At 40.7% G+C, this 61,088-nt stretch overlaps 1 protein-coding gene across 1 annotated transcript; it reads left to right on the top strand.

Annotated features, from left to right (window-relative positions):
* Positions 1-16,432: 16,432 nt before the first annotated feature.
* On the top strand, positions 16,433-54,616 carry FHIP1A (FHF complex subunit HOOK interacting protein 1A). The gene is made up of 11 exons (XM_086464432.1): positions 16,433-16,534; positions 17,932-18,558; positions 23,389-23,547; positions 25,762-25,848; positions 39,061-39,228; positions 42,888-42,967; positions 44,425-44,612; positions 45,116-46,156; positions 49,722-49,900; positions 50,181-50,319; positions 54,366-54,616. The coding sequence occupies exons 1-11, from the start codon at positions 16,433-16,435 to the stop codon at positions 54,614-54,616; spliced, it is 3,021 nt and encodes a 1,006-aa protein (XP_086320558.1).
* The last annotated feature ends 6,472 nt before the right edge of the window (positions 54,617-61,088 follow it).

The following is a 61,088-nucleotide window of genomic DNA, read 5'->3' as shown; positions in this document are numbered from 1 at the left end:
GCTGATGTTTCAGAAAATGCCGTTAGTTAGAGGAGACTTAACTGAAAAGTTAAAGCACTAAAACAGAATTAGTTCTGATTTAGCCCAAATCAGGACAGGCGGACTTGAAGATAAAACAGGGTACAGAGATGGAAATGTATGTGGTGACAGTAGAAATACTGTAAGTTTTGTTTCAGCAGAGGGATAAATCACAGAATCATTAGGTTGGACTAGACCTCTAGGATCATCAAGTCCAACCATTGACCTAAGACCACCATGCGCACTAAATTATGTCTACAAATTGGTAAATGATGTGATAGTTGTTGATGCACTAAAGTACTTTCTTAACTGGTATATCAGAACAAAAATTTGATTTGACATATGCTTTCTAATTCTCATAGCCTATTTCCCCTTTTAATTGGGAGGTTGGGGAAAAAAATAATTTGTGATTCAGTGTCAGGAACTGTGTCCTCAGGAGTAAAGTTGGAGGCGTTACTTCCAAACGTCTTGTGGTTACAGCTGACATTGAAGGTCTGTGCATATAGACAGACCTTCTCATGGCTCTTCAAACTGTTCCTGCCTTCAGCTCATGCTTCTCCTTTGGAGCTTTGCAACGGCTGGTGTGTCATATGTGACTTTGCATAAGGCTCAGTTTGCAATTTTGAATAGCGCATCTATTGCAAATGTTCAAGGAGATCGTAAAGGTGAACTGAAAAATATGGCATGAGGGGAAATGGGAGAGGAGAAGTATGGATTGCAGTCATGGGAGATAAGAGTACACCCCAACTACTTAAAAAAAAACCAAACCAAAAAAAAGGATTGGTGTACTGTAGCTTCTGTAGCTCTGACAACCTCAGACAGAAGGACAGTAGTAGAGGTGGGAAGCGGCAAGGTTCCCAAAGACATACGCAGACACTCCTTGCTTTTGGAGGTGTGCAGGCAGGAATAAGAACAACCTGTTGATGGGTGGAACCTGTGCTTTCCCACGCCTGTAAAAGTCTCCTTAGGTGTTACGAAATTAGATGGGAGAGGTTGTGGTTTGACTTTCGGTTATGTCTACCAAGAAGCATTCCTGCTAGGGCTGACATCCAGCTGTCTTCTTTACTAAGCTTTCAGTATTGATCATTCGAAGTGTTAAAAAATTTAAATAGTGATGAAAATTTGTTTTTATTAGCTTCTGATATTTACCCCAACTTTTAGTAGATACTGTTCTCAGGCAACATTTGTGAGGTTCCATATTTTTCAGAGCACTCCTTTTATAAGATGTATAGTTTTAATTTGCAATTTGGAAAGGGCTATTATTTATCTTCTTTTAGCCTCCAAGGTGTGAAAGTTGCTAGTTTATCTTCATTCCTTCCTGGACTAGAAAGACAGCTGTATTTCTCTTTATGTTTTCTGAAAGGTTCAAAGGCAAGACTGAAAAAAATTATACAGAGTTGTTATGAAAATGTCAGATTACCTGGATTTTTTTTTTTTTTTAAATCGTTCTCTTGATTATTTAGCAGTTTCTTATTTTTTTGCATGCTGGCAACATGTCTGAGACACGTGTTGTATAGATTGGATAAGTCTCTTTTCTGCCAGTGCATTCATATGTGTTATTATCCAGGCAAAGGTAGTCACAAGAATGGAAGATGCTGTAATGTCATTCAGTTTCCAGTTGCAGAAGACTAGATGGTGTAAGTGTAACATATTTTCGTAGTAAAGTAGACTATGAAGATGACGAATTTCTGCTTTGCATAATGGACAACTTAACACTGTTTACATGATGTATAATTTTATTAGGAAAGCTGGAGAAGCTTAGAGGAAAAAACATCTACCACCTGTATAAAATGCAATGAAACTAAATAGAAATGGAAATATAAATAACGTGGATTTTTATTTGATTTGGTTTTTTACGCACTAAACATCATGAAAATGCCAACAATCCACTTTAGATTTTGCTGTTTACTACCATATGTATTAAAAGCAAAAAATTCTACGTATGTATAGAAAGCCATAATCTGTCAAAGTCCACACAACTTGCAAATCTGTACTAATATTTTTAAATAAGGGTGTCACTGCAGGAGGCGATGCTAGTTTTTCATGGATCTGTGCTCACAGATGGGGGAAGTGTTATTTTATTGAGGTTCTTGACTTTGCAATAGGAATTAATATAAAATGAATCTTCAACTTCTGCTTGTCTGTTCTGAGTCAGAATAGAAAGGGAGAGGGAGAGCAGCGTTTCTGTGCAGTTTCCTATGAGACCAAATACTTGGGTTTTCGTGCATTATGGGAATGGGGAAGTGGAGGGATGGGATAGGATTTTGTAAGGAGTGCTTGTTTTGCTTTTTTATTTTTCCTTCTTTCTCATCCTTGTTCTTCAGTGAACAGTGTGCTGTAGGGATTTGTGGGTCTCATCTTGAACAGTAATGTTTATTCAGTGGTTTTCTCCAGATGTGACAATTGATAGTCATAAAAAGGAAATGAAAAAGGATTTTGCGAGCACTTTTTTCTTTGCCAAACCTGGAACATAATTTAGGACAAAGGGAATTCACTAGCTTCTGGACCTTTCTCCAAGCTAAATTGCAAACGTCTGATGCAAACGATGTTGGTTCATGCAGTGTTCTGTTCTTTTTGTTCTTCTTTTTATTCTCCAAAAGAAGGAAGAAAACAGGAGCACAAAAGTACATGTACATTCAAAAGTTTCAATCCACAAATACAACATTTTTTCACAATCCCCTACCTAATGTCAGGTGATACATAGTACATAGGGTGAGATATGAAAATGACCTCTCAGGTTTTAGCGGCTCATTAAGTTTACTAGGTTTGAGGAGTAATTTGTGATAGGTTTCTGCCATCCTACAGGGCAACAAAAGAGTTGTGCTAAAGCTGTGTAATGATACACTTTTGCTTATTCCCTTTGTTCATTAGTTCATCATGTCACCAACAGGCTATCACCTCAGAGCATAGGAAATTATGTTGACTTGGTGGATAAGTATCTTGGGTGGTAATTCTCTTTAAAATGAGTAGTTTCAGTTAACTGTATATGGAAAGATAAATGAGAGATTCAAATCATCTAGTCAATTATTATAGTCCCTGTATTATAATGAACATATTGAGAAGTGTGAGAGGGTTTTATTGTGTGATAGATAGCTACCTAAATTTAGATACAGTTATAAAACCATTTTTTTTCCAGGAAAAAAATAACTTTGTATTGTGAATGAAGCCCTGGGAGGAGAAATAAATATGCTTATAGAGTAAGTATTATGTTAAGAACTACGCAATATCCATTCTATTCCTAACAGTTTTGATTTTATGGCACATTCTGTCCTTTTCTGGAGATTTTAATTTGAAAAAGACAGCTAAAGATAAGTAACATGTGCATGTGGACAAGAGAGAGGAATTCCATCTGCAAAGTGGAAGTTCTTTTCTCAGTGAAAACTTGGTGACAATCCTCTGGGGAAGCTTGCTGGTTTGTTTGTTGGTTTATTGATCAAGTAATCAGGATAATGTTAATGGTGTTTTACTGCTCGTTCTTGTGCTTGAGCTACATTTAGAACCTGCAGAATCATCTGAGAGTTTGGAAATGAAAAAAAAAAAAGTTTATGGCTTCTTTATAATGAAATGTGGAATGTTTAGAATATATGTGTATTTGCATTTTACTGTGGATTACTGCTGAAAGCATACATGTCTTCTTTAATGTCACTTTGTAGACGTGAGAACATTATTCTTGGACTTCTTATGCTTATTATAACGAGCAGTTTGACATGTTATACAAATGACTTGAAAAAATGTCTTACAAATTATTGCTGTAGCCATAAAATATATAGCTTGATCTTGTTTTCTGTAATCTACATATGATAATTACAGGGATACTGATAACTTTTTCCTACACCATCTTTCTCTCAGGAAGGTAGTATTTCCTATTCTGTATGGTAGTGTTCTGAAAATAGTTTTAAATCTTCAGAGTATAAAGTCTTCTACTGCTTAACTGGTCTCATTCATCTTCCTGTCAGGAAGGTTTTCTAGAGAGGCAACTTAATAATTTCCTATAAATTTATTTTATACTTTTAGCTATAGATACTGTTTTACTTTTCTCAAAAAAAAAAACAAAACCCAAACCAAAAAACCTTTAAAAAAGAAAAGAAATTCAATTCACTTCAGCCTCACAACTTCAAGAAGCATGTAGTTTTCCCAAATTATGAGCGTATTGGCGACAAGTTTGTATGTTGCACAGATGTCAGAATTATCTTGGAAAGCAAAGTCGATGTTGCAGATTGCATGGACCTTTTCGATTTCTTTCTTCTGCTGGCATAACCAGAACAAAAAGTGGGTTATGTTAAATGTCTGCTTTGTGATGTGTTGCTCCCTCCCTCTCCCAGATAGTGGTGAATTTTGAAATAAACCCCGTCTCAGCAGAGATGGGGATGTTGGCAACAACTACTTTTTCCCAATAATTCACTTCAATTATGACAAAAAAAAACCTTACTGGTGTAGACATAGCAGCTGATCATAGAATCATAGAATGGTTTGGGTGGAAGGGACCTTAAAGACCATCTAGTTCCAACCCTCTGCCGTAGGCAGGGACACCTTCCACTAGACCAGGTTACTCAAAGCTCCATCCAACCTAGTTGTGAACACTGCCAGGGAGGAGGCAGCCACAGCTTCTCTGGGCAACCTGTGCCAGTGTCTCACCACCCTCACAGTAAAGAATTTCTTCCTAAATATCTAATCTAAATCTATCTTCTGTCAGTTTGAAACTGTTACCTCTCATCCTATCAGTGAACTTCCTAATCAAAGAGTCCCTCCCTGTCTTTGCTGTAGTCCCCCTTTAGGTACTGGAAGGCCTCTAGAAGGTCTTCCCGGAGCATTCTGTTCTCCAGGCTGAACAACCTCAACTGTTTCAACCTGTCCTCACAGGGGAGGTGCTCCAGCCCCCTGATCGTCTTTGTGGCCCTCCTCTGGACCTGCTCAAGCAGATCCATGTCTTTCTTGTGCTGGGAGCCACAGATCTGGACACAGCACTGCAGGTGAGGTGTCACCAGAGCAGAGTAGAGAGGCAGAATCACCTCTCTTGATCTGCTGGCCGCACTTCTTTTGATACAGCCCAGGAGACTTTCTGGGCTGTGAACGCACGTTCCTGGCTCATACTCAGTTTTTCATTTACCAGCAACCCCAGGTCCTTCTCGGCAGGGCTGGTCTCGATCTACTCATCGCCCAGCCTGTATCTGTGCTTGGGGTTGCCCTGACCCGTGTACAGGACCTTGCACTTGACCTTGTTGAACTTCATGAGGTTCACACAGGCCCACCTCTCCAGCCTGTCAAGGTCCCTCTGGATGGCCTCCCTTCCCTCCAGCATGTCAGCTGCACCACACAGCTTGGTGTTGTTGGCAAACTTGCTGAGGGTGCACTCAATCCCACTGTCCATGTCGCTGACAAAGATGTTAAACAGCACCAGTCCCGGTACTGACCCCTGAGGAACGCCACTTGTCACTGGTCTCCACTAGGACATCGAGCTGTTGACTGTGACCCTTTGAGTGCGACCATCCAGCCAATTCTTTAACCACTAAGTGCTCCATCCATCAAATCCGTGTTTCTCCAGTTTAAAGGCAAGGATGTTGTGTGGGACAGTGTCAAAGGCTTTGCAGAAGTCCAGATAGATGATGTCAGTTACTTTTCCCTTATCCACCAGCACCGTAACCCCATCATAGGCAGCAACCGAATTTGTCAGGCACAGTTTGCCCTTAGTGAAACCATGTTGGCTGTCACCTTATTTTCCATGTGCCCTAGCATAGTTTCCAGGAGGACCCTCTCCATGACCTTGCCAGGCACAGAAGTGAGAATGACTGGCCTGTAGTTTCCCAGGTCTTCCTTTTTTCCCTTTTTAAATATCGGGGTTATGTTTCCCCTTTTCCAGTCAGCGGGAGATTCACCCGACTGCCACAGCTTCTCAAATATGATGGATAGTGGCTTAACCACTTCATCCGCCAGTTCCATCAGGACCCGTGGATCATCTCATCAGGTCCCATGGACTTGTGCCCCTTCAGGTTCCTTAGATGGTCTCGAACGTGATCGTCTTCTACAGTGGGTGGTTCTTCATTCTCCCAGTCCCTGCCTTTGCCTTCCGTGATTTGGGTGGTGTGGCTGGAGCACTTGCCAGTGAAGACTGAGGCAAAAAAAAATCTGGTATCTGCAATTTGCCTATAAATCAAGGAATGGAAGGTAGCTTTCATTCAGTGACGTGTCCTATGCTCTTTGGGGTTTTTCCTTTTTCTCTTTGAGACCTGGTATGAAACCATATTCACAGTACAAAGTTTTAAACTGAGTTTTGTTTTGCTTGTAAGGCCTGTCTCACACAGTGTAACACTGAATGACTTTGTCGTGACTCAGGCGTTTTAATGACTTGGTTTTCTATGGAAACATGCTTTTCTTGGGTTAGCAATTTTGGTGGTGATTTGGAAATGAACCAGCAGAGCTAAAGCCTTTGAATTGATTTCAGTTGGAAGACATCTGCTTTCTTCAGTATATAGGTAGAAATGAACTTTTCTGAGCTGCTCTTTTTAATTATTTTTTTTCCAGTTTTGCTTAAGGTTTTAATAGCCCTTTTGCAGGAAGTTGACTGCTAGTAGCAGAGAAGATGCCTCAGTCATGCTGTGCCTGATTGCTACTAAGAATAGAGAGATATGTATCTTGTTTTTTAAGAACCCTAACTGCTATTTTATTCTTAAGCTTTTAACCAACACTATCTGTGTTTTGAACCACTAATTGTTACTGAATTATTGCCTTTCTGTAGTAGGCCAAATACGGGGAGATCAAATACCACACAGAAACATGTTTATTATATTCCTTATCTCTCTCTAAAAGGAGCAAGTCATATCACCAGAATTGCAACCTTATTTTTTCCCTGGCTTTTCTCCTCCGTAGCTTCAGATTTATGACCTAGGGATATGAACGTGTACTTCATTCCTCATGGGACTTACTCCTGCAAGAGTAACTTCAGTGATTGTATGCTCTTGAGTTCGAATGAAATTGCCTACGTGCAAATGTATGTGGTAGACAAACATACCCTGTGGTGTATCAGGCAAATGGAACCCTCCTTGAGGAGGTCAAGGTCTCTGTCAAGTATTCTGTTTTGTGTAATTACTGTGTTCTTGAGCAATCACTGCAATTTCTCTAGCTTTACTAATATGCCTTTTGATGAACTGTCTTTGCTGATTAGCTCTGTATCTTCCCACACGCACCGTGTATAACTTTAGCCTAACCCATCAATGCATTTTGGACCATACTACGTAACTGGTCTCTTTGTTCTTTCATTTTGGCTGGCCCATGCAGCAGAAGTATCTGAAGGCTTGGGATTTGGCTTGGCCTGTGTCCCTGTGCATAGGCTGACAGTGTGAGTTGATCCCGTTGCTTGCCCTTGAAGAGTGCCCGTTGATGCCGTAGCAGTGCTGCTGAGCCGGGGCTGTCAGGTGGGCCTCTTGGCTGTTACTGTTGCTGTACTTGCTGTGGGGGCATTGCCCATTCAGGTGTCTGGAGAACCATGTATTTCTTTAATGCCGTAACCTGGATCCCCTAACGTATAGTGCCATAGGATTACACAGATCACATGAAGAGGTTAGTGGTACTCCAATTAGTTGTCTGAGCTAATGTCGATCTGCAATAAACATGTGAGTAGCATAGCTCCCCAGAGGTTTGAGAACAGATGAATTGTGTTTTTTAACTGCAGCAGGCTGACTGTAGATGGGACAGTAAGATTTTTGTCTCATTATAAAACATGCTGTGTGTAGTTTCTCTCATGAGATAGATCTTGTTAGGCAGTCTCTGTGGGGACAAGTCACAAGACGTTCTTACTTTAATGTTAGCAGGTTGGATTAAATTGTGCTTGATGAGAACAGATTGATACTTTGATTAACTACATCGCTTTACAATTTGTGGTGATTGGTTCTCTTTGAGGCTTTTAAACAGATAGCTTTATCGGTGTAAAATATACCTTCTCTCACCCACACACAGAAGGCGTAGTGTCTTTGCAAATACTGGGTAGGAAAGGTAGGTTGAGGAAAGCTGACAAAGTGAAATATTTGCTTGGGTAGGCAAAGGACAGGGCAATTGGTGGACTGCGGCATTGAAACATGAAAGAACAAATAGGGGAGGGTAATTGTTCATGTGGTTTAAACTGTTCCTCTAGTAATCTGCTGCAGCTTTCTTGCTAGTTGACCTTCAGAAGGTGAGTTGTACTTGACGAAAAAGAGGATCCTCTGATGCAGTGGCTTTTAACCGCTGACATTTTCTCAGTAGCCTGCCACAGACCTACTGCTTTCCAGTAAGCGAGCTGTAATCCTTCTGCATTCTGATGGTGAATGTACACGATCATTAAGGGTGGGGATGTGACTGTGCTTCATAAGTTTTGTTACAAAAGCAAAGCCTACCACAAGCGGGATGAATCCTTCCCTTTGAAAGCATTGATGCCTTCCTTTGAAACACTCTTGTTAATAAAATTTAAACCCTCTCCCTGATCATAGTCCCTAAAGAAAAGCTCACAAATTTATGCAGAAGGCTTTCTTTTCAGTCAAAAATAAACAAACCCTGAACAAGGTCCCTTTTAAGCTGGAACTAAGTCGAGGCATGCTAAAATTTGCCACTCCTTTTTCTCCTACCCTCCCTCATCCACTCATCGGAGACTGCAGAGACGTGATTGCATAGCTATGCGTAAGACCATATAATTTCCCTCTGCTGTTTTGAAGTTGTCTAATTTCAAGCCCCTTTATGCTACACTGATCCATGAAAATTTTTTGATATATGCTGTTTCTTTCACTGCCATTGAGGCTTCCATCTCTCCGTTGGCTCTTGTGTACCTGGACTGACAGGGTGCAAAGCTTTGGCTGGCAGAACAAAAGCATCCAGATCTGGTAGCAGATGTACACTCGTGTTTAAGAACTGTTGGAGAACACAGCAGTGTAGTGTTTCAACAGAAGACAGCCCTGATAATTGAATTGCAGAACCTTGCAGCATATTTTGGATCTACCTTACTGTATTAGGCAGTGTATCTTTTGTCTGTGTGTTGTGCATTGCCTGGGAAGCCCCAATCCTGCAAACTTCTGTGCTACTTTTTTTAATTAAAAAGTGGAACTTCTGAAAAGAGACATTCCAGTGGGAGCAGACTTCACAAGAGATTCTCTTCTAGGCTGTTCTTTCAGTGTACTTCACAGTAAAATAAGTACTTCTGTTGATCAGGGAGTTCAGCCCTGTCATCAGCTGTGTAATAAGGGTTGATGATTTACAGACTTCTGAAGGAAAACTGAAAGCAGATATCCTCCATGAGTCCAATGACTGGGTCTCAATCTCATCATTAGTCTAAAGCTACCCTGTGTCGTTGTGGACTGCTGCTTTTCTTAAACTGGAAATAGGCTGAGTTGTGCTAAAGTTTTCTGCTGTCTTCCTCCCATCCTCTTCACTTACCAGAGACTGCACAGACACTGTTACAGACCTATCTATGTGACTGTATAACTCTCTCTGCTGCTGCTTAGGGAGAGGCAGGTGCTTATTAGTATGTTTGTATAGGCAACATTTGACCAGATTTGCAGGAAAAAAACCCCAACCAACTAGCCAAGCCCACATTGAAAGGTATTTAATATGAAACCAACAAAGTGTTTGTAGGTGCAAATTAGTTGCCTAATTTCAAAAGCTGTTGTCCAGTTAGGCTGAGAATATAGGAAGATCTTAGGGGAGATCGTGACTTGTCTCTTTGAATCTCAGTTCCTCAAGTGTGTGATGTGCACGCTGGTGCTTCTTGTTCCATGTGGGGATTGCTAAACCCTTGATGGTGAGGGCAGGTACTCGCTGTAGGAGAGGAGGAATTAGAGACAAAAGTATTGTCAGCATAGGAAATTGAAATAGCTCTAGAAGCCGTATGTAAGTGGACTGGGCCTTGTAATAGGGTTAAACAACTGATAAAGATACGGTTGAATAGTGGCAAGATTTACATGCTAAGAAGGTTCTGTTACTGTGTGGCAGGGTCAAAGTACTAAACTGAACAGTAGTTTCTGGAGTAGAATTTTGGATGGACTGCAGGAGAGATGTATTTGCATTTGTCAGGACTATCAAATGATGGAGTAATACCTTGATCAGGATTTAGCAGAGAGGAAAGGCTAAATTATTATAACATTTTGACCATGAAATAAATGATTACTTTTGTTCTTAGTGGCCCCCAAGTTCACTTCTACAACCCTTCCTTCATGAATTGGTGTTTTATAAATTAATTTATTTTCTCACCTTTGGACTCAGTATGGTCAGGTTATTTGTCCTGTTTGATTTAAGTTAGTTTTATTTCACGGGGAATAATAATGTGATGTTGCAGTTACTGTGACACATTTGGTCTTGCAAAATAATCAAGAAAACCTACTAATCTAGTAACAAAATCTGCTTACGACAAATTCTACTACTGCTATAACTAGAGCATGCTAACTTTAGACTGATATGTATCTTAAAAGATAGTATCTCTTCCAATTCAATTACTTTCCTTTTTTAAATAGGTATGCTGTTTTTAGGATCTGCTCTGTGACCACTTAAGTTGTCAAAAGCTTTGTATGCTGTTTGAAACACTACCACAGAGTTTGAAGTCTTTGAAGCCTACGCAATCTATTAGTGTTTTGTATTACTAAGGAAATCCCAGCATCCCAAGATGTTTTCCAACCTGCTTCCTTGAGGGAATTTATTTGATCTTAGAAATATTATTGCACGTTGCGGTCTGCTTGTTGCTGCCTTGTAACTTTTAAATTAGAGATGATTAAAAAGCCATAGTATTGGCTGCTGTGAGGATAGTACCTGTGTTCTCTCACTACTCAGATTTCTGATCCAGCAGTTGGGCTAGACACCAGTGAACTTAGCCCTTCTCAACTTAGTGTTTGCTACAGGCAAGTTGTTTTCAGCTAATAATTTAAATTTGGTATTTTTTTTCTTCATTTGATGTTTTGTACAGTCTGTTTATGATGACTTCCTGCAGTAGGAGTGAACATTCAGAATGAACTGTTACACTGAATTTTACTGAGATGTTATTTTTTTGTCACCAAGGGATGAATGATCTTTTTCGTGATTCTTTCTTATTAAAGATGTAAGTGGCTTTAATCTTGTGATTGTATGTCTGTGCAGTATGCTGTCAGGTGCAGGTTTTAGTCAGAGTACATAAATGCTGGAGATTAATTTGTTATTTTCCACTTTGTCAATCACATACTCCCAAAGATCTTTACCAAGCAATGGGGCAGTGTTTGTGCCTGTAATAACAAATACAGTAAATGGACCAGGCAGGATGTATGCAACATGAGCTCAAGGGAACCTTCCTAAAAGTCTTCTGTCATTGGTAGCATAGAGTTAGCAACTCTGAAAACCCTTGCTGTTCTGATGCAGTGTCATCTAACTCTGAAAAAGATCCAATTTGAGTCAAAATGCTGGCAGTTGTTAATGACCTGTGTATCTGAGAACTCCCAGTGTTGTAATTTGAGTGCGCCCAAAATAGGACTTGGAAATAGCAAGAAGCTCTTAAATATCTTGGATAAATAGGACCTTAGGGGACTTTATGCAGGAGATGAGGGGACACATGCTTGTCTTGAAGTCTTCTTTCACAGGGACTCTATCTATTCTTTATATATGGTGTCTAGACATGTGTACGAAAATATGTCCATATTACAAGTGCGGACCATAGCAGTCGCCTACTTAGGCAGTAAGCTGTTTTCAGAGGCAGGACTTGAGTGTTTGGTAGCATAGTGGTGGTTATAAATTCTTACACAAATGCCAATAACTAAGTAGCAGTTTTGTGGAAAGAGAGCTTTACCACTGGACGTGTAAGCATAACAGTGGCTCCGTCACTGGATCTCTTGGCGTCTTGTTGTACTTTGAATGTGTGATAAGAGATGCATCATTTCTGTTCACTTTAGGTCTTCTCATAGCATGTCTTATGAGGAGCTCCTGAGGGAACTGGGATTGTTTAGCCTAGTGAAGAGTCTAAGAGGAGACCTTATTGCTTTCTACAACTGTCTAAAAGGAAGATGTAATGAGGCCAATGTTGGGCTCTTCTCCCCAGTAGCTAGTGACAGGACAAGAGGTAATGGCCTCAAGCTACACCAGGGGAGACTTGGCTATTAGGAAGAAGTTCTTTACTGAAAGAGTGGTTAGGCATTGGAACAGGATGCTCAGGGAAGTGATGGAGCCACCATACCTGGAGGTGTCCAAAATACGTATAGATGTGGTGCTTAGGGACATGATTTAGTGGTGGGCTTGGTAGTGTTAGGATAATGGTTGGACCTGATGATCTTAAAGGTCTTTCCCAACCAAAATGATTCTATGATTCTCTGAAGTTTGTGGAGTAGAGTCTGAGACTGGGATAGGAAAGATACATGAGGAAAAAAGAAAATTGTGAAGGCTAGGGAGGACAGCGAATTAGAACAGATCAGAGGGGAAGAGAGGGTAATGGGTTAAATAGTTTTGGATTGCCTGTGTGTGGTACATCCTAGAGCTCTGCATGCATCTCAAAAGTCTTACATCACTGATCTTTGATTTTTATCAGCATTCTTGAGGAAGGCTGTAATCTCTTTTACTGTTGTTTACTAGCTTAAAATAGTGGAGGCTGATCTGAAGTTTTCAGTTCTACTCTTGGTATCATACTGCTGTACTGCTGACAGAATTTGTCATGTGATACTTAGATGTGTAATACCAGTTTCTTTTATTTAAATTCTTAAATAACATGCAAAGTCTACATAGAAACAACCTTTAAGTTGGAAAGTCAAGCAACTCATAAATTCCAGAATTGAGCTTGCCTCTGCTTTGTTAATTAAGTTCTCTTGCTGCACCTTATGATACCATCTTTAATTACCCGATCACATTAGTTTTTCCAAAGCTGCTTGCTTCATGCACAGGACAGATCTGCTCAAAGGGTGAATCAGGCCTGTGCAGTGAAGGACACTTTTGCCTGGAGGAGTCTGCTGAACTTTTACAGAAATGGGAGGATTTCTGTTTGAAGGAGGGGGCTGACAAAGAGGAAACTGGGAGGAAGTGGACAGGCGATCTGAAGAATAGGTCAATTAAATATTCTCTCGGATAATTAGGTAAGGTATTAAGCAAACCACTTAGAGCAGGCTTTTTCTAAATCGTCTATAAGCATGCGTCTTGTTTTCCGAGTGGTTTTTAGTAGAAATGTTAGGCGCACAGAGCTGTAAGCAAAAGTCACCAGAAGCTGTGCATTGAACATATAGTGGTACTTACTTAAGTCAGTAACGATAAAAACCCAAGATCCTAGGCCTCTGAAATTGGGATTTCAAATCCACTTGCTGCTTTGATTATTTTTTATCTTAAATTATTTTTTCTAATTTTTTTTTCCTGTGCAGGAACATCAGTAATGTCAAAATAGTACTATTTATTTTTACAGGACTGTTTAAGAAGTAGCAGTATACTGGTAAGTGCCTTCAAGTAAATGAGCATATGAGAGAGAGGCAGGTGAGAAGTGTGAGTGGAGAGACAAGGAGTAGAGAGACTTTGACGATATAAGGTATTACTTCTGTTCCCAGTGTTGCCTGGCTCTCATGAGCTAGTTCTTACTGGTTTCGTAGAATCATAGAATGCATTGGGCTGGAAGGGACCCCCAAAGGTCATCAAGTCCAACCCCCTTGCAGTGAGCAGGGCCATATTTAGCTAGATCAGGTTGCCCAGAGCCCCATCAAGCCTGATCTTGAATGTCTCCAGTGATGGGGCCTCCACCACCTCTCTGAGCAAACTGTTCCAGTGCTTTACCACCCTTATGGTAAAGAACTTCTTCCTAATATCCAATCTAAATCTACCCGTTTCTAGTTTAAAACCATTGCCCCTTGTCCTAGCACTACATGCCCTTGTAAACAGTCTCCTGTAGGCTCCCCTCAGGTACTGGAAGGCCTCTATAAGGTCTCACTGGAGCCTTCTCCAGACTGAAAAACCCCAACTCTTCAGCCTGTCTTCATAGGGGAGGTGCTCCAGCCCCCTGATCATCTTTGTGGCCCTCCTCTGGACCTGCTGCAACAGGTCCATGTCCTTCTTGTATTGAGGGCTCCAGAGCTGAACACAGCACTCCAGGTGGGGTCTCACCAGAGCAGGGGAGGAGAATCACCTCTCTTGATCTGCTGGCCACACTTCTCTTGATACAGCCCAGGATGCGATTTGCCCTCTGGGCTGCAAGCACGCATTGCTGGCTCATATCCAGCTTTTCATCTACCAGTACCCCCAAGTCCTTCTCGGCAGGGCTGCTCTCTATCACATCATCCCCCAGCTTGAATTGATTGTGAGAATTATCCCGGCCCAAGTGCAGGACCTTGCACTTGGCCTTGTTGAACCGCATGAGATTCACATGGGCCCACCTCTCCAGCTTGTCCAGGTCCTTTTGGATGGCATCCCATCCCTCAGGCGTGTTGACTGCACCACTCAGCTTGGTGTCACCTGCAATCTTGCTGAGGGTGCACTCGATCCCTCTGTCTGTATCATTGATGAAGATATTAAACAGCACTTGTTTTGCACAGTGCTCTCCAGCGCATCTGGTTCTGGGTGGTTTATTATCTGGAGAGTAGTTTGTATGGAGCGCCAGCTTCGTTCTGGAGGTAGTGTTACCCAAACAGGTAAAGCAGCAATTTTGCCTGGCTTCTCCACACATGGAATGCTTTATCTGCAAAAAGGATGAACTAGATTCTATTAATTGTATTGCATGAGAGTGTTGAGAAAATGTATAGGAAATGCATCTTATGTGCTGTAAGAAACAAGGGTTAGGGTGGAGGAGGTAGACTGATCATGCAGTTGAATCTTGTTGAATCTTGAACATGTGAATATGCATATATAGATACAGGGGAATGCATAACTATCTTTTGCTTTTTGCTTGCCTCAGAAATCTTAAGGTTGTAGCCTGTGTATTTTTGGACATTTTAAAAATGGCAAAAGTTGCTGCTACTTTTGAGACAGGCTGTATGTTTCCGTGTGCTAACAGTTTCAAGAATATAAGCAGAGCACACATGCAGGGAGCAGAGATGTGCACTGTAGAGAAAAGATTTTATCTTTTAAGATATGTGCAGAGAAATACCTATTATACTGGCAAAAAATTGCTATATTGGCTTTAGCAACTTACAATACAAAAATATCCAGTGAATGTCCAGGAGCCCTGGGGTCCTAATGAAGACTGGAGAAAAGGAGAGCACTTCAAAATGCAGTCCTTAATGAAAATAAAAATCTGTTATGATTTACAGGAGTTTTAGGAACTTGTCATGTATTTACTGTCATCCTAAACCCTTTGTACGGTGTTGTGGAGGTTTGGTTTGGGTGGGGTTTTTTTGGTGGTGGGTTTTGGGTTTGTTTTTTTTGTCTTTTGGGGGGTGGGGTGTTTTTTTGTGGTGCTTTGGTTGGTTGGTTGGTTTGGTTTTTTTTCTATGGCCCAAAACTGGATTAAATAAAAAGCCTAGTTGGTCTGCAAAAAGGAGAATAAAAATGTAAAGCTTATGGAGGGGAGAGAAAAAAAAAAGGGGGGGGGAGGAGGACTGTGTGACTTAGATATTGGTGCTTGAGGGAATAATGTGTTCTTTTAAGCCTCTCAAATATCTGGAAGATATCTGTCTGTTTCGTTTTAACTTTCCCCTGCAGGTGTGCAACTACTTTGATACTCAGACATCTAGGATATTAAATAGTGGATGAAAAGAATGTTTCAATGTTTGGTCTTATAGTCCTTTAATATGTCATCTCAATTTATTTGGCTTTGGATACATGAATGTTTTATCTTTTATGTTGTTTGGTTTTGGTTATTTTGGTACTGACATAGGTGCATCCTTCTACTTGCATATGGAGTTCTACAGATCTTTTCAACTGTTTATGGTATGCCTTCTGACAGAAAATCCTAGGTATTTGTAATTATATCTATTCATGGTAATATTGTTTTTAAAAATAGAGAAATTACATGTACTTTTTAACTTGTGTAGTCTATACAATATTAGTTACTCAACAACTCTGAAGAGAGGCATGGTCAGATGGCAAAAATGTCGCAATGAAAAACTAAAAATGTAGTGACATATGCATAAAATGTTTACTGCATGACCTTCTGTTATGCTTATTTATTTCAGTAGCACCTTAATTCAGTCACTGATCTCAAAAGTTTGACCATTGGAGACTATTATCATTAGGAAAAGTTTGAGAAGATGGTGCCATATAACATGCTTTTGAAAATTGTGTCCTCAAACTGAATTAAAAGAAAAAAGGTTTCAGTGTTCTCTTTAAATATGTTATTTTTTGTTATACACTGTAATTTGATGTGCATAGGTATATGTGTGGTTTGGTTTTGTTTTGTTTTTTAAACAGATTTCTGTGGATACCAAAGCTCAAAACACAGTGTCATCATCATCATGATGCTTGAACATCTGTAACTAACTACAGGATTTTAAAAGAAATCCAGCATGGCCTAGTTGACTTGACCTTTGGAAAATTTATAATGTCCTCTGGAACCAGTATCAGCAAAAATCGGCAGGCTCCGAGCCTGCAGGGTGTTGACCCAGAAACATGCATGATAGTATTTAGAACACACTGGGCTCAGGTAATTGTAATTAGTTTTATTGATTTGAAGTAGGCTGCATTAATAGGAATTTGCTTCATTCTTTCTTTAGGGCTAATCCTGAATTGCTCAGGACCAAATGTCTTTTATTCAGAATGAGGTAGATGACACTGAAACATTTCGAATACAGAAAGGTAATTGACCTTTCACGGTATGGTTTGACTTTACTAATCACACTTTGAACTCCAGATTTGCATCTAAATGGGAAGTGGTAGGGTATGGTAATATCTTATGGAAGGTCTAGATCTTCTTACCTGCTTTCCTAGTGATTCACTGTAACTTGTAGTCTGAAGCAAACCTCTGTGCTTCCTTTCCTTTTGCTGGCTATGGCTTGCCTATCTTTTGTAAAGTATATTAGATGCATGGTGCAAAGCTGTGTGTAGTGTTGTCTGTTAGGGATAGATGTAGATGATGTACTTTAGCATATTCTAAAAATCGTTTGCATGTCATCAGGATTATAATTGCTTTTAGGCAAAGATGTTTTGCTCTGAGCACCACAATGTAAGGTCTTATTTGCTGCAGTAATATGAATAGCTAATTGTTTATGTAAAATTGATTTCTGTGCCCCTGCTTTTGTTCTTTTTTGGCTGTCCCAAGAAGCAAGCCAGACAAATGATGGTGTTTCCAAGCTATTTCCAGAGTCAGAGGAGGCGTTCACTTTAGTGATGTTGTCATGTTAGGGGAGCCGCTCTTCCTTTGTGTTTTTGTGGCAATTACCCTCCACAAAAAGGCTAAAGACAGTGGTTGTTTCACAGATGATGAGCTTCATTGATTGCATGCAGAACAGAATTTAATCCAGGGGTATAAGTGCCAGGATCACAATTGTTACTCAATCCTAAATCTATATTGAATGTTGCAAGAGTATGTAGGCATCAGTGGCCATTTGGTATCATATAAGATGTGGCAAGGAAAGATCAGCTCTGTGGGCTTCTGCTATTCTTACTACTGCAAATCACATCACGATACCGATACTCCTGAGCGCAGTTACTGTGGCTGAAGAGCTGGCCCTTTGATTTCAGTCCTCTGTGACAAAGAAACTTATTTCAGATGCCATTGAAACCCAATTTCTGAATGCTAAGGAAACCTAGTTTATCCATACTTCAGGTAACCCCAAGTTTTCAGCAGTAGGACAAGTGGCAAATTTAGGTGCTTATAAAAAAAAAAAAAAAAAAGAACAATAGCATTACGTTTTGGCCTCATGCATGCCAAATGTGAAACTTTCAAATTTAGAAAGTTTGACAGACAAAAAAAAAAAAGCATAAAAAGAGTTTGTGCTTTTTGTGTTAAGAGTTTTGATTATTTTTTTTTTTCTTACAGAGTTAAGTGCATATTTTTTAAAAATGCATTCAAATATCTGATCTGCCTTTGTTTCTCTTTAGGTTCTGAAAATCTTAGAGAAGCATGATCCTTTGAAAAACACGCAGGCAAAGTACGGGGCAATTTCACCTGATGAGGCCAGCACTGTTCAGAATTATGTGGAACACATGCTTTTCTTATTAATTGAGGAGCAAGCAAAGGATACCTCAATGGGGCCTATTCTGGAGTTCGTGGTCTCAGAAAATATCATGGAGAAGCTTTTTCTTTGGAGCCTACGTCGAGAGTTCACTGATGAGACAAAAATCGAGCAACTCAAAATGTATGAAATGCTAGTAACCCAGTCTCATCAGCCTTTGCTGCATCACAAGCCCATCTTGAAGCCTTTGATGATGTTACTGAGTTCCTGCTCAGGAACAGCTACTCCAACAGTGGAAACAGAGTTGGTTGTCCTCTTGAACCAGCTCTGCTCTATAATAGCCAAAGATCCCTCTATTTTAGAACTGTTTTTCCATACCAGTGAGGACCAAGGAGCTGCCAATTTCCTCATATTTTCCCTGCTGATTCCCTTCATCCATCGAGAAGGAACAGTAGGCCAACAGGCCCGTGATGCGCTGCTTTTCATAATGTCTCTGTCTGCAGAAAATAATGTTGTTGCAAACCACATAGCAGAAAACACCTATTTTTGCCCAGTAAGTTGTTCTTGTTTTGCTTGATCTTCAGTGCTAAACTGTCTCCCCTGTATTCTTCTCAACCTTTTCTGTCACTTTTGATAAAGATGTGTTGTTTCTGATAACAGCTATTTCACAAGTTGTAATGCTGTTTAAGCCAGCCCTACTGCCAAACTCAGTCTTGCTCCTTGGTTCCATACCAGTGTCTTGTGCTTTGGGCCAGCACAAGTGTTTTTGCAGTCACACAGTGAGTTGAATTGGGAAACGGATGGAAGTTATAGCAGAACTTGGTGGGAGGGAAACCTGTTCTGTCTCACTGTGAGGCCCCTAAGAGATTCTGGGAGTGAAAGGACTGAGAAATGGGAACGTGTTCTGAGGCTGTTGTTTCTGGTGGCAATGCTAGCTTAAGCGGCCTGTGCTTGCCACACTGTAATATCAGCTCAACAGTTCAAAAAATAAGTGTGAAAATAGTGTGAGTGTTACAGAAATGTTGTATTTTTGCAAGATAAAAGGGAGACTTGCTCTTTGTCACAGAATTGGATGTTTCTATGGCAGTTTCAGGTAAACAACCATCTTGCTATGTTGTACTCTTGCAAAACTTGGTAGCAGTGTTGTGTTGTTACATCTGTAAATCAATCTTATGACATGACTAGAAAACGTTTGCTGTTAAACCAGTAAACAATCTTTACAAACAAAGCCGCCCTACTGCAGTTTTAAAGCTAAAGCAGAATGGACGTGGCAACAGCTGCTTCTTTATACCTTTTCACAAAAAGTAACTTGAGATCTGCAATGGATGGGTTCAAAACCAGATATCTTCCTGTAGAAAAGTTGCTCTTGTGTGCCAGTTTTTAGACTGATTCTTTTATCTTCTGCGTGGCTTGCATTTTAGTTTAATACATGCCAGAAAAAATAAAGTGGAGGGGAGCCTTACATAGCTGCTAAAACAGAGAGCTGTAGAGCAGAGAACACTAGAATCCCTGCCTTAAGTTTTAGTGCCTGACAGCTGTTCCAGACATAGGTTTCCATTTACTCTGAGATTGTTATGTCCTTTGAGCAGCAGGGCAGAGCCAGGTTTGCAGGCTGAAGAAGGCATACAAGTTCCAAAGCAAAACTTCGAAATGGTTTCCTTTGTAAGTTGTAAATATTGCGTCAAATTTCTTGTGCTGAGAGGCTCCAGTTGACCTTCTTTAACAGATGGTGCTAAAGAATATGAACTTGATTCTTAAACTGTCCCTGAGACAGATACCATTATTGGATCTGTGCTATAACTTCCACAATTACATCTTCCAATTAATTAAAAAAAAAAAAAGCAGCCTTTTTACACTGAAGATAAAAGCCAGCTATATTAACCTTCGAACAGCGGGGAGCCATGATTGACAATCATTCTAATTAGGAAGGCTTCTTGTCAGAATGTGCTAAAATCAGAGTTTTCTGAACAGTAATGAGACTGCCCTAAATCTATAATAAAACTTTAATGCAGTGCCATAGAATTAGCTCGCTAGCACAACATCTTTTTTGAATTTGTGTGATGAGCTGAAGGAACAGGTTTTGTTCTGGTGGAAGACTCTGTAGATGTCAGTGGTATTGCTCTGCTACCACTGAAATTGGTGCCGATGTGGCCTCAGCTATTCTGCAAAACAGCTAGCACAGTCCTGATAGGAGCAGCATTTGAGTGGCACTGTGTTGATGCTATCTCTGGCGCTGGGGCCAAGCTGGTTGGTAGCACATAGAGTTTTCTTTACCATGCCTTATTGCATAGTATAGACATGCCCTGGAGTGGGGCCTGGCCATAAATCTCTGCTGCCTCATATACCCGATTCAGTGTTAGATCTGTGCCAAAGTGAACCTGAAGGCTTTCTTGATGCGATTTTTTGAGCTAACTTTGGTTGGCGGCTTCTTAAAACTACATTGTCCATAGTATTTAAAACTGTATGTGAATAAACTATAAGGAAGAAGGGGACAGACTGCAGTAAGACACATCACTAACAAATGCTTTTAACATAGAATGTGTAGACAATCTATTGGGCTAAGTTTTCTGATTTCATAGAATTTTTCTGCCCTATCATTGTGTTTTGACCTGAAAGTTTTCTGAATCTGATTGAAGATACCGGCTGTTCAGTATTATAATAAGAAAAAGAATATTTCTGAAGAATTTTTAGCAGGATAACATCTCAAAGTCTCTCCACAAAACTTCATATTTGTAAATAGCTCACAGCTTAGGAAAGCAAGTATTAAAACAGGAGGAGGTATGCCTTGAAAAGTTGAGGCTGCACAGAGGCATAAAGACTATGGATGTGGGAGGAAAGGGAATTATTAAAGGGAAGGAATTGTCCAGATAGCAGCTGATTATATGATTAAAATATGTTCTTTATATATATGTGCCGGATTACAATTCACACAGTCAGTGTCTTTTATGAGTCAAGAGAGAGCAAGTCAAGGACACTGGTTTGCAGAGAGAGTCATGACTCGATGATGAGAAAGTAACTACTGGAGAGGCTTGTAAAAGTAGATGAGCATGGGGGGTTGACATGACAAATGTTGAGAGAAGTTTAAAAGGACACTGCTCTGGGTAAAACAACAAATAAAACCAGTCTTGCCCTTCCAAGATGTGAACACATTTGTTTCTTTCCCTTTCAGATTTTTTTTTTCACTGATGTTTATAACTTTACTGATTAAAACTCCATAATGTAGTCTGTTTATGTGCCTTGTTTTATATGCCTGCTTATAGAATGTGAAGAGTTCAGTTAGTAATTTCAAATTGTAATCGTGTTTATACCGTACACTTCTGTGAACATTTTCAAAAGTTTTTTGCCTAAAGAGATGAAATTGCTTCCATTGGCTACTCTCTGTCTCAGTGCTTTAGAAACATAATTTCATAGAGCCATTTGTGTTGTAATTCATAGAAAAAACAAGAGCTTTTTAAACTTTACAGATTTTAGCAAGTACATCTGTCACTACTTACTTCAGTAAGTAAGACAAACTAAAGAATTCTTCGCTTCAAGACATTGACTGATTGTGAGTTCGCTGCTCCTTTTAGTGGAGAGTAGTATGTTTTGTTCAAGGTCGATTTCTTGTGCTTAAGGTCTAAACTTCCATATGAAGGAGAAATGTGGATAGTACACAGCTCTGAAAATCAGATTGCTTACTGACAGGGTAAGTATGAGTTTATGAATAGCAATTAAATTTTAAGCAGACAATGGAAAATCAAGTGTGCATTATTTAACAGGTTATAACACAAAAGAGACTCAAGTTCTCTCTTGAGAATTTTTTCCTTCCTAGAATCATCTGAAGCCTGGGTCTGTGAGTGTAAATGTGTGTGTGGGTTACATATAGGTAGTTCTATAGGCCTAGTAAGATCTTCCTAACTTTTTGCTTTGAGCTCTTCTACCGTGAGAGAGAGAGAAAAAGCAAAAAAGATTCTGGTTATAGAAGAATGTGGTTGTACAAATAAAGCTTTGCTGAATGGCTTTGGCTTCTTAGTTTTTTAGCATGGTTCCAGCATCTATCTTTTCTGTCTATGTAATATATGTGTATAAAAAAGTAGCAGAGTGTGCTGAAGCAGTGAATTTTCCACGGTATCCCCACCCTCTTAATGTTTGGTTTAATAGTGTATGCCAGAGTAAATGCATCTTCAAAATTGTGTGATTTAGGAATGGAAAGCATTCAGAAAGACAGCCTTTGTCTGACTGGATGGGTTAGCAGTTACAATTGGTTACGCTTGTGTATGATCAAAACCTGAATTCCCTTCTATGAACCCTTGATCTTTGATCTGCACATTGTCAATTGTTTGGTTTCTAATAGATAAAATAGTTGTGTTTCATCTGAGCTTTGACTGTCTAGCCTTGTAGATGCCAAGTAGCCCTCTGCAGAAAGAGGAAAAAATCTTACAATGTCTGTTGAATGAAAACTAAAAAGATTTCCGTCAGGCTGAGTCTTAATGTTCCCATTAGAATGAGGATCACCTTAAAAATTAACCTGAAGTTGTGTAAAATCATGTCAGAAGGATAAAAGTTGTCAGTAATATTTAGAAAGTTTCCAGCTTCAAATATCTTTACTAATTTAAAAACTTGGTCTGAAACTACCAATACCCTAGAGATATTCAGTAAAATGTAAAAAACCTTTTTGGAAATTGTAACTAAAAAATACAGTTTTGTGCTTCAGTGATATATTCTACAAAAATCATCAGTAAGCCTTAATACCACTGGAAACTGGAAACAATGTCTATACAGTAACTAACTTGGGGCTTTTTTATTTCTTCCCTTCCCAATAAATAAGAAAGGAAGATGAGAAACTACGAACAGGTAGAATTTTTTTAAAAGTGGATTCAGCTGAGTTCAAGTGCCTAGGAATGAAAGTCAACATATATCTGTGATCTATGTAAGGCTGAACTCCATTTGTTGATGGGGGGACTTTACTCCTCCATTTCCAATGTTTCGTATTTCCAAGAGAAATCACTTCATATAGGCATCTGTAAGCAGTAACATTCAAATTGCCAGTGGAAGACAAGCTGTAGATATGTGACAGTGATGGCTTCTTCTGGAAGGGACTGAAGGAAAGTGGAAAATTACTTTAGAAGTATTTAAAAAGAAATACAACTTTGGATTAAAAAAAAATATAAGACAACCTGATTTTCTCCATCACTTTCTCCTAAATACAAGCTCTCGAAAGAACCATATTATATGGAAAGCTTTTTAAAATAGTCATGTCTTTCTGCCACAGGATTTTTTGGAAAGGAAATTAATCTCAACGCTCTCTAATGTGACTAGTAAGAGAAACCATTTGTGGCATTGCCATTCAAGCAGATGCCCAGTGGGAAAGTTAAATTATCTCTCTTCTGTTTTTGAAATACAGGTGCTAGCAACAGGACTAAGTGGCCTCTATTCATCTTTGCCTGCAAAGCTGGAAGAAAAAGGAGAAGAGTGGCACTGTCTGCTGAAAGATGACTGGCTTTTGTCACCAGCCCTCGTACAATTCATGAATTCACTTGAATTTTGCAATGCTGTGATACAGGTAATGAAGCAGAGTTGGCCTGTCCTTTTGAAATAGTATTTTTTTATCTCTTCTGCAGAAGTTTCTAAATTACAGTTTATTTACTTTTATTAATGGCATGGATTTTTTAGGTTACACTAAAATAAGTTACTTATAAAATGAATGCTTTTGCTGTTTGTCCTGTTTATAAGGATGAATTAGTAAGTTTTTGGTTTTCAGGTGACAAATGTTTCACATGAAAGCAGTAGATTTGCATGGCGGCTTGATATTTCGTGGTGTACTTGGGAAGATATTAAGTTTAAAAAAAAAAAAAGAATAAATTAACATTGCATATTAATACCACTGTTGATACTAAAAGTAAATGGAATCCCTTTACATGTGGGAAAATGTAGTCTTTATATAATTAAGTGCTGAAAAACATTCTAAGCTCTTGTAAGAGCATAAAAAAGAAAATAGTTCATTTTGCCTGTTGGCGAGTACTGCATAAAGAAACCTTTCCAAGCAGAATTTAGGTATCTTCCTAGAAATAGAAATTCATTTTAGATTGGTCTGTTTTGAATCCACTCTCTGTTCTTAATGATTATTTCTTGATTACAGTTGTTTTTTTCTGGCTTCGATCCCTTACTATATTTTTTTTCTCTGGTCTGAATGTAACATGGTTTGTAGTTTTATATTTTTTTTAAGGCTAGAAAGCCCTATAGAACCCTTGTCCAGTATTTATTAAAACGTAATATAAATTCTGCAGAAACTGTGAATTTACATGTTACTTAAAGAAATGTGCTGAATTGGGTTGAAAATTTAGTCACGTTTACAGTTAAGGAAAAGATATTTTAGTGAGACGTGTGCTAAACACAGTAAAGCGACTGATTGACTATTAAAGCACTTAACAAGTAAAAATAATAGTAGCTGTCATTCTTTAAATGCAATATACAAGATTTTTAACATGCATATTTGAACTGTGAAGAGGAGACAATATTCATTTTGGTGTCTAAGCAGAATTTTCCTAAAGATCTACATTTGCAGGAGGTCATAATTGATACCTTTTTAAAAAAATTGATATAAAGGTTATTGCAGACAAATTTAAGAAGAACATATCATTTTAAAACCACTTTTCAAATAAACTCAGAACGGTTAAGGATCTTCAGCTGACATGCAGAAAGAGCAATTTCTGATTGCTGCTTGATGGTGTCTTTATAGTCTTTCTTCAGCTGAATTGAAAGCTCAGTTACCGCAGGAATTTTTTCTCTGTGCATGGAACCGTCTTTGTGGTGTGACTTGTTCTGTGTTGACCCAAAAACTTCAGCCAGAGATTAAAAAGGGACAGTGTAGCCAAGATCTCTTGCCATTTACTACTTTTTCCCCGGATCACAGCATAGGAAGGGCAACCCTTTTTCTTCCCCTTTCCAAAGTAAGGGTTACAAATTAAAGGAAGTATGGGAAGAACTGCAAGTGGGAGAATGTACTTGTGGCCACACGTAGGCTGTGACATTCCAATTTCTATGTGAACTTCAAACAGAATATATTAACTTAGAATGCTTCTGAAAGGATGTTTTTTTTCCTTTTATTGCATTTCTTTTAAATGCATGAATTGGTAATGTTTTCTTTGTGAAAACAAAATGAATGCTTCATTGTAAAAGTAAATTTTTGGCTTCTAATTACAGTTATTTTTTTTTTTAAGCTCATAACCAACCTATTGAATGAATAGTGTAGGGTTTATTTTCATTTCTGTTTGTTTTACAGTGGCTGGGAGAAGGGCATCTGAACTGTATGTTCTTACCCCATAGCTAGAGAACACTTTGGTTTACCTACTCTTGAACCATAGGAAAGCAGTTTTTCTGCTTTTTCTTCTTATAAGAGGACAAGTTAACAGTGGCAAATCCACCTTCTAGTGACCCTGACAAGGTTGCAGGAGCTAAATTTAGAATCTCAAATCTTCCTTTGATGCGTGGGTATACACACTTTTCTGTCCATCCATTCATCTTTGTCAGCGTGCGGGGAGATTGAAAAGCACTGTCCTCTAACTTGGGCAGGCTTACTGTAATTAAACATAGTTTGTATATTTCTTTGAAGAAGGAAAAATCTTTAAGAACCTGAACCACAGCAAATGCTGGTGAGAAGGACAAATGAACATGTCTTGTTAAATCAGAAAGGGTTTTGGTAGTGGATAGTAGTAGTCTATGCCCTGTCGTGTTTTAAATCTCACTGGAACTGTCTTTCTCTCTCACACCCTCTTAGGTGGCACATCCCTTGATACGTAACCAGCTTGTGAATTACATTTACAATGGATTTTTGGTGCCAGTAATGGCTCCTGCACTCCATAAGGTCAGTGGTGTATGCAAGCATAACGTGAAATAATAATGGGCAAAATCATTATGGATGATCTCTGCGTAAAGATACTATTAAATGTACTGTCAGTAGTGGCTTCCATATAATTGAGTAAGTTTCTGGGCTAACTTTCCATCTTTTCATTCCATACTTTCTATTTAGACTCTACGGATTATTAAGGAAGATACAGGTATTTCTGAAAATGTTTAAAATTCTGAAGTGAAATGAAGAACCAAAATGCTTCTGTTCTATAGGCTGACATATCATCAAAAAAGCAGTGACCTTTTAGATGTCACTTCATCGTGACAGACATGTTTCCGTGAAGACTTTTTTTTTTCCCCAAATGAACAATTTCCTTTTGGAAATTGTCCACAAGCAGAATGTTCAGTCAAGAAATATTATGCTAATTTTAGCAAAGTTGGTATTGTTTTATAGTTCCTTATCACAGTTGGTAGAGCTATTTTCATAAAGTGGAGAAGAAATGGAGTTTGGTATCAATTTTCTAATGTATTAGGGTGCAATTTATGTTGCTTTGAAGAAAAAAAATCCATTTTTCTTCAATTTTAGGGGCTATCCTTTGCAAAATGTATCACTGATGTTGGTGAATCACTTGATTATTTTTTATTATTATTTTTTGTTGGCTGCAGGAAACTATACCATGTAGTCATTTTACAGTCTTCATTGCCCTCTAAAGGGAATGCCTTGTTTGAGGAGAAAAAGTAGGAATTGCTGAGAGTAAGAATCCACCAAAAAACTGCCGGGAAAGGACTAATAAATTACTTTTTGAAGGGCTACTAAGCTTGCCAAGCAGAAAGCACTGCACCTGTTCCATTTTCTGAGAGGCCAATGTAACAGCATACCTTGCTTTCTAGTCTAGGACTTGTCTTGGCAGTTCACACAGTTCTTCATGGCAAACAGTCGCTTACCAAGAAAGTAGTAAGCAGTATAGAATCTCCTTCAATGATTCGGCAGATCTCCAAACATTTGGGAACTTGGCCAAGGCTGAAATAAAATTTGTCTGCGATCCAGGTCAAATCTGTAGTCTTGTCATTGGGATAGTTCACCTCCTTACCTGGCACTATTTTTTTTCTATTTCTGTATCTTTACTTGATCCTTTACCGAGACTGGGAATTAAAATCAGAAGTGAAAAGCTAACCAGCTTTAGGTCAAGGTTATGGATAACAAGGGAGATATCAGAATGTAGCTGTGGGATTCTAGTCTTAGTGGGTTCTGTTCTTACCTCTGAAGTATTTAAGACAAATTTTACATTGTTTTGAATGCTACCGTGATGATGAATGCCATTCTTATTGGTCAGTAAATCTGCTGACCCCCTGCTGGGTTCGTTATTTCCCTGTTGGTGTTACTTAAATCATTTAAAGCATGCTGTTCTGATTATTTTTTTTTTTTCATGTGATGAAAATTTTGTTGAACCTCATTTATGTACTCTGAAATTGGGAGAAATCATATTTCTCTTGAAAATGGAGGTGTTGGCTGCTAACATATGTGACTTTCAAGCCTAGATCTTTACTGAACCCCAACATTCTGTTTGATGCCTTGTTCTTCCGGTAATAAACCTTTCCTTGATTAGTGTTAAGTTTGACTTTTTCCTCTTTAAAAATTAACTACTTATGTGTATGAACTTCAAACATTTAATGGAGAAGATGGATTGCACCATCTAGTGGATCTGACACAAGGCGCTGTCATATGTGAGACCAAAACTCCATAGCAAAAGGAAAGTATATAGAGGCACATTTGACCTCTTCAGATTTTCTGTTCTGTGCCCCACGTTAATTTAATAAAAAATAAATATTTTATGTCTTTGCTTTTGGGACAGATGTCTGTGAGCTAAGACAGATAATTATGCTGTAACAGCTCTTTCATGCATTAAAATAGTTTCTAGTTGCCATTGAAAACATTTATGCTAAATTGAGGAGTAGGCTTTGAAAATGGTATTGCCCATTTGGGGACTTAAGTGTTGTAATTAGCCTTTAGGTTAAGAAAAATTGTGAAAGGCCAAAATGAGAGAAAGGCCAGATGCACCATGATGGTTTTTAAAACAGAAGTTCTTTCATTGAACACAATGATAAATGGATCTTGATTTTTCTTTCAAACTCAATTAAGTTGGTTTGTTACCCTAAAGTCTGCTTGAGGCTGCAGATTTTAGTTTTCCTCCAGTCATTCATGTTGTTCTGACACTTTCCGGCTTATGAGTTCAAATACAATGAGTAATGGATCGTGGTATAAATACCTGATGAGAAAGACAGATCTGCGAAGGTTAAAGGGAGGGATGGTCAGAAGAGATGGTAATTATTGATACCTCTTCCTAAGGTGTTCCTGCACATCTTATTTCTAGAATTTAACTCGTATGGCACAGCTGTTTCTGATAGCTGTTGGTGATAGACATGGAAGGAAGAAAGGAAGGGCGCCCAGACCTCATGTGACATTCCAGTCTTAACATCCCACATCCAATCTGGCACCCATGGTTCTATTTTAACATAAAAATTGGAAGGGAAATGAACTTCCGGCTCTGCTCTTGAATGACTGTTGGGTAGGCATGCTGCTTCAGACGTGTTCTCTCTGTACTATATTCTAGTTTTTCTTCAAGAAGTAATTTTTTGAGGAAAGAATTACTCTGCAGCAAGACACAGACTTGCATTTATTGTTTTTGCAAAGACGGCTCCAGTCAAGAATTTAGACATCTAGGAAATAAGTCTTCAATCTCTTCTGTTCTCAATGTGACAGAACTTGTTTTCTGTTTAAAACAACAGCAATGACATAAACAAATCATGTTAATGTGACTTCCTGTCTGATCACCAAATCAAATTTAGTTGATTCAAGTATATGAAATAAAATAAGCCAAACAGCTGCACAAGCACTATTAGATAAATTGTGTAGCTAATAGTCTTATGAGCTTTTAATCCCTCATGGAGTAATAGCAACATCAGTTTGTTTTTGCAACTGATGCGTTCAGATATGAGCAAAATGGCTGGTAGGAGGAGGGTTCTTCACTTTTGGATTAAAGCTAAGCCTATATTGTAAATGATAGGTGCTGCCCAGTCTCTTCCTTCCTCTTGTCTCTTCACAGAATCACAGAGCGGCTGAGGCTGGCAGGCACCTCTGGAGATCATCCTGTCAAACCCCTACTCAGAGCAGGGTCAGCTCAGGCAGGTTGCTCAGGGGCATGCCCAGTTGGATGTTGAATCTCTCCAGTGCTGGAGTAGCACACCTGCTCTCAGCAACACTGTTCCAGTGTTTGACCATGTAGAAAAGTGTGTGGTCTTTGTTTGGTTTTTTTTTTTATTTTATTGATGTGATGTCCAGTTGGAATTTCCTGGATTTCAGTTTGTGGCCTGTTGCTTCTTGTCCTTTCACTGGGCACCACTGAGAAGAGTTTGGCTTCATTTTCTTCGCTTCCTCCCAGCAGCTGTTTGCACACATGGATAAGATCCTGCCTGAGCCTTCTCTTCTCCAGGTTGAATGGTCCCAACTCTCAGCCTCTCCTCGTATGATAGATGCTCCCCTCCCATAATCATCTTTGTGGGCCTTTGCTGGACTTGCTTCAGTATGTCAGTGCAGCTCTTGTACTGGGGAGCCCAGTGCTCTAGATGCATCTTACCAGTACTGAGTAAAGGGCAAAGATACCCCCATCAACCTGCTAACAATTCTTTTCTTAATGCAGCCCAGGAGGCTGTGGGTTGTCTTTGTCATAAGGTTGCATTGCTGACTCATGGCCAATTTTTTGTTCATGAAGACCTGCAGTTTAGACACAGAATGGCAGGGATTGGAAGGGACCTCTGGAGATCATCTAGTCCAACCTCCCTGCTAAAGCAGGTTGCCCAGGACCGTGTCCACATGGGTTTTGAATATCTCCAGAGGAGAATCCACAGCCTCCCTAGGCAGCCTGTTCCAGTGCTCTGTCACCCTTAATGTAAAAAAAGTTTTTCCTCATGTTCAGGCAGAACTTCCTGTGCTCCAGTTTGTGCCTGTTGCCCCTTGCCCTGTCACTGGGCACCACTGAAAAGAGCCTGGCCCCATCCCCTTGACACCCACCCTTTAGATATTTATAACTGTTGATAAGGTCCCCTCTCAGGCTTCTTCAGGGTAAACAGACTTGGGTCTCTCAGCCTTTCCTCGTAAGAGAGATGCTCTAGTCCTCTAGTCATCTCCATGGTCATCACAATCCTTTGAGCCCCCTGGTTCAACTAGTTTTTGATCCACCTCACTCTCCACTTATCCAGTGAATTCTTTGTAATTTTGTCTATGAGGATGCTGTACAAGAGACAGTGTTGAAAGCCTTGCAAAATAAATAACTGCTCTCCACCAAGCCAGTTATCTTATTGTAGAAAGCTATCAGGTTGGTCAGACTTGATTTCTCCTTCATAAATCCATGCTGACTACTCCCAGTCACCACTGTCTCCTTAATATGTTCGGAAATGGCCTCCAGGAGGTTTTACTCCATCCCCTTCCCAGGGACTGATGTGAGGCTGACCAGCCTGTAGTTCCCTGGATCATCTTTTTTGAAGACTGGAGCAATGTGTGCTTACTTCTGGTCCTCAGGAGCTTCTTCTAGTAGCCACAACCTCTCAAAAACCAAGAGTGGCCTCGACAGTCAGGGATGCAACCTCTCAGGCCCCATGGACTCAGGTTTGTCCACTTTGTTTAAATGTTCCCTAACCTGATCCCCCTCCTCTAAGGGTAAGTCTTCCTTGCTCCGGACTTCCACTCTCATTTTAGGGACCTGGGATTACCAAAGGCAAATCTTGCCCGTAAAGACCAAAGTGAGGAAGACATTGAGTGCTCTGCTTTTTTCCGTGTATTTTGTCGCCAGGTCCCCTTCCCCATTCAGCAGCAGTCACACATTTTTCATAGTCTTCCTTTTGCTGTCGAAGCCTTTTTTCAACTCCAGCTGGGCTTTGGTCTTCCTAATCCTTTCCCTGCAGGCTCAGGTAGTTTTTCCATATTCCTCCTGGGTCACCTGTCCCTGTGTCCCTGCTTCTGTCCCTTCCTTTACTTGTTTCACTTTTTTGTTAGGAGCTCTTAGTTCATCCATGCAGACCTTCTGTCTCCTTTCCTTGACTTCCTTCTCTTCTCCCAACTTAAAACATCAGACTGTCAAGCAAGACTTTTAGTAAAAGTAACATCAGAATTTCAGGAAGTAGGATTTCAGTAAAAGTAGTTCGGAATTTCAGTTTATGGTCCAAAGATTTGAGATATGCCTATGTGTGATCCTGAAATGTCTGTAACATTTATGGAGCTATGTAGTAAGCTCTGCCTTTTTTAAATTTTCGCAGGTTGTCTTCCTATGCGTACTTACTATGTACACAGTTCACTGTGTGAATGAAACAGTACCAAGAGTGTTGAGGATAGAGATGTATTTCTATGAAAAAATCAGGGGGTGGGGAGACCAACATATTTTGCTTGGTGTGATTTTTATGGTTTTATCTCAGGAAGCTAGTATAGAGTTGAAAAAAGAATTCACTAGTTCAGGTTTTTTCCAGTTAAGGAAGTTTCAAATTGATCAGGCTAGCTAGCTAGCTTGAAATAACCTGTTCTTCACAGTGAGCTCTGTGAAGGTTAGTTACATAGCAAATTAGCTGCAATGTGCTTAAATAACCCAAACACTGAGAAATTAAGTTAGAGTGTCATAAACTTCATTCACAGATAAGTACCCTAAGTATAGCACATTCTTGTAGCCTCATTTATACCTGGTCTGTGCTTGTCTTATCCCTGTGTGTGGGTTATCCCACCTACACAGGTAACAAGCGGCTGACAGATCTGTTCCTATCTCAGAAGCTGCGCATTGCTGAATGGGTGGGCAGAGCCCAGACTGGTACGATGTAGCTAGGGGTACGCATCGGCTGGCTGTGCTGGGTAGCCCTGTCTTGTCCTTTGGTTCTCTGATTTTATTGTACTTCTTGCAAAGGAGTTACCCCCCTGACCTCTGACATCTGAGTTTGAGACATCAAAAAAAGTGATTCATTGACATTGTTTGGGGGGGTTGCCTGTATGCAAGGGCACAGGTTCCTTATTTCTGTACAAATTCAGTTAAAACTAGAAGGAATAAAATATTTTGTCCGAAAGATACAGAGCTGAAGAAAAGGTTAATTTGGTACTTTTCTTTTAGTGGTAACAATCCATGATTGAAATTTTTGCTCAAACCATCTTTTATTCTTGCTAGCGTAAGTGTCTGGGATGTAAGAAAACTAAGACTGGCAGAACCTGTTCTTAACTGAAGACTGGTATTTTTTGATGGCATGCCAGTTACAACTTGGAATTCTTTAGTTCTGTTCCTTCTTCCCTTGGTTTTGGTACTTAGGAAAAAATACTTGTGAGAAGGTATAATTCTGCTCAGGCACAGAGCCATACCATTGCAGTTCCGTGACACATTTCATTGGCTATTTCTTGCTTCACTTTGAAAACTAACATTTTGGAGCTCTATCAGGAGGAAAAAAAAAAAAAAAAGGCTCTGCTGGCGTCAGATTGTACAGGGGTCTGTCATGGTTTAGGCCCAGCTGGCGACAAACCGCCACGCAGCTGCTTGTTCCAGCCTCATGGTGGGATGGGGAGGAGAATTGGAAAAAAAAAGGTAAAACCTCGTGGGCTGAGCTAAGGACAGTTCAACAGAACAACGCAGGGAGAGAAGAAACAGCAGCAATAACAGCAATGCTACTGAAATAACGGAGAAAGGGAGTGACACAAGGTGACTGATGCCCGCCGCCTTCCTCAGCTGCCCATGCTCCCCTGGCCTCACCCCCTTATACACTGGGTGTGAGGTCAGTATGGTATGGAATCCCCTCGGCTAGTTCGTGAGGTCAGTATGGTATGGAATCCCCCCAGCTAGTTTGGTTCAGCTGTCCTGGCTGTGTCCCCTGCCAGCTTCCTGTGAAAAGCAGCCCAATCTTAGCCAAAACCAGTACAGGTCCTGGTAATCAAATAAGATTAATTTTCTCTTCAGTTAAAACCTAATTGAAATCCCAGAGTGAATCCAGAATAACCCCATTGAGGTCCATTTTACTGGTTCTGCTGGAGGCCATATAGTCTTGTTTTAGTCTTTATATATTTGGTAGTAGAAAATGTTTATTTACCTTATTCTTTTAGGTAGTTGCAGCACTATTGTAGAAATCTGTGTGAAATACTTTTCAGAAGGTCTTTAATATGTGTGTATTTTGTAGTCAAAACCATGCACTAGATAATTAGGAGCCGCACTGTGGTGTATATAAATATTATACTCTTTGATACAACTCAGACTGGTTATATACATCTCTTCTCTGTAAGTGCATATGATTTAATTTTAATTTGGCATTCAGAGAATTTGCGTGACAAAGATGGCTACTCAGAGCATGTTGTTTATGTAATTTCTATTATTTCAATTTATTGGAGCTAGTGCTAAAAATTTGACAAATTATATGATAAAAGCAAATTTTTAATGTCTTAGCATTTACTGCTTTACTCCATGGCATTTAATTGCTATGATACAATTGTTTTTCTATTTGAAAGGCTTGTTTTAATCTGAATAATGGAAAATTGTACCAGCTTTTTAGAGTAAAATGTTCCTGTTGGCCAAGTGAACAGAACTGCTCTGCAGAAGCGCTGGCATGGTCCTGTCAAATAAGCTCTGTCAAACAGACGTCAATTCTGTTGCACACTAACCCATCTAAACGAAAACCTCGAACACAGTATGCTGCTGTGATAATTCAATAATACTTGCTTGATGATTACACAGCTCAGCTAGGGGGAAATGACCTGTAAATTATATTGTACAGATTAGAAGGAGTGTCTTTATAAACATCCTACAAGACTGTCAGTTCCCATTTAAAAATAATACCATCTTTCACCTTACCGAAAAGCGTTTGGACAGCTGCTGTAAAAAGGTGTAAACCAAGTGTTACTGGAAAATTTCAGTCTCATGCTTTAGAGAAGCCCATTAATAGCTACAAAACTTAATTTTACTGGCTACGGAGTAGGTATATGTTAAAGGTGCCTTTCAGTTTTTGCATCAAACACTGCAGTTGGGTTGAATTAACATGGTATAAACTGGAGCAGTTTAAAAATGTAAGCTGAGGGATGTGAAGCAGTTCTACTTTTCTGGTTCCCCCAGTATGCAAACTTCCTCTGTCCCTGATCCCCTTTGTTCCCCCTCTCTTTTGCCAGGACAACTGTTCGTATGAGAAATTGATTGAGCTTAAAACTTACCTTTATTTCCTGGATAGCCTTAACCTGAATCAATTCCCTGAGCCAGTTCACCGTGCGGTGAAGTGAAGCATGACCTCTGCTGCTGTTATAAGCAGGGGACAAGAAGTTGAAAATGAATAGAAAGGAGAAGAGAGTGGGAATATTCGGATTTTTTTTTTCTTTTTCTTTATCAGCGAGGTGGGCTTATTCAAGTTTAAACTGCTCGTGGATCTAGAGGATAAGTTCCAATAACAACATTCATGGTCTCTTCATGGGCAATATGACATCCTTGTAGGAAGGGAAATGTGAAGGAAAGGAGGAATCATGATAGCTATATTCCTGTAAGAGGGCATGAAGCTATAAATTAGAAAATATATTGTGGATCCCAAGGGAAAATAGCCAGTAATAAAGAACAAGTGCAATTGGTCTAACACAGTGAGTGTAATATATTAAACCGAGCTTGCAATGACAGTAATTTCTGGCTCTCTGCTATTACTTGGCACAGTGACTTGTAAAAGCTGGATCTCTTTACAGTGTTCTGCCTCACCATCTAATCAGTCATCAGAGGCGAGAAAAGAGTTGCTAAAAATTATTACATAATTAGGGAAGGGTATTACAAGGCTAAAAGTGGCTTTCTCTTTTCGATAATCTCTAATCAAATATCTGTCTGGCTATGAAGGCTCTTGGGTAGTCCCTTTTGTTGCAGATTACACCCTACAAAATATCTGTAACAGCTGATTGTTGTATAGAAAAACACGTGGACGAATTTTTAAAATGATATCTTTAGATAGACACTTCAAATTTATATATATATTGAAAAAAATTCCAACTTTTAATTGTTGCAGCTGTGGGTAATGAAATAAAAATGGTAGAATACAGGTCTGGTTAATGCAATGGTTATGGATTTTTCCCAATTTTCATTTTCAATCCTACAATTTTACCTTAGGAGCAGAGGTATCCCTGGTCTTTACCATTAGTAGAAAGGATCTAATGCAAGGGGTGCTGCTGGTGGGTTTTTATTTTTGCTGTTGTGGCAGTGGTGGATTTTAATATTGTTGAAATACCTTTATCAAAAACATAGCTTGAAATGTATTTACTTAACAAAGGAAAATGACCATGTCTTAATTTTATTAATCTCCCTTTGTTATGGTATTTTTCTTGGTACTTGAATTATCAGAGGTGAAGAATTTTCAAATTAAATATCAGATTTGTGGATGTGTGTAAGTTTTGAGTTGTTTTTCATCATCCTTTCAAAGATGTTCAATTCTGAGGCTAAGCAAGCTCACTTGGACAATTATACTGTAATCAATGTTTACAATGATATAAAGTTTTAGTAAGCTGCCTTAGGATTTGGCTTTAGCGGACATGCTTGACATGGGGTGGTAAATGTTTTGTTCACTGGGAATATTTGTTCTTTTGTTGTTTACCTAAGTACTGATTTGAATTTATTAGAAAGGATTTTCCTACTTTCCCCGAATCTGTCTCAGGAGACATTAGTTTAAGAAGAGACAACCAGCAGGTAGTCTGAATGAAGCTTAATAGCGTGGCTTTGGTGTCTTAGAAAACGGAGATCTTCAATAATAGCTGCACAAATTGAACGAGTCTCACTTCCAACACTCAATGTATTATGTGTAATGTGATCTGTAGAAAAGGTGGACAGAGTTAAAAGGGGGTTTGCCAAGGCTGGGTTTTGCCTAGTGAACTGATTTCTCGAACGTCCTTCTCTAGTTAATCACAAAAAAAGTGAGTTCCCTAGAGGCTTATTCAGAGCAGACTAATGTATCCCATTGAGTAAAAGGAAAATTAGCCTCATGGAGCTAAAATTAGCCTTTTGGAATATTTCTCTAGGTGCCTCAAATCTTCAGCAGTTACGCTTACTGTCAGATATGGTAAAAGAGAGAAGTAAACCCAGAATGCAAGGTGACAAAATAAGATACAATTATAAAAGCACAGATGTCTGCTTGCCAGATGAATTGATCTTTTTCCTAAGCTGCATATGTGGCTTTCATTTCAAATGCTGAAAAACAGTATTTTTGTTTGATTTGCTCTTGTGAGGAAGCAGAAGGATGGTCTCTGCGCTGGTTTGTATGGACAAGTTGCACACAAAGGTGGGCTGAGAGCGCACTGGATCCTCTAGACGCAATAGCATTAAAATCACTTGTACAGTGTTAACTTGCTTGCCTTGAGTGTTGCACAGTGAGCTGCGAAACAGATCCTAGCTTCATTTATTGCGAAAGTTTGAAGGAGTGTTGTGCGTTTCATTGAGAAATGAAAAGAGATTCTTACAAATCCACTTAAATCTTGACAAAACTTCGTTGTCTTCCCACTTTCTCAGAAAACAGTTAAGCAGATTCAGCAACTTGTTTCCCAAGGACGAAAAACTGAATGTCACGTGGCACCCTGCACAGAAAACCTCAATTCAAACAATTAAGGCTCAACAAGGCTCTAAGTAACTCCTTTGTGAACTATTTGGCCTTCATTAATCATTGGTTGGTTCTTCTAGCTCTGTTCAGTGGTATCAGTGAAGTGTTTGCTACGGTAAACGGGATTTCTTTTTTTGTTTAGTCCCCAAGCTGTTAGGAGCACTGAACATGCTCTCAGAATTGAACATTTCTTTTCCAAAGTAGTCTCTAGCTGACTTTCTTCTGCTCTTTGTTTTATTCATGATACGCCCTCTGAAAAGCGTGTGGGCTTCTCTCGCTGTTACAAAGCCAGGACGAGTTGTCCAAAATGTTTCAGAAAAGGGTCGCTGCCCTTGTGAATCTGTTGGCTTTTCTTGTTTTCATTTACAGCTTTGGTGTTTTACACATATGCGTAGGCCCATTCCTCTGCTGTCCAAGAGTATGCTTCCTTTTCCCCATAAAGGGTGAAAGAGAAATGACACAGAGACATAACAATGTATTACTTCTTTCTGGCCTTTGCTTGTTAGAGGGTTTAAACTCTGGTGAACTGTATGCTATCATAATGATGTCACATGATGGATTTCTTGGGCTTTGCATTTTACAGCTTGCTGCTATTAAAAAACTCCAAACAAACAAACCAAACCGAAACAAAAAGCCAGTTCTCAGGGCAACAGTCAACATCTTTCATCAGAAAGCCATTCTTCTTTACCCCACAAGTCCCCACACCTTTTGGCTGTTGCAAAGCAAAGAATCATCTCAGCTCCGACGAGAAACAATTTCCTTTGTTTCACACCCTGGCTTATGTCCTGAGCAGGATTTTTGGTGGTTGAAATGTGGTCATGGTCATGTGGAAAAGTATGTGCATAAGCTCATTTGTTTTATCATATTTACAGTCGTAGAGAATCTGAGTTAGGGCTGTAGCCGCAGTGCTAATTCTGGCCATTTGTAACTTTGAGGTGCTTGACCTGGTAACTTAATTTCTTTTTTTTCTTCACTTGACGCTTGTGGGGGAAGGATGAAGAATAAATTCATAAACTCTATTCTGAGTTGGATAATATCTAATAGATATTAGTTTGTGAAAGACCTATACTCTTATTTCTGGTTTTGGTAGCACTGGAAGTACAACTAAAGATCTAGAAAATATGCCTAGCTGTTGGTTAGTTGGCCTTACAGAGTTCACAGATCCTGTGAAAGTGTGCCTCATTCCTTTCCTTTCACTGTTATATTTTGATTTTGACCAACCTTACTGCAATAAACCAAGAAGGAGAACTCATTTTCCCACCCTGGTGAAAAATTCGACTGTTGCTACTTCATTGGTGCTTTGTTTCTAATGCCAAAATGAGCTAGTAGCCCACTGTGTTAAGGATGGTGTAGCTGAGTATTAGAATAAAGCTTCAGAAAGAGTGTGAATCAATGACCTTAGCTTTAGAGCTTCTCTCTGCTCTTCTCATTGGTGCCCCCTCTCCATAAGGTCTGCAGGCTGCATACAGCATTCCTATGGTCTGTGTAACCAGCCAGAAGCAGCTTGTGATCTTAAACGGTTTAAAGAGAACGTTTGCGGCGTGACACTACTGTGTACATGGCTAACATGCAGCATCATGGAACAGGGGCTTTAGTATTTACAGCACATTACGTAAATGTTGCCCTTCTGAGTATTTTCTAAATCCTCTTAGCTCTTAAGTGGCAGCTTTGATTCTTTTTTTTTAATAAAATCAGTCTTTTCATTTATCCAGCTAAGTTTGGTAAACAAAAGATGTTTAATACTTCCTTTCATATAGGCAGATTCTTGTATTTAAGGGTTTATCTTTGTGCACTTAAGCTTATTAGGTTCCTGGGTAACTATTTTTAAAAAGCTGACTTTGCAACAGCAGTACCATGGTGCAGAGGTGGCCTTTGGAATTTTCTGTGCTTTGCCAGTTTATACTGTGAATAGATAAGCTCCAAAGGATTGCAATAAGCAGAGCAGTGTGGGTTATGGCATGTAAATGTCACATGGATATTTGAATTGTATTTTGATATGCAAATAGTCAGCAGCAAAGATTTTGCGGGTTTTGGTTTGTGTGTGTATGTATGTATGTACATGCTCCTTGTAAAAATTGAGTGAGGTGAGGAATTGTGCTGTGGGAAAATAAAAATAAGGAAAATTGTGGCACAGTTCTGGATAGCCATGGGGATTTTTCTTTAAAGCTGTAGAACCTTGCCTCTGTATTCTGCTTCAATTGTGCTCTGACATTTATTTTTAATAAAGTGGTAGATGCAGGTATTTGCAACATTTGACAGTGCTTCTGAAGGATGACAGAAGTGTGATGCAAAAGAGCTGAGATAGGCAGAAAGGTGGTGGGGAGCTTCTAGCGTGATTTGGCTCTTCGTGTTTCAGTATGTGTGAGATTTGGGGTGTCAGTTTGGGGGAGGTTTTTTTTTTCCCTTGGGAAGCAAGGCAGATAAGAAATGGGTTAAAAATGCTTGTGTGTCATTCAGAAGCATGCTCTTTGCAAATTTAAAAGCAAAGGCCTCAGTATTTTTGTGGCAGTTCTGTATGGAGAGCTTGGAGTGTTTGCCGGGTATATGGTTGCAGAGGATGGGTGGGTATTTTGTGCGTGCAGTATGTTTGCATTTACACTATTTTTGCCTGTAGGTCACTGTGGAAGAAGTGATGACTACTACTGCATACCTGGATCTCTTTTTGCGCAGTGTTTCAGAGCCAGCCCTCCTCAAGATTTTCCTCCGTTTTATTTTGCTGCACCGACATGAGAATGTGCATATCCTAGATACACTTACGAGCCGCATCAACACGCCATTCCGGGTAAGGCAAGCAGGAAGGAAGTTCAGGCACTCAGCATGGATGTAGGTTAAATATTTAAATGGCAGAATTCATATATTCAGTGAATATCTGTTTAATTAGGAATTCCCCCCCCCCCCCCCCCCCGAAATGTGTGGTTTCCCCACCCCCTCAATTTTTTTTTATGTGTGTGTGATGACATTTAGCTGCCACTATACTAAGTTGATAAATGTGTGAGGTGGTTTCACACATAGAGGAAATAAGATAGAGGGAGATGGAAGTTTGGATTCTGTTAGAAGATTAAAGGTAAATTTAGAAGTGTTTTTATTCTGGATACTGCTGAATTAGTGCTGCCGTAGATAACTCACTCTGGGACTTATAAATGTGGTGAGGAGCATTTTTGAAGTTTTGCCAAGCAACAAGCATTTTCAAATAGTTCTTCTGGGAGACGATGGGAGCCCTATAGGGCTATCTCCAAATTGATCCAAGTCGTGAATTGCAGTATTGCTAATATATTTCTCAGGAATCAAAACTATTATTATAGCATGTTTACTTAATGGTCATGTTGCCTGCTTTCTTCTTTGGTTAAAAGAAGGCGCTTTCTTGCTCAAGTGATCAGATTGCTGCTTCCTTTTCTTTGCCTTCACTCCCCTGTGTTGTAAGGTTTATCTCAAATTTGCACTGAGCCCCTTTTCAGGCTAGGCACAATGCACCACAGTGGCTGGAGAGCTGACAGAGATAGAAGAGTTACCTTTGCTAACAGTTGGCTCTTCTGGCAGAGAAAATGACTCCTTGTTGCACTGGATAACCCTTCTGAGCCTTGATCGGCTGGCAGTCTTGGCTGAATCTTGTGTGATTCGCAGCTTCATGGATGAAATAAAGGATAATGTTTTAGTGCAGGTACAAGAGAAGCTAGAACACCAGCATGTGCATTAAATTTGTGTATTAGGGGACAGTAGCTTCATCTGAAATTTGTTTTGAAATGTGAGTGCATGCAAATACAAATATATGCTGCTGTTGCTGCATCTCTAAGGTGGATTAACTCTGAAAACCGAAACAGCCTCCGTCGACAAAAGTGCAAATGCTGTTGTCTCTGCTAATCATTAATTACTGTTCCGTAGGCAAACGAGATGGGAATTGTAAAGAATTCTGCAGCCCTGAGCCACTCGGGATCTCAGCCAAAATGGCTCTGTGATGCTAAATCATTTTTCTGCAGTAAAGCTTGGCCAAGTGCAAAAGCCAAAACTGCAGCCTTCTGTGTGTTTCTAGAGCACAAAAGCTGCATACATTATTGATTACTATTGATGAAAATACTTACTAATAATTCACAGGGTTAAACTTACATACAGACAGGTGGCCAAAAGGACTTGTAAAAATATTATCCTGTTTGTTTCCTGGAGTATTTTAAATCTTTTCTTTTTACAAAATACAGAAATAGACCAGTTTTATTTATTCAGATGATACCTGATTTGCAATATAGTTGCAAAGGCAACAGAGTAATGTTTCCCTATAAACTGAAATTTCTTAAATACAGGAAAGTTTAAGGCAGTAGCAGTTTATTTGAACTTTCATAGTATGAAGAAAAATGTCTCAGTAAATTTCACAGAGGAAATGAGATTTCCCAGGTTTCCCCCATGTCCTCTGGCTAAAACACACCTTCTGTGCAGGCATCTAACTTCTTCCAAAAGCTTGTTGTGAAGCTTTTCAACTCTGCCCCTGCGTTCCTATTAAGAACTCCAGTCCTGCTTATTTCTTCCTCTCTTGCCCTTTTACTTTCTCCATCTATTTCTGTAGACATGAGATCTTGGACTAACTGTTGGCTCCTAGTGCAAGCAGTGGACAGTGGTGCTAGGGCAAGAAGGTTGAGCTCTGCTTTGCCTCACAGCAGGCCAGTTCATGATCATTCCCTGTTTCTCTTCTCTCTGCTTTTTCCCTTTGTTTTGTTCTTCTGTAGGGGTTAGTTCAGTGACCAAACTAGGGAAGGCAGCCAAAGAATCTTTTACTTTTCAGAGGCTATGAAGCAAGGTTCACTTAAACTTTGCTATTGAACTGTTTCACAGAGATACCTACCAACTAAGGGGGGAAACTATATGTGGGTATATATATTTTTCAAGAAATCTGCATTCGTCTGCTTTTGGTCACCATGGACGGCCGATCATATTGCAGGGTTGCTGAGTCATTCATCTGAAAGAGGGAACTGGAGACGGCAAAATAAAGAGTCTTTAAGCTGACGTTCTTGAGAAAGCACAGCTCACAGGCTGGAGAGAGGAACAATATGCTGTTGCAGAGCTGGAACATTCGAGGATTTTAACAGTGGGAGTGAGGGGAGTGACTGCAGAGAAGAGGAGGAAATTCCACAATGTGGAAGAGAAGCCATGCCCAGGCAGGATGCTGGATTTCATCCTGAATGAATTACAAAAGATGTTCAGTGACTGAAAAAATAGGTAGAGAAATATCTGTAGACTTTTCCTTATTTTGTCCTAGTCTATTTCTTTTGTTAGCTACTGGAAAGTGCAATTAATTTCACACATTAATTATTTGAGTTTACATAATTAATATAGGGAGAGGCAAGATTTAAAGACCGACTTGAAACTTTAGGAAAGGATCAACTTATGCTCGCAAGAGTCAGCCCAGTCCTGGAGTCGAAGCCAGCTGTGAGATACTGTTTCCATGAGACAGCAGCACAGGAGAATGGGCCCAAGGAAATATGCATTCAGAGGCAGGGAGATAGTGGTGCTGTGGCCTGTGAAAGCTTACAGCTCGTACTTCCACCATTTTGGGCACAACTGCAGTCTAGCAAGCGTCTGGCAGGTAGAAATGTACTGTGTGATAGCTTTGAAAGTGTTGTGTGTCTAATTAGTGACCAAAAAAGCCTGTAGAAGTTCATGTTTCTAGTCTGTCCTAAAGCCGGTGTGAAAGTGGGGTGCCTGCCGCAGAATAGGTGTGGGTTTTGTCTCTGCTGAATGTGACTACTGAAATACCTGTTACGGGCATATTTGATCGGACCTTTGCCAAAAAGGCAAGCATGCCATTCCAATGAGGAATCCTATTATTCTTTCCTTTTTCCTGGTCTCACAGAAAGGATCTTCATGCCTTGCCATAGTTCCCAGCTGTTCAAGCGACCTGTAATGGAGAGGTGGTGAACACTCTATATGGAGCAGATTCTGACAGAAATGACTTGTTTAGTCCTAGTCTGTGTCAGTACCTTAAGCTATATTTATGGAAGCATTCAGCTTCTTAACGTGCAGAACGCTAATCATTCCTTAATGCAACAGAAACTTCAGCTGGTTTATAACTTTTCTTTCAGAAGAGACCCTTAGTTGGTTCAAATTCTGTCAGAGGTAAAAACTAACATGCTGTCTTGGAAGTTAAAGGGTTCAGTTCATGCTGCGTAAAATTAATGAATTTCAGAAATATTGAAGACTGGTAAATTACTACTTTTTTAATAGCTTATTTGAGGGAAAATTCTGAATTGTATTTTGTTAACATCTAACATGTTATGTGTATAGCTCTAGACAACTAAAAAAAAAATCCCATGGGGTGCTGACAAAATGAAGTTTCATACTATCAGTGTCTTACAAAGCCTGATGGTCTGGCAGAGCCATGTTGTAACGTAGTATGCTGGGAAGGTTGGAAAGGTACAATTTCCAGATCAAAAACTGACAACATTTATCATTTTCCAGCTCTGCGTGGTCTCCCTGGCATTGTTCAGAACGCTTATTGGCTTGCACTGTGAAGATGTGATGTTACAGTTAGTTCTAAGGTAAAGTCCAAACTCCTTTTTCCACTTTTCATCCTAATTCTGGGACATACAGTCTCTGCCTGTGGATACAGAGCTGGAAGAGAGTTCTCCAAGAGAGCAGAAATCCAAGCAACTACAGAGATAAGAATATTTATGATCCTGACAAAAGTCTACCAGACCTGAAGAAGTGTGATTTACATCCTGTGATCTTCAGGAGCAAGAGATTTTTCTCGTGATTTATTTCTATAAAAGTGAGAGAAGAGACACTAAGAATATATTTATCACCTTCAAGCTGCTTATTCCCTGCTTCTAAATGTATAATTCTTCTCTTCTTCATGTTTTCTCTAGTGTATTATATGCTGTGATACAGAACTATATACTTGTTTGCAGCTTCCACCTTCTTTCTTGTTTTCCACCTCTTTGATTCTTCTCTCACCAAGAATACTTCAAGTTCCTGAACTGTCATAGGTAGATTGCTGTGTCACATACTAAATGCATTGATTATTTTTTATTTTAACTGATGGTTCTGTGCATTGCTTCAGAATACTCACTTATAATTTTGATGTGTGTATTAGATGAGAATTGATTATTTATTTGGAAATATTAGTGTAACTAAATTAGCACTGTAGATCACACAAATGTTTCAGATACTGTCTGTCCCTCCACCCACAGGCATTAAGGTGACATTCCCTATAGCTCTGGCTGTTGTGCCTGGGAACACTGTTAGGACCTCTGGGAACTCAAGTGTGTTGGCACTCTGACAGCACTAGAGTCCTGTATTTAATCTTCTTTTTCTTTATTTAGGGAATCCTTTAGAATTTGTTTGCATTTTAAATGGCAAAACATCAGTCCAGTTAACACTGAGGCTCTTCATAAAGTGGTGTTAAAAGTTGAACAGAAGTGCTCTAAACAAGTTCAACACGAGACTGGGCTTCCTCTGTTCCTCGTACTCCCCATAGCTTATTCCCTCCTCTGCCTGAGAGCTCGGTCTTGATCTACTGCAGTAAAACACCTTGATGACCCTTCCCTCCTTGTTGCTGGCTGCTTGCCTGGCAAACGTAAACTGATTCTCTCTGGACTTCCCAGGAAAACAAATAAATTAAGCGTTCCGAGACAGAACTCATTCATAGTGGGATGAAACGAACCAGCTGGCCTTTGATGTCTGCCCATCCCACACTTCCTCCATCCCCTCTTACAGCAAGTGTGCTCTGACCTGGAAAGGATTGTTCGCTTCCCTGTTCTTATGCAGCTGATCTCCTACCTCTACTTAACAGTTCCTCATCAAACCGTAGCTTCGCAATATAAAGGGTCAGGGTTTCATGCTTTTGAGAGGTTTAGAACGTGGATCGCTGTCAAGATTATTATTACTATTTCTTTTCGTTTGGAGAGGGCAGGAAGGTGGGAAGGGAATTTTGTAAGATTGATGCATTCTCCAACATGAAAGAACGATGCAGTAATGCTAGACACTGCTGTTTCAGGTATCTGATCCCATGTAACCACATGATGCTGAGCCAGCGGTGTGCTGTGAAAGAGAGAGACTGTTACTCTGTATCTGCTGCAAAACTGCTGGCCCTGACACCAGTCTGCTGCTCCACTGGCATCACCTTGACTCTTGAAAGCCAAGGAAAAGATTATATTCTATGGACAAAAGCAGCACAAACTAAAGGTGATTGGTGCTCAGGGGAAGACCGGATTATGAACTGAATTTGATTTGGTAGCAGCTTATGGGAGGAGGTGGGGAAGGATGGGAGGGGAAGGAAGTGTGGTGGGCAACAATAAACTGGGCAAGCCTGAACTGGAAAGCTTATTTAATTCCTTCCATGTGTCCAGGTCTATTGAACTATGTTAACAGCTATCCAACTTGAATATGCATTCATGAAAATAATGTACAGATACATCACTGCAACTGTTGCTGCTTCTGAGTGGTCGCTGCTGTTGTAAGGTTTGAATGCGGGCTGGTCTCTCAGAAATCTTCAGTTCCAGCTCTGTTTTGGGAATAGGAACAAGTCTTGTATGTTTATGAGCAAAGCTCTTAATCTTTATGCTTTGATCTTCCTGCTTTATTGGATGGTTGGGGCTAAAGACTCTACCTGCCATGTCTTAGTGGGTGCCTTTCTAGAGAACTTTTGGTATATTACTCATGGTATGAGTAATCTGCTTTACTTTCAGATTCTGGTAGACGCTCTTCTGAATCTGCTTGCATTGTGGAATGTGGAAGAGCTGTGGACATCAGCTACTTGCAGTACCTGGGGGAAGCTCAAGAAGCCATCCTCCAGTGCCTGAAAGATTGTAAAGTTTGGTCTGCCTTGTATGATGGAGTAAACCCTGATCCAGACACCTTTATCCAAATGCTTGCTGAGGAGAACAGTACAGATGTGGAACACCCCATGTTTCAGCTCCAGCAGAGGACACCTAGCACGTGTAGCTCCTCTCAAGTAACTCTGTTCAGTGAGAAGATGCAGCTGGAGCTAGAATGGGATGATAGCTATGACACAGGGATTTCTCCTGGTTCTGATGTGAGCTCACCACAACCGTATGATGATCTGGGAAGCACAGAGATGCAGCCACCTGCAGAGCCACCAAAACACATTCAAGAACTGAAAAAAAATGCCATCATGCTCATCAAAGGATCTTACATAGAGGAATCAGACTTTCAGGATGATGTTATGGTTTACAGGTTATGTGCCCAGAAGGATACTCAGGATGATGACACCTCCAAGGAGAAAACATTAAATGCAGCCAGAGAACACAAGGTCCAAAGCCAGACTGTAGTCAATGGGCCTCTTGCAAAGAGCGAGCTGGAAATGGACCTGGATGAGCACAGTAAGAGAAATTCAAGCTTGACTCAAGGTGTAATGAAAGAACAAATAAACCAGAAAATGGTTGAGAATGATCTGCAGCCAGACTTAGAGTTGAAGCTTTCTCCTCAGGAGGCAGATCATAACTTAAGTGTAAGACTGCTGAGCACAGATGGTGAGGATTTAATTGCACAGTATGACAAAATTATTAAGGAACTGGATCCAAACAGTGAAAGCTGGGAGGAGCAGAAGTTGGATACTCCTGACCCTGTCTCTCCTGCGGAAGAGGAGGAGGACTTTGAGAATTTCTCAGCAGACACCCCTTCTGCAGAGAGCATGTCATCTCCCTTTGGACCAAAGGAGGATGTCTCTCCCAAGCGTGCTGTGAGGAGCCAGAGCGCTCCATTTACAGGTGAATGTCCTGTTGATTACATACGTAACAAATGCAGGAAGGCATGGTGATTGAAGGTGCCCAAGTGAGATCACTCTGTGTGGCACGCAGCACAAGCATAGAGCAAGGAGCAGTCCTGGCACTAAAGAGGGGTGTACTCCAAATAGCTGAGACTGGTCCAAGGAGAGTGAGAGATCCAACATGAGAGTAGAGCAGAGCACTCGGTGTAGTGACAGCAAATCGTGATTGCTCAGGTGTTTTCTTGGCTGCCTTTTTTTGTAATTGTTTAGAATCTTGAGCAGGTGTTATGTGGTTTGTATGCGAGAGCTCTGTCATTCTAGAGAAGCTTTTGCAGTTGAAAGAGGATTGGAGTAACTGTTCTTATATACAGAGCCCAGGTAAATAACTTGGTTTTCTGTTGGTTTTCATCACTGAGGCTATGGATGTGGTATCACGTTGCCATTTTTTTCCTCTCTGCTGTTTCACACTGTAGCACGAGGTGGCAGCACTGGTGCCGTGTCTGTACGTGCCCGTCTCCATGCTCTGCCCTGGCGTCCTGTACCTCTAACGTCAGGTCTGCCCTCTCTCGATATGTTTTTCTGTCTTGTGCCAGGCAGCAGTTTAGGCTTGGTCTCCGCAGACTGTCCAAGCCATGCAGGAATGACAGTGCTACCGGAGGTTAGAGTGAGATTTTGATCTGTGTTTGTACAGCTCCTTGCATGGTGGGCTCCTGATCTTTAATTAGGTCGCCTAGATACCACAATAATGCAAATAATAAAAAATAATAATGTATCTAGGTTTCCTCATCAAAAACAAAAGCTCTGTGAGATGGCTTCTTGGTTATTTGAAAGGAGGGGGAAAATATTTGTGTCCATTGAAATGCAGGCCTTTCTGGTCAGCTGTGGCCAGCATGCCTCGCGCAGTTTCTTAATTGAAAAATTCAGCCTGTTTTTCAGTCAATTTGCTATTTTTGCTGTGGTGGCAATTTCACATTCAAACCTTTCTGTTTCCCATTATCTGCTGTCAAATGTAGCTCAAAATACGTTGTCTCTGTCTCTCAGTCTTCATCTAGTCCCTCCCTCCATTTGTTCCTTTCAAAAAAACCCCTACCGAAACCAACCTGCCTTCCCCAAAACCCCACAAAAAACCCCACAACCGAGCAAAACAAAGAAAAAAAAAAAAACGACCAAAACACTAAAAGCCTTGCTGTTTGCTCCCCAACCACAACGTATTTTGCTCTTAGGCTTTAATAGAGATCTTAGGGATTGCAGGTAAGGAGGTGCTCATAACAATAACTCAGACATGTTGAGATTGCAGTGTCATTCAAATCTAATAGTATATTTAATTTAGAATGCTAGATTATGTTTGTAGATGTGTGTGATAAGGCTTTTTTCTTGCTTTCACTGTTTTGGGATGCTGTCACGGGATGGAGCTTCTTCCTGCAGACTCAAATAACCAGAGAGGTTCCCACACCCAGCAAGTGTCAGCAGTGCAAAGATGCTCTTTTCAGGCCTGTGGATCTATGAAGAAAATGTGCTATTGGCATCTATGTCCAATTTAAAAGCATTGAACACTATAATCCTTATTGTCCCCTGAGCAGGAAAGAATGTGGTGTTCAGGAACAGGAATTAATATTCCCTGCCCCCCCCCCCCCCCCCCCCCCCATCAGTGCTTGACTTCATGGCCACATAGAGATGCACAGTCAGGAAAGGAAGAATTTTTTACTTCTCATCTGTTTACCCTGTTTCTTACAAGGCTTGCAAACTCTGCTTAGTTCCTCTGATTCTCATTCCAATAATTTCTTGGGGAAAAAGTCACTCTGCCACTGGGAAATTTTTTAATGTATCTTGCTAACCTTTCTTGCAGCGGCACACAACACTTGTTACAAGTATCTAGCTTGAGCTTTACCTGCTCAGCTTTCAAGTCTGACTGCGAGGAGAAAAACAGTGGTGTATCTCAACTCCATCCCTCTTGATACAGTAGAGCTCCCACTGCACCCTGGTGCTCAGGAGCTCTGTCAAAATGGCTCCATGAACGTGAGAGGGGAAGCAGTAGGTTATGTTGGGACAGGAGAAACCATATCTTAACAAAAGGTTTTGGGGCTGCTCCACTGAGTACCCAGGCAGGGGGATTCCTGCAGGATGCGACACCCACCTTCATTCTGATGCCTGACATGGTGGCTGAAAGGTGGCACCTACATAAAGCTTTGTCCACACTGGCCCTCCTGCCTTCCCTCTTGTGAGTGGACCTGTGCCGGCGTTAGCCGTGATAGAAGAGTCTTGAGGGTGTCCTTGCTCTGTACTCACGGTTGCTATCAAACATGATCGACTTCAGCCTGTGGTGAAGCTCTGTTAGGTGAAGTGGCAACAGGCACTTCAGATTTGCGCTGGCCTGGAATTGCTTTGGTCTCTGCCATAGTTTACAGCGGGCAATTTTAAACTGGGCTAAACTATGCCCGGGTAACACAAACAGCAGCCGTTCGTTAGCTGCGGGGAGCTGGAACGGGGTCGGATTATGGCCACCCGCTTGACCCTAGAAATGCCCATGGCGTGCATCTTGTGCTGGGGACTAGGCTGGGATATTCAGAGTTCGCAGTGCTGTAACTGCATCACCCAGGGCTCCTTCTGCGTGGTTTCCCTAGCGCTTATGCAGCCAGAATAGTGTGGTGGGACTGGGTGACAGATAAGGGATGTTTCTAAGACTTTACTTATGAATAGGTCACTTGTACAGACTGCCTCAAGCATCTCACCAGCTCTGATGTCTAACAAGATGTGGTATTTAGTTAACGTCCTGGTCAACCTCGCAGAAGTTTCTTAAGCTTGAGCACTAAGGGTTTATGTACTTTCATGGTAAATGCTTCTGTATTTCAGCGGTTATATTGCAGCATGAATACACAAACTAAAGCTATTCTTTATTGGTGACATTTATATGATAAAGCCTACGTCTACCAATAATTTTGTTTATAAATCTTTTTTAATGTCTTCCCTGCTTCATGTTGACTGTTTGCAGTGCTGGAAATGCCTTTTCTTGTGATGTGAGCTATCACAGATCTTGACTTCTGTTTAGAGTAGCTTTTTCATACTTCTTTAGAACACCACTGTTTTTTGATATGACAAGAAAGCCAGCTATAATTTACTCTGCCCAGTCCTTATGTAGAAATAAAGCACAACGAGAGTGACAAGGGCAGATTCTGTTTGCATTGAAACTAGTGGTACCATTCCGATTAACCTCAAGGGCAGTAGAACAGTAGACCAGAACATACTGGGCTAAATCCTTATTGGCACACGTAAAGTGTAAGAATAAAGTATAAGAATAGTTATGCATGTTAAATATGCCAGTAATGTAAACTGATTGGCTGGCTAGTGAAAGTGCTTCTTACCATCAAGACTTTTAACACTTCCGTTAAGTCTATTTTGACTGTTCAGATACAGTTTGGTTTTTCTCCCTGCTGGCTTTAATTAGCATGTGGGAGGTCTAATTTGCTTGGTTATGATGATCAAAATACATTTTATATGCCTGTTCCCTGGATCTCAGGATTTTTCTTCTGTGAAAACAAAAGCATTGGTTCCTTCTTCTTTTCTTGCAGGACCATTCATCAGCGTAGTGTTGTCAAAGCTGGAGAACATGCTGGAGAATTCCTTGCATGTAAATTTGCTGCTTATTGGGATTATTACTCAACTGGCAAGTTATCCACAGCCTCTTCTTCGCTCCTTTCTGCTCAACACCAACATGGTGTTTCAGCCTAGTGTGCGGTCACTTTATCAGGTATTTGACCACAGGCGTTAGTCATGGAACAGTATTTTTGGTGTCTCATTAAACCTTACATTAGCTATTTTCTGTTCCACCTGTTGCTTTCCCACCTGTCTGAGAGCCTCTCGTCTCATTTTGGTATTTTAATTACATTTGTTCAAAGAACTGGAAATTCTGTGTGACCGTAACTTTTGTTGTAACTCTATTTTAATGCAGCGAGAGAAAAGCCTGAGTATTCAGGTGGCTGCGCTGGGAGCAAGGGAGGAAGAAGTAATTGTTACTGTTGTTTTGGCAGGTGCTGGCATCTGTGAAAAATAAAATTGAACATTTTGCTTCCATTGAAAAAGACTTCCCAGGTCTTCTCCTGGAGGCCCAACAGTACTTGCTCTTTCGTGTGGACGTGTCTGATGCTGCAGAAGAATTGCTAACCAAAGGTGAGTGTTACCCACACTCGGAGGAGTGCTGGGTGGAACGGCTCACTAGCTGTTCCCTCTCTCTCCTTTTCTACAGAATGATTAAAAGTAGGTGTGGTGTGGTGTGAATATCATTAACCAGAGGTACTTTTCTGACTTCAAACTGATGATGCTCAGGAGGCCACAGTATATGGACCTATGTGGATATTCTTTGCTCTTTAGAAGTTTTTATTTGCTACAGAAAATATCTGTTTAAAGGAGTAACAAAAGCAGCTCTTGGCTTGCTGTCAGTTTGACCGTAAACAAACTTGCTTTCAAGGCATGAAGTGAGATGGCATATGTGCATGATTTTGTTTTATTTTTAGCCTGACCTTGGGCTAGTCATTGGTTCATTTTTGATAAATGTTAGGGAGGACAGAAGTCCAGAATGAATTGGTTTCTGCAACCATTGAATAAGGCTTCGTATCGTGGTTTGGGCTACTACCGAAGGATTTAGGTATTGGCCAGAAAACTCTGAATGTGCTTTCTTGAATGAAAAGCAAATCAAAACAAAAAAAGGGGCGGGTGGGTGTAAAAGCCAGGACACTTCTGAGAGCAGTGGGGAGTTAAACAGGTATCACTCCAACGAGCCAGGTTTCCAGGGGACCTCTGTAACATCTGCTGCTTCTCAAGCACAGTGCACGCTACACCTGTCGTGACAGTTACCAGTATTTACCCTGCTGTGGGGGAAGCTAGTGAAAATAAGCAAAATGGAGGATCTTATGTTCTAACTAAGAACTTTCCAGACACAGCCAGGCAACTGGTAGAGTTGGGGCCCTGCCCTGAGGACGTGCTTGTTCTCAGCTTGCTGCTGAGCAGGCTGTGTTTGGTGCAGGTTTCCCTTAAAAGCCAACTTCCCACATGATGGAAATGTGTCAAACTCGGAGTAAGCAGTGACCGCAGCGATTAGGATCTGACCCAGCAACAGTGTTCAAGAGAGGCTGCATTTACGGTGTGTGCTTACTCATCATTTTCAGTCATTAATAATCACCCACTCTGTCTATACCTCTGTGAATATGCTGATACTTTTCTTGGGTTTCCAGAGGCGTGAAAAGCGAGACTTCGTATGTGCATTTTAATTGTGTTTTCATTTTTCAAGGCTCTGAATAATAACTAGTTTCTAGTCAGCATGGTATGTGTTTCTAAAGTTTGCAGTACATCTAGTTTGTAAAATTATCACCTTCCTAAGGCTGCTTCTTGAAGAATTAGTCTGTGGAAGGTGCCTGCTGTAAAGGAGCTCTGTATTGCAGATGTCCGTAGCATTTTAGGCTCTACATTCTGGTGCCATAGATTAGAAAGCCTTACAATTAGATGGTATTGTAGCTAGCATATGGGAGATGAGATTAGGAGGCAACATTTAGAGTCCTTTCTTTTTTTTTCAGGTGCTGGCAATAAGAACTTTTAGATAATGCATTCCCGATGGCATTTATTTATACTTCCTATTTTACGTCAGTTTTCTTCTGTAGGCTTCAGAATTTGCCAGGTTGACTCATGGTAGTGATTATTTAGGAATTTGAAACAAGGCTGCTTAGTCACCCTCTTGGTACATTTTCTTCTGTGTTGTGGCAACTCCTGCAAAGAAGGCACCTCTTGACAAATAGGTGGAGAGTAAATAATTGTCTGGATAACAGCAGACTTGGTTCCCAACAAGACTGGTGATGCAAGTAATCAAACTGTATTCTTGGGGCAAGTTGGCTCAGTAGTCAATCAGCCCACAGTAGTTTATTATAGTGATTAAGAAGAGCAAAGTAGGAACTGCTACACTAATGGTAAATGAAAAAAAAACAGTCAGGAACTCCTGTAAGATTTCTCTGCCTTAGCTTGAATGCCACCTTTGAGCGTCATGTCAATTAGCTGCTCTCTGGGGGCTTTTTCCCCAGATAGAAGCAGTGAACAACCCCAGAGTTTTCTCTACAGATCTGAGCATAACTGGCCTCCTACAGAATTCACATCTGAAAAACGGAAGCTGGACTTAGTGGGGAACACAAATGTGAAACCTAAATATTCCAGAGCATTTCCTTTCTCTTGACAGTGACAGTCTCTGAAGCTGTTTGAGCACAAATGGATGATTTGCTGTTTTCTGCTTGTGGTAGCGAGTGGTTCCCTTACACAGTGGGTTGGGTTCTGGTTAGGTGTGTAGAGCTGTCATGATGTAGCTCCCATAGGAAACACTGCCCTCCTTTCCGTGCGTTGGTGCCATATCTCCAGAGTACTCATTTTCTCAGTTTCTCAATTGTATGAATCCGTTTGCATGCTGACCCTAGAAAAAAGTGGACAATCCTGGTCAAAGAAAAAAACCCAACTCTTTGGCCCCTAGAGATTTGTGCTTTTCTTCTTCTTTTTTTTTTTTTTTCCCCCCCTTCAATAGGCAGTGAAATCTAAATCAAAATTATTTTTAGGGAAATGTATCAATTTTAATGCTTTTTGAAGGGAAGAGTTTAAAAGAAAAAGAAAAGCTGTGACGTATAGTAGCATTCTGGTTATTGGCTAAACTTTTAAAAACTTAAAATATTAATTAAGAAACATTTTTACATTCAAAAATCTAAGAAAAAAATCTTCAAGGGAAGCTCAAAACTTTTCATTGTAATTCATAATTTGTTTTTCTTCCTACAGTCAGAATTTTCCACAGAACTGAGATTCCTGTATGCTGTCTGATAGTAGATAGAAATTTATAGAATAACGATATGAATGATTGATAAGTCTGGAGTTGGAAAGGTTTTTGAAACTGAAGAGAAGTACAACTGTTAGATGATTAAGATGAAGATTTCTTTTGAGCATGTGGAAGTGTGCAGTCATTCCACAGTGCCTTAGGAGAGCTACAGGAAAGCAACAAAAGCGCAGAGCTGTGGAACAGGGGGATTGCTCCGCTGCATCTGGCGAGGCGCTTGTCTGCGCGTCCTTGCGTCAGCTCCTTGGAGAGGTTTCAGAAAATGGGTGGTGTAACGGGAGGCTGAGATGTTTCAGCGTAAACTGTGTGCACTTTAAGGGAAACCTCTTCTTAATGCAGCAATGTAGCATTTGGCTTATCTGCAGTATGTGAGTTAATATGACAGCACTTTGGTTTTTAAATGATTTACTAATACAGCTCATGAGAAAATCCACTTGTAAGTTAGGATTTTATCTGGCCCTGCTTCTGGCCTCTTGTGGCAGTGAGTTCTGCAGGTTAATTTTTCTTTGTGAAGTATTTATTTCCATCAGTGTTAAATTTTGTCACCTCTTTAGTTTCACTAAATTAATTATCATCTAATTAAAGAGCAGTTCTGCTTCAGGTTGAAACAAGGAGCAATTGATTGAAATTTAAGTGCTGCTGTCACTGTAATTCCATGCGTTCTGATGCTTGAGCCCTGATCCTCTGAACTCTGGCAGCAGAGATCATATAGCAGAGCATGCGGTGGTTTTCATTTGCTCTTTTTTTAAAGTTTAGTTGCTTTACAGGGAGTTAAAGGTAAGCGTAGTTAGTGGGGCCTACAGCTGTAGAAAAATCACATTTTCAAATGTTTTTTCCCTTAGTTTCTAGCGTGCTTCAAACTCACGTGGTGATGTGATAGCTCAGCCTCAGACCTATTTACACAGTGATTCATGGAGAGAAAGACAGAGAATGAGAGAGAGAAGTGAAGTCAAACGGTATTTTGGTCGGGGGGAGGGCTAGAGCACAGTATCATTTAAATGGAGACAGCCTTGCTGGGTCTAGGTGGGTAGATATTACCTGCTATTTCATACGGTAAATCCGTATTGCTCTTTCTCTTGACTCCTCTTCTGCCCACATATTTCCCTCATCAGAGCTGGAACTGAATAATACATAACCCGGGGAAAGATAGCTAATAAAAAATGCAATAGAATCAGGCCATGTAGAACTTTAAAAGGTTGGATTAGTGGAGTGTCTCCCTGCACGGTCTGGGTACCACAGACTACAGCTCTGAACACAGTCCTTGTAAACTGCGTTTGGACACTGTACAAATGCCGTGTGTGCTTAACGTACCGAGTCTTTTTTTCCCTTCTTCTTTCCTCTCCTCTCTTCCCGGCTTTAGGTAATGTCCAGCACAGCAGCCACGCAGGGAAAGGAAGGAACCTCTCTGAAGCTTACCCGGCTGTACTCCAGCCGTTCCTGGGACAGAAAGGAAAGAAAGGCCTGGCTCATCCGGGCCTTCCTGCGCACGTGAGGAATGCTGTACTCGCAGCTGCCCTTTTCCCGGAGTTCCTGAAGGAGCTGGCAGCTCTTGCCCAGGAACATTCCATTTTATGTTACAAAATACTGGGGGATTTTGAGGATTATTATTAATGGGGTTTTTAAATGTGTTTTAAAAAAGCTTTTGGCGTTTTAAACAGGTTTTTAATGCAAAGCTGCTTACAGAAGAAGGTTGTACTTCATTATTTCCTGAAAATACTTGATTTGGAGGGGGAAGAAGGAAGCAAAATGTTGTTCCATGTTACTCTCTATTAGGCCTTATAATCTCCCTCTGTGCTATGTAACTGATTTCAGAGATTTCTGATACTGCTTTTACTGCAGCTTCCTACTTCACCACCTCCTCTTTACACAGCCACTTTTCTTTAGTGTCACTGATTGCTGTTCAGTTTCTGCAGTAGACACTTGTAGACTGGGTAAGAGGCAAATGTTTTAGCTTTTTCTGTTCCAGAAATACTCTTCTGGATAACCTGTTAAAAGACAGTTTGTTTGGAAAAACTTTGCCCCATGGGGACAGTTCAGGGTATAAAAACACACGCAAAATCTGCACAAAACCCCTTTATGTGTGCAGGGTTGTGCTTCTTCGTCTCTTTGTCCTCTTCCACCCTTCCCTTCCTTTTCCCTGAAAATGGGGCTCCTACCGATCCACGTCTGAAGGCCTCTTTTCAACTGGCGGCTCAGGTTTTTTGCATTCAAGTGATCTTACGCACATTAAAACCCATGACTAGCTGAAAGCAGGTGCTGGACCCTACACATACCATGTTGCCTTATGTTGCAGAGGGATCTGCAGCTATCAGCTGTCGGGCTTTGAAGTCAAATGAACGGTGTCAGGGGATGTGGATTGCAGACTGCCTGGAATTTTCCTTGCAGTTTCTCAGCATTCTTTGATAACTACTGCATTGCTACCTAAACCCTCAAGCATGCCTTATTTAGTAAGATTTGCACAAAGTACAAAACAAAATGTGTCTATGCAAGCTGTAATTAGTATGTAGTTTGTTTTTATGCTTATTTGAATAAGCTAAAGAAAGATATTCAGTATCTTTCAGTAGTATTAAAAGGATAGCAGGCTGTTTGTGTCTTTTTTTTTTTTTTTTTTTGTGAAAAACTTTGGCTTGCTCCTGAAAGCTGTTCTGTTTTATTGTTACTTTTTTTTGGTTAAGGGAAAGTTAAATACTCCTTGTTTACTTTTAATTTAGGTGTTGACTTTTCCTAATACTGCACTTTTGGGATGGTGAGGGGAGGAGCAGACTATTCATCAGCTGTAGGAAAGAAAGGAGTAACAGGGAAAGCTGTCTGCTGGTGACTAACTGCTTGAGAAAATTCTCTTCTGTGAGTAATGGGCTTCATTAGAAGAACCCAAACATGATAAATTGGTGCATCACCACTGCATTTTGTCTTATCTTAGTAGCATAATTGTGCTTCCAGTGTGCTGTAGCTGGCTACATGAAGAGGGGCTTAGTTGAAGAAAGCCTTAAACACCTTTGTCCAGGAAAAAACTAACAGTGACTCCAGGAAATCTGGAGAAACAGAAATCAGAAAGAACATTTGCATATATTAGCCCTCCTGCTCATTGTAATTCTGTAATGTGGGATGCTCCCTTTAATCGCATCTGGATTTTGAAGCACGCTTTCTTAGAGACTGCAAGGGAGAAGAACATTTCAAAAACAGAAAAACAAAGACACTCCAGAAGAGTCTAATTAATTACAGGTCAGATTCCTGTGGAATTTAAGCTCCTAAATCCTTCAGATACTTCTGAAAAGCTGTACCTTCAATCTACAAGGTGTGAGATGCATTCATTGTGTCAGACTGCTGTAGGCTATTAGAAGGGGAAAAAACCCAAAACCCAAAAATCCCTAAGTGTACCTCTAATAAAATCAGGAACTTCTCTGGGTCCGTCTTCCCTTGTTTGCTGTACAGTCTTCACTTCCACGATGGCTGGGGGTCATGTTGCTTCCTAGCTGACTCTCTGGTTTGCTTTCACTTCGAACTTGTTTACTTTTTTAGGCACCATTGTATTGCAGTCCTGTAAATCACCTGCTGACCTCCACATGGCCCTCTTCCACCTCACAAGCTTCCTTGGAAGCCAAAGCCAAAGCTGTGGGGTTTTTCTTAAATCTTAATTATCCAGGTTTAAGAGAGCTCTTTCTTTTTCTTACCCCCCTCCCCCGCATTGTCATTGTAAATGGGTGATGAGCAAATTAAGATTTTTTTTTTAATTTTTTTTTTTTTTTAATTTTAAACTTGTCCTAGGCCATGGTGGGTTCTTTCCCCACTCCCCATTCCTGCTCTCGCCCAGCAGTGCTGTCTTCCACGCTGTACTCGCAGGCCTGTCCCGCAGGGGTGTTCAGTAGCGCTGCGTGTGGGAAGTGTTCTAGCGTTGTGGACGCAGGGTCAGTGCTTGCTCTGCTCCTCGCCTCTTCTGGTAGGAACTTCATGTAAGCAGAAGAAAAGGTACCAAATGAGCGTGACCAGCTAACTTCTAGTGGCTCAGAAACGTGCTAAATTGCCGAAGCAATCCTGTCCTTTTTCTGAAGGACTTTCTAAAAAGGAATGAAAAAGATTTTATTTTTCATTTTTTTAAATAAATAATTCTGCAGACCAGTGCTCAAGGCAGTAAGGTTTTTATTCTAAAATAAGAATCTTTATTTGCTGGGTAGAAGGGATTTCTTTTGAGATTGTTAAGTGGTGTTTTCAACAAAAGTACAAAGTCACACGGCAGTTTCATCTCAGCAGGTCTGTTAAGCTGCATGGGGATTGTAAAATGTGGACTGCTCAAAAAAGCACCTGTAAATTTGACGAAGAGGAGGATATACCTCATAAGCTGTACTACAGCTTATGCTCTACATCCAGTAGGATAAATTCAGCCTTTGAAACCTGGAGTTGCGTGGAAGACTTCTTGCTGAAAGGTCTGAACTCTGTGTGCGCGGTGTCCCCTTGTAAACGGGAAGTCTGTCTGTCGGCTCCCCAGGAGGAGGAGGTGGACGAGCACAGTGACCCTGGCTTGGGACTGTGAAAATGGCGCTGGTACGTGTAGCTTTGTATTACTTGGTTCCTGAGTGGGATCAGCCCTGCAGCTACGTCTTAGTTGTGACAGCAGCGTAATGTCCAGCACCCAGCAAAAAACCACATGGGCAGGAAGTGCATCTTCCTGTCTTCAAAATGCAAAAGCTGCAATTTAGCTTGAAAACGTTGATCTTTTGAGATTAATCACCGCTCTGTGTGTAAGTTCTTCAGCCAAATGCTTGTTTAATAAGCTTCTTCCCTCCAGTTAGATAACGTGTTATCCCGTCTCTTGGCAGTGATGCATCTTTTTCCAAGAAAACCCACATGCTCTGTTTGAAGCCGTGGTCCAGCTGGTAGGGCCCCAGAGGACACGGTGTTATACTCCTCTTTCCAGGAGTGAGGACATGCTCCATGGTCTGGATCTCCCCACTCTCACATGCACATGTGACTACAGCAGTCCCTCTTCGGTGCGTTGTCTCAGCAGCAGCCACAACTGAAGTGTCCTGGGCTTGGCAGATCTATTCCAAAACATGCAGGTGGTGGCTCAGTGATACCAAAGTTAATTTCCAGTCTCCTGCTACGTGTTTCAAACCGTGAATGCCACGTTTCCAATGAGGTAGCCTTTGAGTGAGTTTTTAAGCTGTACTGCTGGAGCAAGGAATCGCTCTGGCAATTTCAACCTGCTTTTTTTTTTTGAACATTTCATCTTAAAACAGTTGTAGTTGTCCTCTTTTACCTTTGACTTGTTTTGGGTGTCCTGTGGGTTAGTCTTGGCGTGCACACACACGCAGTTTGTATTAATTGGGCTAATGCACTCGGCAGCTCAAAACTGCATCACCCTTTGCACGTGCTGATCTTTGGACATACACAGTCAGTTGCAGCTCATGTGCTGTGATGTTGGCACTACCTACTACCTTTTTATTATTGTATTCTAGACATTTTTCTTAAATTGGATCTTCTCCATGTGTGCCCTCAAGAAAAATACGGGATTTCAAATGAGATCAAGTTGTTGGTGCAGTTTCGGATGTGAAAGATGCCCTGCTTTTTTGGTCCTGGTAACTTCTGCCCTTGGTTTGGAAGCACAGCAGTGAGAGCTTCTGTTCTCGGCTATATTCTGTGGAGACAAGGAAATTCCCAGTAGTGGGCATGGGCTGTCCCTCCCACTGGGATACATCCTTCAGAGCATCCAGTTCCTAAATTACTTACTTCCTCTTTCGTTGGGGTTTGCCACTTTGCAAAGTCTGATGAATTCAGTGGCGTCGTGCTGCTCGACCCGCTTAGTGCATTTGCCTTTCGGATGTGATTTGAGCTTTTTAGCAAGATCGGTACATTTCCTGGAATGGGAGAAAACAGAGCGTGATTGGGGTGGACCTCGGGCATCGGCAGGGGCCGTGCTTTGGAAGGGGAACGGGGCTGGGTAGACAGTAAGCCTGAACAGCATTCCCGCCACCAGCACCATTTTAATCGCTCCTTGGCCCCGGCACGAGGCCCAAGTGGTCTGTTCACTCCTGCAGAGCAAAACATTTGCAAACAAACTTACTGCATCCCGCAGAGTCCAAGGGCTTAAGTTCAAGAGGTCAAGTTCTCTTCGCCAAGGGAAGTGTACTATCTAGCACAGCGCGTACGCATTCACCCCGTCGTGCACTCCGCTTATGCCTCACAGAAGGTTTTGTGCTTCAGAAAGGTTTTTTAGCTCCTCTAAGAAGCTCTAAAATCTCTGAGTTGGGAAGAAAACGATGGGAGTGGTGTGATTCGGTGCAGCTAAATTATGTCTTTGTATCATTTGAATTTGTAGCCGCAGCTCCTCTTTGAGGGCAGCTTGATTTAAAAAGCCATTTACTGTGCTGTATTTACTGAAATTGCTGTGTCATGCCTGCAGTTTTCATGACGGCTCCTATTACATTTGTAACATTTAAACTGCATCTGCAGTTATGAGCAGAATACTGGGGTTTTTCTCTTTCTTTGCTTTGAACTCCAGCAGCTCTGGCACAGTACAGTAATGCTGCTGCTGTGTAGATCTGATTTAGATAATTACAGTATGTGCTTCCTTGCACCTTTTGAGCATTATCAGCAGAAGTGGAGGGTACGTGACACTCGGGCTGCTCACGTTAAGGAGCAAACGCAAGGTAAAATGATGCAGATTAGCAGGGGGCACTTGCCTCTTCTGTAAAATACAGTAAGAATTTACATTTGTGTGGCCCTGACTTACCAGAGAGAAAAAGCTCACAGCAAACCTGAAAAATGAGTATGACAGTGTTGTACGGTAACTGTCCAAGTGGATGGCACTGCTCTGTAATGTTCTGGGCCAGAACTGTGCGAAGGAGGGTAAAAATTGCTCCTTACGGTGGTGTCAGACTTGCATAAATAGGCGTGCAGATAATATGATGGTGGTGCCAGCTGTCCAACCGCAGACAGCCACAGAGTGCAGCGCTATTTCAGTGACTTTGCTGGCGGTGAAAGCCCATCTCTGACTAAATGTGCTTTATTTTTTAGGGGCCCCCAGCTTTTCTAAACACGTTGTGGCCCAGCATCAATGTACTTCATTTGTTATATGCTCAGTTGGAAGCCTCTTATTTATGAATAGGAGCATTACTTGGATTCTCAAATATGTAGGTACTTAAAGTGGCGTTTTGTTGCTGACTGTGCAAATCTTCTTTTTGTTCATTGATTATAATGGTTCCTGTGTGGCAGCTGGATTAAATTAAGACTGAAGTCTCTGGGCTAAAAGCCCTGATGGAACTTTTGTGCAAAGGCTGCATTTCTCAACCAAGTAACTTCCTCTGGCGCGTCGGCAGGCTGCCCGCATACAGTTATCTGTTGTGGACTAAATACCTGCAAACGTACATTTCTGATGAAGCTGATTCCACAGCAGCTGTATTGTATTGAAGTCTACTTTAAAAATTTGGATTTAGACCAAAAAAATAACACGGATCCAAGACAAATCCAACAACTAAACTGTGTCCAGCTCGGTGCTGCTGTGCCAGTTTGGCCGGAGCTCAGACAAAATGCTATCTCATCCTCAAAGGAGAGGGAGCAGCCCTGCATCTTGGTATCCCTTGCTGCAGCTTGAGCCAAGGGTTCAGGTCTCTCGAGGTGTCTGTCTGTGTCCAAGCGCAGCTTGGTGTTGGCAACTCTGAGCAGTGTCTGTCGTAAAACTCCAGAGTCCTAACATCGGGTTTTGAACTTCGGTGTGAGAAACCCAGCGGCCTTTAGGACCAGTCTGAAAACATGGCCTCTCGAGCTGTAGAAATGAGAAGGTAAAATGTAACTTACGATGGTTATGACTGCTTGGTGGGTGTAAACGCTTTAGATAACTAAAGCTGTGGCTGATGCGACCATATGTCAGGACTTTTGCTTCGTGCTTACACAAGACACCTGTGCGTGGAGGGAACGTTCCCTACAGTGAAACTGTTGGCCTTCAAGCACTCTTGTTAGGATTAGCTCATGGTAGTAGAACCTCTGCAGCTCTCAGTACTGAACCCAGCTTTAGGCCTGTCTCCAAAGACTGCGAGGACGAGGCAGTGGATGTGGCATGAAATAACTGTCTGCCCGCGTATGTGCTGGG

The sequence above is a fragment of the Leptosomus discolor genome, chromosome 4, assembly GCF_034619465.1.
Source record: "Leptosomus discolor isolate bLepDis1 chromosome 4, bLepDis1.hap2, whole genome shotgun sequence".
NCBI classification, from domain to species: domain Eukaryota; kingdom Metazoa; phylum Chordata; class Aves; order Leptosomiformes; family Leptosomidae; genus Leptosomus; species Leptosomus discolor.
The sequence above is the reverse complement of the archived record's forward strand: the minus strand, read 5'-3'. Positions and strand labels throughout refer to the sequence as shown.

Coding starts and splice junctions, on each gene's coding strand:
- FHIP1A (XM_086464432.1), top strand. CDS start 16,433: ATGTCCTCTGGAACCAGTATCAGCAAAAATCGGCAGGCTCCGAGCCTG. Junction 42,968..44,424: donor ATGTTACAGTTAGTTCTAAG/GTAAAGTCCAAA, acceptor CTGCTGTTTCAG/GTATCTGATCCCATGTAACC. Junction 46,157..49,721: donor CCAGAGCGCTCCATTTACAG/GTGAATGTCCTG, acceptor CTTTTCTTGCAG/GACCATTCATCAGCGTAGTG.